The sequence below is a fragment of the Ovis canadensis genome, chromosome 1, assembly GCF_042477335.2.
Source record: "Ovis canadensis isolate MfBH-ARS-UI-01 breed Bighorn chromosome 1, ARS-UI_OviCan_v2, whole genome shotgun sequence".
In the NCBI taxonomy this organism is placed as follows: Eukaryota; Metazoa; Chordata; class Mammalia; order Artiodactyla; family Bovidae; genus Ovis; species Ovis canadensis.
Window position 1 is genome coordinate 117,077,546 of NC_091245.1, and position 72,089 is coordinate 117,149,634.

A 72,089-nucleotide genomic window follows, 5' to 3' on the forward strand; every position below is an offset into this window, starting at 1 on the left:
TTTGTTCCTGGTTAAATATGCAAATATCTGGGATTGCATTTCTGAGCTAAAATATTTTAGAATTGTTGGTTGCCCAGGGAACTACTTAAATTTGAAGACTTATAATAGAACTGTGGTAGTAAAGAACAAAAAATGGGGTGGAGATATAAAAATTAATATACACATGTATGCACCTCTATTTCCTACCTAGCATGGTAAGCATAGTTAGTAAATATGCATGCATTTATTGAAGGATAGAAAGAACTAAATTATAGTACTTGCTATTTCAACAGTGAGTCTATCAAGAATAAATCATGCATGGTCACTTTTCCTTTTTTTGTCCTTCTTTAGCCATTTTCTAGGAATTGCATCCCATAATTTGGTTGTAATAAAATGTGACTGCTTGGGAAATGTTCACAGGGTTGGCATTCATTTGCATGCTGCTGCCATTTCAGCCCAGGGCATTCTCTCCTTCCTGGTTCTCCCTCATCTCCCCTGCAAACCCCCCTTGCAAGGCACTGATGAGATGTGACAACAGAAAACACAAGTGCATTTCCTAGAGATTTACCAACATCCAGAAGGAAAGCTCGGAGGAAAAAGAACAATAGGAAAAAGGGACTTGTGGAGGGAAGAAAGTTCCTAAGCCTATCATTTGCAAATGTCAGCTCCATTCTCAGGGAGCTCTAGAGACTGTTAAGCAAACCTGTTTCTAATGAATACAACAAGAGCCATTTGAATCCTCCAGACTTGAGCCAGTCACATTTAACAGATCACCCAGTCTATCTTCTATTATCCTCAGGGGCAGCCTGGGCCTTACACAGTCTTTTCAATTTCAGCTTCAAATGGCCCAAGCCAAGCATTTCCAAAGAATTCAATAGGAAACTGATGTCAGAGGGTTAACATATTTTCCCTACCACATTATATAATTGCTATATGCTTATAATATTATGTACCATAATATTATATAAATATTATATAATATAATATATTATATTATAAGATATTATATAATTGTTATATACTTTATAATATTATCTCCCATAATTTATATAAATATTATGTACAATATTACATAATTGCTATTTATTTTAGTCATCCCATTCTCTTTGCACTTTGGTTTCAGTGACCAGTTAGTCTTTATTATTTATTAATAGTATCTGGACAGCAGCACTAACACATGTAGACCCAGTAGACCTAGATTTCCTTCTCCACTTCAGCATTCATTGCTTGCTCATCCTTGGGTAAAATACATCCTTCCAGGCCTCAGTTTCTACATCTGCATGAATGAAATATAATTTTATTTTACCTAAAATGCTTGCTGAAAGAGTAAAAGGGAAGGATATATTTTATAAAGTAATATAGAATATGAGTTAGTATAATTAATGGCATAATCATCTCCACATAACTAAAGTTGACTTTTCACCTTATTGAGCTCTTTGTTGAGTCACATTCTATAAAAAAGAATATTGTATTCTTCAACATTACTGAGTTGAGCATGCTCATCATTCCTTTAGTTGGCTGCTTTGATTCACAAATCATTCTTGTCATTCCGAATTCTCTTCTCTTTACCACTATATATCTGATCCTAGGAGGTCCATTGAGCAAGAATATTAAATAGGACACAGAGCTGGTAAGATTCTCCATCACCTTCATTACTTTATTACATCACAAGAATATTACTTCCACTGAATCCAGTCCATATTTACTTCCTCCTGTGAAACTACAAGCTTGACTATAATTTTCCCTTAATATAAAAATTATTGCAGTTCTCCAGAATCAAAAAAAATTAATAAACAAATGATGATTTTTTTTTAATGAGTCAAGGCACCAGTCCTGAATAAGGATCTATATACTTTTGGGGACTTGTGAAATTATTTACATATATTGATGATAATACATACTGTCCTATGTTAAATAGTAATTAGGTAAATAGTTACAGACACTATCATGCTACTCTATAAACTGCTTCATGTACAAAATAATTGAGCTAAATACACCACCCCACTATTGGGAATTTCTTGAAGAACCACACGACTTTTACTAGTCTTGATGTTGGAGTTCCACTTAGAATCTAACATGATAATGTTCTTGTTTTAGCTACTTTCAAACAGAAAGAAAAGACAACTCATCAGCAATCAAGGAAAAGGAAAGAAAAGGAGATGAGCAAGAGGACAACGATTAAGAAGAAAGAGAAGAAAGATAAAAGAGAAGAAAAAAGAAGAGAAGCTGTAAAGTATGAGGAAAAAATTGCTGTGGGTTGTAGGTGGCATACTGGTATATTAATGAGAGGAATATTCATTTTAATATATATTAAATACAGATTTTTTTTCTCTTCCTTTCTCAGCTCCCATTGGCAATGTCTGGAAATGTGAACAATGAACATGTGTTAGAGTTTGCAGATTCAATAGCAAATGGTAGGGGATGCAGAAATGGAAACACTTTCTAAGACAAATATAAAGGCTATGTTAAACATGAACTATAGTGATGCTTTAAATGCTTTAAAGTGCTGAAGACTCATTTTCAGTGCTAGAGCATCTCCACATTTCATTTTATTTAATGAAAAGTGTCAGCAGAATCATACTGAATATTTTCTTTGGAAGGTGGTTGACACCCCTTAAAAATCTTGGTCCAAACTTGTTTCCACAGAATCCAGATTCAACCCCACTCAAACTAATTGAACTTCGTGAGATGATTATAATTGGCAGGTTATATCTGGTAAGATGGTATAAATAGGAAAAAGTAGTTGTCATAGACTGTTCAACCAGAGATAGTAGCATGTTCAGTCCAGCCAATGAGCAGGGAACACTGAGACTATGCTAGTAGTTTATGCCTAACTTCTCCCTGACAAACTCTGGGTTTCAGGTATCATCATGAAAAAGGGACATGAAGAAAAGGAGACTGGCCTGGATAGATCTGAAAATGGCCCCAAGTAGAGATTCATTCTTAGCTGAAAAGAAGAAGCATTATGAGGATTAGGATACAAATCCTAAACCACCAAAGCTGGCTTTATGCTGAATCAGGTGAATATTGAACAAAAATTTCATAAATCCCTATCATGGAAAGGAAGGATTGGCCCAGATATTGAGGCAAGATGAGTTTACAGATATATATCTATGGAATTAAGGAAGATTATAAACTCAAGATGTTGCTACCTTCTCCAGTGTGGGGCTAAGATTCCCAAATAATCCCATTTATCCCACTGAATTATAATATCTAACTTTCATGTAAAATTGAAATTTGGAACTGGTTGAAAATTTGAAAAACACTATACAAGCCAAACAAAACATTTCTGAGGGCAGTCAGTTTTAAATTGCTGTAATCTTCTGTGGAATTTAGCATCTGTTTCTATTTACTCCCATAAATTTCTCTACTTTTTACTGTATGTTATTGTTTTCTTGTCAATTAAATTTTAGGCCAGACTGTCATCTCATTGTTGTTCATAGGTCTCATAGTACCCAATGCTGCATCTAACAAATACTGGAAGATTCAAGTACTATCATATGAAACTATTTCATATCACATGATCTACTTCATATAGTAGTATATGAATGAAGATTAAAATATAAGAATTATTGACATATTGCTAATGGAATAGAAAATAATAACTTTTTGCTAACATCACTTAGGTGTTAAGAAAGCATGCGAGAAGGAAAAGATCTCTGTGTCAATAAAGACAGGAATATGGCAATTCATTGTTTTAGGGGGAAAAAAGAATGTTAAAATCTGCTGAAAAGAACAACATGACCAATAACCCTGGGGCTATTTTATGGGAGAAATATTTGTAGATGATTCACTAGTTAACTGAAAACTGGAGAAAAGCAGGAGAGGGTTGGGGAGAGAAGGGATGAAGATTAAAAAAAAAAGAAGAGAGAGAGAGGAAAAGAAAGGAAAAGAAAGAGAAAGTATGTTGAGGCAGAGATTAAAAAGTAAAAGTTTGAGAATATTCCAGTATTCCAATACATCAGACATAACCTCAAGCAAGAAAAGGTAATATAATGTTCCCAGAGCCATCTCAAACTAGCTGGTAAGAGTTGAGGTCTCCCATTTCTACCAACAGCTTGTCCAATGACTCACACTCACAGCTTGAAATCAGCTGTCACCAAAGTATTGACACCATGGAAATCAGCAGAAGCTACAAATAAACGCTCTTTCCACTTTCATCCCCAAACCCTCTTGCCAGCAGATTGTTAAACATTTACCAATATATCAGTGTATCATAGAGAACTGTGATTTCCGATTGTTCAAAAATAACAATTGGGAATTTAGAGGTGTTGACTGTCAGTAGACAATGAAGAACCAGCCTGAGCAGCCAACAGTGCCAAGTTCTGGGAGATATTCAGTACCCTGCCCTTCCCACCATCCCCCAGCTCACTAGGATTCTCTTACTGACTCCCTGACCTCACTGATCCTCAGCTTTGTTCCTTCTTAGAACAACATTACTCACCAGTTTCTGGGATAGGACTGAACTGTCTAGACCTATGGTAAGTTTCAGGTCAGTTACTGGACCTATCCCTACCTTCCCAGACTGATATATCACTATTCAGGTGTCAGGGTGATACAAAGAGAGACTGACAAGCCTACACTGAAGGCAGTGCCTCTCCTTAGAAACTTCCACCAGTCTATGAAATAATGCCTTTTCATTCAGCAGGGATCAATGTGGATATGCCTCATTAAACAAAACCCCGTACAAGAAAAGGTAAATTTGGTAACAAGTCTTTATTTTAATAAAGAATTCACCATAGGACAACATTAAATAACTAGCTTTCCAAATGCACTTACATAAAATCTCTTTAAGAGCACTGCCATTATAGAAAGTGAGCTAATATTTAAACTGAATATACAATGACACTTTAGGGGAAAGAGTGCTTAACTACTGAGAATAATTGTGGGACTGCTTTAAAATTTAGAAAGCCACTGGTTTCTATGGCTCCCTATAATAATTTCTCTGTTCTGCACTATGGCTGACCCATCAGAAAATGTGCAACTGACATAGAAGATGGTATCCTAGATGATGGTTATCTTTAAAGGATAGAAGGAAGTAGGAAAATGGACATAATTTCAAATTCTATCCCTTTGTCAACATAAATGAATTATCATTTATATCTCAATTGAAATGAACATTGAACACATTTGCAGCAACTCAGTAGATTCCCATGTCTAGAAAATATTGAAATTGAAATTCTATAAATACAAAGTCATTAAAAATATTAAAGTTCAGTAACAAAGGGAATATAAATCCTGTCCAGTTTTCATTGATCAATTTTGTCCTGCTGTTCTTAAAATTCTGCTAAAATTGCTATCCTTTATATGATTGTTTGAAATTTAACCAAGTACTACTAGGCAAATGTAATTTTTTTTTCCCCAGTCTGGAAAACTGATGCAGTGGAAGGTGGCAGGAAATGAGAGAAGGGATAAGAAGGAAGAATTTAAAGAAGACTTATTCTATGACAGATTGCAGGAAGCCATTTCATGTGATTTATTTCCCTCGTTTTATTTTTCTGAAAAAAAGAAACAAACAAACTTGAAGACATTTTGGTGCATCTGTTTTACAAATGTGTTAACAAATTCTGAGAGGTTAAATAGCTTGTCCAAATTCACAGAAATGATTTTTCAATGTCAGATGGGATTTTGAGTCTATTTGACTCAAAAACCTGTTATTTGGGTAGACACTGTTGATGTTCCCAAAATAGTGCATATTCATTTTATAAATTTAGAAAACATGAAAATATTCAAAAATTAGAAACATGGGCTAATTATTTAACCTAGATGTGCTTATGGTTTACAGATAGCCATTGCCCTTTAATTTCCTTTTTGTGCATATTTTTCTGTTTTACAACATTTTGTTTTTCTTCTTGTAGAAAGAGTACATCTTCATTATAGAAAACACAGAAAAGTGTAGAGAAAGTAAAAGACATCTATTATTAGCTATAGTTCCTGGGCCGTACACAATAGATCATTAATAAGTGGTGTGATTTTTATTTAGATTGAAATTATACTATATATGTATAGAATTCTGTACCAGTTTAATAGATCTCTTGCAGGACATTTATTGCTTTCAAAATGTTTATTGAGAATTTTGGTCCATTATTCATTAAATGATACAAATTTTAACTGAGTTAAAGCTGTATTTTGCCTTATTTTATTGTAATTCATGATGAATTTTGGCTTTCACATTTACTCTTGTTCTTCCTAGTCATGTTCATCAGGATTACCCTTAAGTCACTGAGTGATTGCTCTCAATGATATATTGGCCTGATCATTAGTTTTATATCCAGTATAAGTCAGTCAGTTCAGTCTCTCAGTTGTGTCTGACTATTTGCAACTCCATGAATCGCAGCACGCCAGGCCTCCCTGTCCATCACCATCTCCCAGAGTTCACTCAGACTCACGTCCATCGAGTCAGTGGTGCCATCCAGCCATCTCATCCTGGGTCGTCCCCTTCTCCTCCTGCCCCCAATCCCTCCCAGCATCAGAGTCTTTTCCAATGAGTCAACTCTTCGCATGAGGTGGCCAAAGTACTGGAGCTTCAGCTTTAAGCATCATTCCTTCCAAAGAAATCCCAGGGTTGATCTCCTTCAGAATGGACTGGTTGGATCTCCTTGCAGTCCAAAGGACTCTCAAGAGTCTTCTCCAACACCACAGTTCAAAAGCATCAATTCTTCGGTGCTCAGCCTTCTTCACAGTCCAACTCTCACATCCGTACATGACCACCAGAAAAACCATAGCCTTGACTAGACGGACCTTAGTCGGCAAAGTAATGTCTCTGCTTTTGAATATACTATCAAGGTTGGTCATAACTTTTCTTCCAAGGAGTAAGCGTCTTTTAATTTCATGGCTGCAATCACCATCTGCAGTGATTTTGGAGCCCCCAAAAATAAAGTCTGACACTGTCTCTACTGTTTCCCCCTATTTCCCATGAAGTGATGGGACCAGATGCCATGATCTTCGTTTTCTGAATGTTGAGCTTTAAGCCAACTTTTTCACTCTCCTCTTTTACTTTCATCAAGAGGCTTTTTAGCTCCTCTTCACTTTCTGCCAGGGGTGGTGTCATCTGCATATCTGAGGTTATTGATATTTCTCCCGGCAATCTTGATTCCAGCTTGTGTTTCTTCCAGTCCAGCATTTCTCATGATGTACTCTGCATATAAGTTAAATAAGCAGAGTGACAATATACAGCCTTGACGTACTCCTTTTCCTATATGGAACCAGTCTGTTGTTCCATCTCCAGTTCTAACTGTTGCTTCCTGACCTGCATACAGATTTCTCAAGAGGATATCTGTCAACAATTTCCATTATATGCATTTATTTTGTTAGTATTGTCATGAAGCTAGTGGCCATATTTGAGTGTGACTGCCAAGGACCTGAATCATAACTGCTTTGCTTTTCTTCATTTAACACTTAAAAAAAAAAAAACCTCCAAATTGAAGGATGATGTATTACCATCAGCTTTTGAAATTTGCTATGACAGCCTTCCACTGTGTTGTTTGTTCTGTGATTGCTGTTCAGTGCTGATATAAAAATATTCCAAGTTTCTGGTGGAAATCTTAGAACTTGTGGTCTTATGCCTCTGCCAAGACTTCCATAGACATGTACACTCACCACATGATCCATTAGGTCATCCACCTTTTTTCCTGCAATTTCCACAATGTACCCCAAAATTTCATTTACATCTCCCAAAGACACAGGTAGAAGTGCAGATAACAGGGATGCACACACATGGGTGTTACTTTCTGTTATCATATTCTCAAATATCAGACACAAAGAAAGTTTTCACCACAGTGATAGTGAAAATTGAATCAAGCACCCTTTTCCGCTTGCATTTGACAGATGTTGTCAAATCACATTCATATTTGCAAATCTCAAAATTCATTAGGCACAATGAAAGGTTATTATTGAGATTTCTTCCTGTACAAATGCAAGTATTTTCTCATTTGGCTATCTATAAGTGTGCCCTTGCCTTTTCACTGCTAGTGCATAAATCAATGGCATAGTTTCACCCAATAGTACATGGTGCACAGTAAATAACTGAGTGAACTGTGTTGGTGCCATCTTGAAGGTGCCATTGCTGAGTAATGTTGTACTGGCACTTGTGTTGAATATAGCCATAAAAAAGAATTATTTCCTCCTCTCAAGCACTGGAATCATGCATAAGAACTGGGTCTCTACTGGTTACTGGAATACTCCTCTGGAATTTCAGCTCCATGCAATGAAGTGGGGTTCAGGGGTTGACATTTGTTTTAAATTCTGTTTACTCTCCTCTTTAATGAGTTTCTTTCTGATAGTATCAAAAGGACTTCTTCATCATAAATATCATGATGAGGTCTTCATAGTACTTGCGATGGTATTGCATTTGCTTCTTATTCTGTCATTTTAACATATTCCATGTTCCCTTACTTCCCCTTCAAGACCAATGTTGCGCTGATGTTTTCCTGTCTTACCTTGAATAACTGAAATGTTATCCAAGTCTTGACTTTATATATCTAGTGTAGAAGATTCTCCTCTTTTCACAGCTTCAGTAGCTTTACTACAATTACTGTTAAGGATTGGAAATGGTAACAAAAACCGTTAAGATATAACACTGGTTTTTCTTTCTGAGAGTACACTATTTCTGCCATATTTTGCTGAGAAATTTCAAATAAAGGTGCCACATTTCCAAGCAAGAGGAGAAGTTATTTCTTTGTAAGCATCTGACCCATGGTTACTGGTTTACTAGCTGGGTAAACCTTACTGATATCTTATGCATCTGACACACTGTTCAACCAGGCTGAATCACCAGTAGGTAGGCACCAGCTGAGGGCATGGTGGTCCACAGCGATTGAGAGGTAAGTGTGGAAGTCATATCAACTAACATTTTCCCAAATAGCAGTAGGAAGCTCTTGCAGGCTACTGCAGTTGTACCTCTGTAGGACATCAATTCAAGGGAAATATTGCCCAAGAACCTTGAGCAATGGAGTAGTTGTGTGTGGGGGTCGGCGGAGGGGTGATAATTAGATGCTAATTAGATGCTGGGTATTCACTGAAGTTGGAGAAGCTCAATACAGTCACCAAAAACAAGACTTGGAGCTGATTGTGGCTCAAATCATGAGCTCCTTATTGCAAAATTCAGATTTAAATTGAAAAAATTGGGGGAAACTACTAGGTCATTCAGGTATGACCTAAATCAAATCCCTTATGATTATACAGTAGAAGTGACAAACAGAGTCAAGGGATTAGATCTGACAGAGTACCTGAAGAACTGTGGAGAGAGGTTCATAACATTGTACAGGAGATGGTGCATAAAGGCATCTCAAAGAAAAAGAAATGAAAAAGGCAAAATGGCTGTCTAAGGAGGCCTTAAAAATAGCTGAGGAAAGAAGAGAGGAAAAGGCAAAGGAGAAGGTAAAAGATATTCACGTGAATGCAGAGTTCCAGAGAATAGCAAGGAGAGATAAGAAAGCCTTCCTAAGTGAATGATGTAAAAGAAATAGTGAAAAACAATAGAATAGGAAAGACTAGCAATCTCTTCAAGAAAATTAGAGATACCAAGGGAACATTTCATGCAAAGATGGGTGCAATGAAGGACAGAAATGGTATGGACCTAACAGAAGCAGAAGATATTAAGAGGTAGCAAGAATACACAGAACTGTACAAAAAAAGCTCTTAATGATCCAGATAACCATGATGTTGTGGTCACTCATCTAGAGTCAGACATCCTGGAGTATGAAGTTGTGGGCCTTAGGAAGTGTTATTAAGATCAAAGCTAGTGGAGGTGATGGAATTCCAACTGAGCTATTTCACATCCTAAAAGACGATGCTGTTAAAGTGCCACACTCACTATGCCAGCAAATTTAGAAAACTCAGCAGTGGCCACAGGACTGGAAAGGTCGATTTTCATTCCAATCCCAAAGAAGGACAATGCCAAGGAATGTTCAAACTACCATACAATTAATTGCAGTCATTTCACATGCTAGGAAGGTTATGCTCAAAATCCTTCAAGCTAAGCTTCAGCAGTACATGAACTCAAAACCTCCAGGTATAAAACATGAATATAGAAAAGCCAGAAGAACTAGAGATCAAATTGCCAACATCTGCTGGATCATAGAAAAAGCAAGGGAATTCCAGAAAGAAACATCTACTTTTGCTTCATTCACTATGCTGAAGACTTTGACTGTGTGAATTATAACAAACTGTGGAAAATTCTTAAAAAGATGGGAATATCAGACCATCTAACCTGCCTTCTAAGAAACCTGCATGCAGGTGAAGAAGCAACAGTTAGAAAAGGACATAGAACAATAGACTGGTTCCCAATTGGGAGAGGAGTACATCAAGTCTCTATATTGTCACCATATTTATCTGCATCTTGTATGCAGAATACATCATGTGAAATGCTGGACTGAATGAAGCACAAGATGGAATCAAGATTGCTGGGAGAAATTTCAGTGACCTCAGATATGCAGATAATAATACCACTCAAATGACAGAAAGCAAAGAGGAACTAAAGAGCCTCATGATGAGGGTGAAAAAGGAGGGTGAAAAACCTGGCTTAAAACTCAACTACAGAAAACTAAGATTATGGCAGCCAGGCCCATCACTTCATGGCAAATAGATGGGGAACAAGCGGAAACAGTGACAGATTTTTTTCTTGGGCTCCAAAATTACTGTGGATGGTGACTGCAGTCATGTAATTAAAAGATGCTTGCTCCTTGGAGAAAAGCTATGATGCAACTAGACAGCATATTTAAAATCAGAGACATCACTTTGGCAACAAAGGTCTGTATAGTCAAAGCTGTGGTTTTTTTCAGTAATCATGTATGAGTGTGAGAGTTGGACCATAAAGAAAGCTGAGCACCAAAGAATGATGCTTTCAAACTGTGGTGCTAGAAAAGATGCTTGAAAGTCCCTTGGATTGCAAGGAGATCAAACCAGTCAATTCTAAAGAAAATCAACCATGACTATTCACTGAAAGGACTAATGCTGAAGCTGAAGCTCCAATAATTTGTCTACCTGATGCAAAGAGCCAACTCATTTTGAAAGACCCTGATGCTGGGAAAGATTGAAGGTAGGAGGAGAAGGGAGCAGCAGGGGATAAGATGGCTAGATGGCATCACTGACTCAGTGGACATGAGTTTGAGCAAACTCCAGGAGATAGTGAAGAAATAGGTAAGCCTAGTGTGCTGCAGTCCATGGGGTGGCAAAGAATCAGAAATAACTTGGTTACTGAATAACAACAATCTCCCTCATGACAGCTATGATCACTTGACCCCTTCTCGCTCCTCCCAAAAAAGGAAGACAATTTATGAAAAATTTGCCTCAAAGTATTTTCCATCTGTTTTACTCGGAAGCTTGGCAAAGCTCCTTCTTTCAAGCTCCACCTTTATTGAACAATCCAGCTACAGCCAACCAAAAGCCCAGTAACCTATTAATACACTGTGCATCACAAGAGTCCATCCTCGAGTTATTCTCGGCATATTTCTGGAACTGTAGGATTCTTCCTTGGTAAATATAATTAATATAAATACAGCTTTTCTGCATGGTTTGATCCCAAGCCCATCTACCCACATGAATATCAGCCAGGTTACTAAAGCAAAAAGAGTTATTAGTGGCAATAATAACCTAATAACCTAACACAATTATTGGACCAATAAAACATGGTGGATGGTATTTTTACATAGTAATTCTATAAACCAAAAATATAAATAAATGTTATAGGCTATTGGAACCCAGAGATGCTTTCTGAGGGTGGAGGTTTTAAGAGGATCAAATATCAAGAATTGTTTGACATGGACCTGATACACTCCTGGACATTTTTGACAGGACCAAATTTTGGTGTGGACCAAATGTCTCAGCGAACATTTTGGACAGGACCAAAAGTCCACTTATCAACAGCTCATAACTAGCCTTTGTAAAAGACTTCATGATTTTCTCTTTTATGAATTTACTCTAATTTATGGAACCATTCTCTTTTTATTAGAAAGTTAGGTCATTTTCAGTTGTTCATTACTTTAAATAATGCTGCAACAAATATGCTGGCTCATAGCTCTTTAGTTCCATCTCAAATCACTTTTGTAGGATAAATTTTTACAAATGAATCATTAGGTTAAAGCACCTGAGAATTTTCTTAAAGTTCTTGAAATATAGGGGCCAAACTGCTCTCTGAAGTGATTGCACCAATTATAGTCCCATTTGCAGAAACCAAAACTGATTTTAGCTATAATAAGGTTTTTATATTGGTCAAAATTTGTTGCCTCTTATTATTTCTATGGATTCTGATCTTTTTTTCTTAGTACTTAAAACTTATAAGTCTTTTTGCTTATTTGTTGAATATAAGCCTCTCATTAACAGTAACCCTGGTGAAAATAAGAAATGAGTCTATTTTTTTTTTCACCATTACACAGCCAGGTCTAACATAGGGTCTAACAGAGATCACTGTATTTATGTTTCCTGAATAAAGGGAGAAATTTGTTCAGTAGAGGATTATTTTTCTGAACATTTAAAAAACAGAATCAACTAAACAAGATAATAGGTCTGAAAGAATTTTTTAAATAATCGTTTGTTGTTTTTTTTTTTTAGTTTTCTTCATAATAAAAGATGTATTTGCTCTAGGATCCAGCGTGTGATCTAGTGCCAGGCTCTGAGAAAGTAGGCAGTAATGTCACAGCAGCCCAAACTTTCTGAGATGCACAAGGTATTGTAGATTGCAGGAACCTCCCACTATACTCTCATGGTGGAAAGTGAGGAAAGGGAGGAAGAGTGGAGGAGTGGCCTCATCATTTACACAAAAGTTGTGATGGTTCTATCAGGTACTTATAAGTATAACCCATACGAAGCAAAGACTACAGTCTTGGAAGCCAGCCTCCTTCTTAAAAAGAAACAACACTCACAAAATCATTAAAGGATAATGATAATTTTTGCAACCAAAACAAAAATTATTAGACACAAATTGTGGGATGGTCCCATATGTAACTGAATTGCTTTCTCCCACTATTTGTGTGTTTGTGTGTGTGTGTTTATTCAAAGGATGAGCTTAACTCTTGCCATTGGGTAAAATCCTTGACTGCTCCATGAATTTCCTGGCCCTTTGTGATATTATTGATAGTCACTTAAACTGAACATAGCTAATGGTCAGTTTAAGTTGCTGAGTCTTGATTCAAAAACCAGAACACCCAGTCCAATACATATGGAGCACACACTTCAATTTTCCTGGCTTCAGCTAGGGCCTTGTATAAGGTTTCTTCAAGGACCTCCTTTAAGGAAGGGAATGTAGTGTATTTTTTCTCTCTCCCAAAAATCTCCTCTCCAACTTCTAGGTTTTGTTATTAATTTCGAGGAAATGAGGCATGAGCAGAGAGGAAGAGTAGTAAGGATACAGGCATTTTTTTACTTGTGTAACTGTGGCTATATAACTCTGGGTTTTCTGGGTCCTGGTAAATGTGTGAAGCAATCTTTCTCCTGCAGCCACTGATGCACCCTGCTCTGATGTGCTCTTCCAAGTGAACTGTGTTTTTACAGAATTCAAGTCCTGATTTCATAGGCAAAGTCCTGTGTTGCTCCAGCTGCCCCCTGCTTCCCCACTCTAGGACTCTCTCCATGTTCCACTGATCTTCCAGGCAGTTTTTCTGCTTCTGCTGCTGCTGCTGCTGCTAAGTCGCTCCAGTCGTGTCCAATTCTGTGCGACCCCATAGATGGCAGCCCATCAAGCTCCTCCAATCCTGGGATTCTCCAGGCAAGAACACTGGAGTGGGTTGCTATTTCCTTCTCCAATGAATGAAAGTGAAAAGTGAAAGTGAAGTCGCTCAGTCGTGTCCAACTCTTAGCGACCCCATGGACTATAGCTTATGAGGCTCCTCCATCCATGGGATTTCCCAGGCAAGAGTACTGGAGTGGGGTGCCATTGCCTTCTCCGCAGTTTTCCTGAGCCAGAATCAAATAGCTTCAGCCAGTGTTCCCTGCCTTTCCCCACCCATAGCATACATCTGATTTTTCTGAAAAGCACTTATAGATCTTTTGCTCCCACAAGTGGGTCACAGTGCAAGAGCTCCTCTCCTTTGCTTTCACCAGTGCAGCAGAGACACTTGCTTTTCTCTTCTGACCATGCAGGAGGTGGCATCTGTCCTTGTACTCAGTAATCTTGTGGAAGTCTTCACCCTCTGGTTGAAGGAAGGAGACAGGCAGACCCTATATTTCTACCCACTTCATTCACCTTGGAATTTGTATTTACTTCATAACTCTTTGGGGATATAAATGATGAAGATATCCTCATTAGGCACAGTGAAAAACCCAACATTGCCAAATACCTAAAGGCTTCCAAAGGTATACAACATTTTGAGCTAAAAGTGGTGGGGAGTGAGAGGATACTAAAGAAGAGGGATAAAGACCAGTTATGGTGGCTAGAACTGGAGAGGTGTGAGTGCTTGGTATCAAATGCTACACAGAAGCTGAATAGTTTGAGGACTGAAAGAAGGCCATTTGAAGAAAAAACTGGAAAACAGTGTCACTCTTTGAGAGAACTATTATGGTAAAGGTGTAGGAGCCAAAGTGAAAATATATGCACTTCTTTATCGCTGTCCCCAAGTTCACATCTGATACAAATTTAGGCATGGTAAAAGCAAGCACAAGTGTCTAAAATGGCTTTATTCAGTATGTTTCAGTCTTTTTCCCTTTTTTCCCCTAGAAGCACATCCTTATGATGTAAACCTGGCTTTCTTTTTCTATATCCATCCATTCACTGTACTATTTATTAGTTCACTTGTACGTCCAGGCCTCTAATAAGTCTCCAGCATAAGCCTCTCCCCTGGCTTTACATGCCTGGCCAAAATGAAGCTGTAAACACACACAGTGTGACAATCCTCTTCCTGTCCCATGTGCCTCTGTAATATCTACTGTGATCGTCTCAGAATAAAATTATCCCTTCACTGTTCAAGTTCTTTTTACATGCTCTCTTATGTTCATTTTCTTTCCATCTGCATATTTATCTCCTGAAATAGAGTTAAGACTTATACACTTGAGAGATGGACTGTGTCTGATGCAGTGTCTCCACACCAAGCTGTTCTGCCTTAATTTTAAACATTCCATTTTTTCCCCTTTTCTACAGGGCAAAGTCTAAAGCTCTGAGCATACCCTACAACTGCATTATGTTATAACTAGTTGTAACATAATTGGAGTTTTATGCTTCAAAGCTTTGCACATGCACAGATGGAAAGCAAACTCCTGGAATTCCCTTAGTAACCATGATTTAGGCTTAGTTGCTCAATACAGAAATATTAAATATTAATTGTGTGCCAGACCCCAGACACAAAGGAACTATCTTTAAGGAGCTTGCATCATGCTGCTTGTATTAGTTCTCTATTGCTGTTTTGAAAAAATAGCACAAGCTGAGTGTCTTTAAAACAGCGCAATTATTATCTCAGAGTTCTGGAGACTAGAAGTCTGAAATTGTTTTCACCAGGCTCAAAACCAAGGTGTTGGTGGGGCTATATTCCTTCTGGAAATTCTTAGGGAAAATCTGTCTCCTTGCTTTTCCCAGATTCTAGAGGCTGCGTGTGTTCCTTGGCTTCTGGCCTCCTTCCATTCTCGAAGCCAGCACTCAAGCGTTTAGACCATATATCGCATTACTCCAACTTTGTTTCCACCATCACATCTTTTCTGACTCCATCTTTTCTGTCTTCTTTTCCACTACTTTTAAGGACCCTTGTGGCTTCATTGGACCCACTTGGATAACCCAGGAAATTTTCCTTATTTTAAAATCAATTGAATATCAACCTTAATTCTCCAGTAGCCTATAATGCTACACATTCACAGATTCTAGGGCTTGGTACGTGGACATCTTTGGGGAGCGTTATTCTACCCACCGTACTGATAGAGCTAGCCTGTGATACATCAGTAATGTAAACTATTTTAAGATGTAAGTGAAGTCTGTATAGAAAGAAGTAGAGCAGGAAAGACAGAAACTATCCTGTGATCATTTCTGCCTGGTGGAGGGTCAGATATTACTCTAAAATGAGAAGTCATTGAAGTTACAGTCTAAAAAAAGATATAATTTCTTACCAGGCTGAAGAGATGAAATAGAGAAAAGTAACTCTCAGCAAACACGACAGCAGGAGCAAAAATGCTTATTCATGAAACAGCATGACAAGTTAATGCAAATTGAAAGAATTTTAAACACTGTGCAAGAATGAAGCATACCAAGAAATGAAATTAGAGAAGAAAGCAGAGGCTGTTTAAGGGAAACCCTTGCACTATACATTAAAAAGGTGGGAATTTGCCTTACAAATAACTAACCCTTGAGAAGTTTTTAGCAATAAATCAGTATGATAAGGTTGGTGTTTTTAGAACAATTACTCTAACCAAGATTAACACAGGACTGGAGGTAAGAAATTCAGTCAAGATATGACAGCCTGAACTTAGGGAGTGGCAGTGAGGAGGGAAAAACAATTTGATGAAAAAATAATGAGTAGAATTTGTTAAACTTGGTGACTGGATGTATACAGTAAAAGAGGAGAACGTTTCCAGGATGAGTCACAGGATTTGTTTTGAATGACTGGTATGATCCAGTGAAAAGGGATCATAAAGATGAAGAGCATGTAAGAGAAGGTTTAGTTCTATTTATTTTAAGATACTTGTAGGAAATCCAATTATAATTCCCAGGAGGTTAGTTAGTTGTACTAATCTAGAAATAAGACACATATGGGCTAGAAATTTAGATATAAGAGACATTATTATACAGATGCTAGTTGAAGCAATGAGTATAAAGTAAGAGGAAAAGCTGGCCAAGGACAGAACCCTGGGTAACACCCACATTTATAGGATGGATAGAACAAAGGATGCAACTAAGGAAGCTAACAAATACTGAGGAATATGAGGGGAAGCTTAGAAACAGGTAAAAAACTGCCACGGAAGTCAAAGGAGGAAAGGATTTCAAGGAGAGTAATCAATAGTGTCAAGCATCAGAAGAAGGTCAACTAAGAAGATGATGATTAAAGCCCACTGGACTTGGTGATTAGGAGAACACTGCTGACCTTTGCTAGTTCCATGGGAGAGATGGAAGAGAAACCTCATTGCAGTGAGTTAAAGAATAAACTGATGGTAAGCAAGCTAAGACTATGCTTTCAGTGTTATTAGCTTTGAAGGAAAAGTCGGCAATAATTCGAATCAAGAGGTTTGTTTTCTATTGCAGATAAATACACAAGGATTTCAAATCCTCACGAAAATCTTTCCAAATTGCTTCAAAAAGAATTGAGTGCTCCTCTGAACTCCCATAAAACAGCACATACCATTGTGAACTTCTCAATAACATATAATATCCTGCTCCAAGAGGTCAATAAACATTTTAAATGAATAAGTAAATGAATGATCCAATGAGTGAAAATTTCTTTATTGGTTGACTGAAATTTGGAACTCAAAAACGATGACATATGCTGGTCGAAAAATAAATTTCAGTGATGTTGTTTGCTCACTGGACACCAAGAAATATGATGCTTAGGCAGTATTCAATATATTTCTTTATAACCAACAAGCAATAACTGGCAGAACATTTCCTACCTTAGGGATTTAATTTTCATTACCACGCTCTCTTTATTGCTCACACTACCCTTTGTGATAAGTAATCTGAAGTTAAAGAGGATTAGAGAGGTGATTCTTTGGAGAGAATTTCACAATTCTTGCTGCCTGACCCTTACTAGCCTCAAGGAATAAGTGGGACTACTTTATTTCCACGTTAAACCCAGTGAGAGGAGGACTTCCTTGACACCCGTTGGAGGATTTGGCATATTTCCCCTAAAGTCTGAGGTATTTGTCACCTAAGAAAGACTAAAGGGAGAAGAGATACCTGCTTAGAGAAACAGAGAAGAGGAGGGCACTAAATTCAGATGCACTTCTGCCAATGGTTAGATGAGAATATGCTTTGTGAGTACAAGCTGCAGAAGGTCCCCAACCACACTGTGTGGGGTTGTCCAACAGACAAAGACTCAGGATATGCAGCAAATGATGAGCCAGAAGAGAGGCATTTCCAATGCCAACAGAACAGAAACAGTTGGGATCCAGAGTGTGGTGGGAATGTATGAAATAAAACAATAGAAGCAAGTAGTGGAGGATTCAAGAGACATTTTAAAAGCAGAATAAACAGAACTTGATGACCTAATAACTGGGGCATATAGGTGAACAGATCAAAGGATGGCACTCAGGTAACGTGTGATGCCACATACAAATATCAGGCAGACAGAACATCAGATTGGAAGGAGAGAAAACAAAAAGTAAGCTCATTTTAGATATGTTTTCATCATCGATGCTTTCTTTAGTCATAAAGCAGGAGCAGTTAGTATCTCAACATCGTGCAGCCAGACTTGCTTTTTTTTATCATTGCGATAAGAATACTAAACAGGAATCTACCCTCTTAACACATTTTAATTGCATAATCCAGTATTGTTGTGTGACTATAGGTACAATGACATACGGTAGATCTCTAGAATATATTTTTTTAGTATGTAACTGAAGCTTTATACCCATTGAATAACAGCTCTCCATTAAAACCCTTAAATTTCAGTCCAAGAAAACTCTCTTCCTGGCTTGTAAACAGCTGCCTTCTTGCTGTGACCTCACATGGTAGAGACAGGAAATGTGGGTGTCACTTCCTCTTCTTATAAGGGCACTAGTCTCATCGTGATGCTATCCTGGTGGCTCAGCTGGTAAAGAATCTGCCTGCAATGCAAGACCTGGGTTCAATCCTTGGGTTAGGAGGATCCCCTGGAGGAGGGCATGGCAACCCACTCCAGTATCCTGGCCTGGAGAATTCCATGGACAGATGAGTCTGGTGGGCTACAGTCCATGGGGTCGCAGAGTGGGACATGACTGAGTGACTAAGCACAGTCCCATCATGAGTGCTCCATCCTCGTGACTTCATCTAAACAAATACTTGGTCCCAAAGGCCCCACCTCCTAATACTATCTTATTGGGCACTAGAGCTTCAGCATATGAATGGGGAGGGGGAACACAAATACTCACTCTATGCATTCTTCTTCTTCCTTTCTTCTCAAGTTTGACATATGTCCTGGAGAGGAAGTTGGAGAGGAAATTAAATATCATTCTTGAAATGGGCCCGGAGGTCAAGGGAGGACAGGTCATACTTAATCATAATAATCTCTCCTCTGTAACTTCCAATATGATATAATCCATGTCAACACTCCTTCATATGTGTGCTCAGGTCCCCAAGATTACCCAACAGTAATTCTCTTTTCCTGAATGCCAAGTGCCCTTTGAGATTTACAAGCTTACTCTCAGATTTCTCAAGCTCTTCCTCTGAGCTCAAAAACTATCTATGAATAAGTTCTAAGGACATAACATACAGCATGCTGACAACAGTTAATGATACTGTATTGCATATTTGAAAGATGCTAAGAAAGCAGGTTTCAAAAGTACTCATGAATGCACGCATGCTAAGTTGCTTCAGTCCTGTTCAACTCCTTGCTACCCCATGGACTGTAGACTGCCAGGCTCCCCTGTTCATGGAATTCTCTAGGGAAGGATACTGGAGTGTGTTTCCATGCTGTCCTCCAGGGGATCTTCCCAACCCAGGGATTGAACCTGAGTGTCCTGCATTGGCAGACTAGCGCTACCTGGGAAACCCTTAAAAGTATGCACCAACACACACACAAAAAATGTGTAACTATAGGAAGTGATAGATATGTTAACTGGCATTATTGTGGTAATCATTTCAAAACACATACATATATTAAATCATTGAATCATTTATACCTTAAATTTACACAATTGTTGTTTCTCAGTGGCTAAGTTGTAGCAGACTTTTTGTGACCCCATGAAATGCAGCACACCAGGCTTTCCTGTCCTTCACTATATCCTGGAGTCTGCTCAACCTCATGTCCATTGAGTCAGTGGTGCCATCCAATCATCTCTTCTTCTGTTGTCCCTTCTTATTTTGTCCTCAAACTTATACAATGTTATATGTCAACTGTACATAATAAAGCTTGGGGAAAAAGAATTCTGTAGTTTTCCTCACATCATACTGTAATGGATAAATTTGTACTGGAATAAAAACTTTTCCTTGACCCTCTTAGGGTCCTTGGCTGGATCTCAAAATTAGACCAACAAAGACTAAAGAGATAAACCAAAGGAGAAAATCATATAAACATACTTAATATAAATTTCACATGATACAGGAGGCTTCATAAGGAAATGAAGACTTGAAGACCAGTTTAAATCTGAGTGATTTTTTGCTAGGTTTGATGAAGAGTGGAAAGTCACAGAAAGATGTGATAGGATGAAATCGAGCTAATGGTAATAATCTCAGCAACTCCTGTACTTTCAGATTCCTCTCTCCGTTTCTTCTTCTTCAGAGACAAGAATGCTTCTTTCTTCTAAATATAGGACAGACACATCTCATATGACGGTTTTATAACATATAAGAAGGTCAGAAACTTCTTGCTGCACATGCCATTTCTCAAATCTGTCAGTTTGAAATATTCAATACCCCATGGTGCCATATTGGGAGGGCAGTGTGTTTTGAATCCCACCACCTCGTAAGGCCCATCTCCTAGGTGCTTCTCAATCTTGGTTGCTCTTTGGCTGTAACAAAATTCTGGCCTCAGACTTCGACATCCTTCACACAGCCTTCCCAGGCTACATGCTGGAAAGCAAAGTACAGTTTTCTTGCTCTGAGATTCCCCTCATAAGGACCTGGGTTTATATTTTCTACCTACCCATGCCCAAGGATCCTATGATAATAGAGGACACTGTGCAGAATGACCATCGACTGCCTTTTCACTCTACTCCTCCTCCACAGGAGACAAAAATTCTTTGACGTACTCCAGGAAGAGTGTATAGCCCCTTTCCTAGAAGGAGTGGAAGCAGGAGACTAATTAGGAGCCCAAATCCTGATTCTTAATGCTGAAAAAACATTTTTCATTGAGGAATTTTACCCACCTTCAAATTGGCACAATACTATCTGGAGAAGCTGGGAGGCTCACATTTTGAATCTGTTCTCTCCACATTTTCGCTTCCCTGAGAAAGGTAATAGCATGGCCATACTACTGCCTAAATGTTGGGGAAAGGAAATGTTAGCGAAGAATCTTCAGTTAAAATCTCAGAATTTTGTCTGAGTTATATCATAGGTCCACATAGCAGCCCTTTTGTCGCTGTGGCCACACAAATGTGGCTCAGGCTTTGATCGGTTTTCCACACTTCCCCAATAGCTCAGTGGTAAAGAATCCACCTGCAATGCAGGAGACGTAGGCGATGTGGGCTTGATCCTTGGGTTGGGAAAGTCCCTTGGAGAAGGAAATGGCAACCCACTTCAGTATTCTTGCCTGAAAAATCCCCATGGACAGAAGAGCCTGATGTGCTACAGTCCATAGGGTAGCAGAGTCAGACATGATTTAGAGACTAAACAAACACTTTAAAAAGCCATGTTTCCTAGCTCCCACCCAGTGACGTGAGGATCTACTGCCTTATTAAAACTTTCAGTATGTCAATAATTAAGTAATCAGGATCACTGTGTCTCTGAGCCAGAAATGGAGACTAAATCTCCCAGATCATTGCGTTTAGAGAGGTCCAGGTGAGCACTTTTCCCCATAACATCCATCCCTGCCATCCTCGAGAAAATATTTTAAATGTTATTTTTTAATGGAATTAAGAAAACGTTTATCCCATTTCCTTTCACAAAGGAACAGTCAACCTCACACCGAGGGGCTGATGCTGTCAAGTCTCTACTTGGAGGACACTACAGAAGGATCGAGCCCCCTCTCTGGCTGTCTCTCTCCCTCACACTCACCCTCTGGATTGTCAGGAAAATTCTCTGTGCCTCTCTTCAAAGGCACCTGTGAACTCCTGACCTAATTGTTCTAATGGCATTCCCAAGCTCCCCTGCTCAAGGCCAGAGAAATCACAGCCCTTTGGACCTCTGGCTAGTAATTCATGGTGCTTAGTCAAACTCCCTCCCCCATGCCTCCAGCCCCTCCTGCTGCCCCTCTCCCTCCTGTCCCCTTGCTCTCTGGCTCTTCTCCTTCCTCACACCAGTCTGAAGCAGCTTGATCACCTGCCAACCGGTATTGATTTTTGCTTCCCAATCTCCAGGCTGGATGGAAAGAAAAGATTAAAAACAGTTTGTCAGTTTGAAGTTGAATAAGAATTCGGCACAAGGGACATCTTAGAAATGTGAGGAAGTGGCGGGGGAGGTTGAGAGTGTAGGCAGTCAAGGCCAAAGCAAATCTTAAGGGATTTTAACCCTTTGTCCCAACCAGCCCCAGAATTTCTGAGGCAGGATTGAGCTATAACCCTGCTGCACACTCCCCTTTTGCTGTGTCTCATGCACTCAGATCCTCTCGTGGTTTTCTTTTAGCCCACAATATCAGCATAGATTTGGTTGGGACTGGCCCAAGTTCTTGGCTTCTCTGGTGGCTCAGATGGTAAAGAATCTGCTTGCAATGCAGGAAGACCTGGGTTTGATCCCTGGATTAGGAAGATCCCCTGGAGAAGGGAATAGTTACCCACTCCCCTATTCTTACCTGGAAAATTCCATGGACAGAGGAGCCTGGCAGGTTACAGTCCATGGGGCTGCAAAGAGTCTGACAACACTGAGCAACTAACACTTTAACTTTTTCATCCCAAGTCCTAGGACAGGGCCCTCATCAGCTCAACTTATACCTCCTGTCAGGTCAAGTGGACCCTACCAAGAGGTAGTGTCTACAACTTCTCAGTTGTAGGGGTCACTGGGCCTGTACATCTGAGCTCTGCCAGGGGACTCTGTTAGTATTCATGGAGCAGGGTTTGTTGCTGTCCTTTTCCAGACAGATTGGGGAGACCAGAGAAATTTTCCTTTCAAAAAAATGAGTACCATTGACTCATGAAGGATCTTTTTGGGTTCTTTCTCAGAGGTAGAGATGACGAATGATTTACAAGCATCAGTAGAAAATCGGAAGCGCCAGAGCACAGACAAACAACATGTGAAGTGAAATTCAGGGTACTAAAATTTGACTCAGTCAACAGCCAGGTTACTTACCAGTCAGCTAAGAGCTCAGGGGCTAAGCTAAAGAAGGAAGTTCACCTTTCTCTCCCATGTAAGCGTAACAGTTAAAACCAGGTCAGACCAACTTGCAGCCAAGGAAAACGGAAATGGGAGATATCTGCACAATAATGAAGACTATGTCAGTTATTCAAAACAAAGCTCACTGATGGGATCCAATTCCCTTTTCTTTCCCAGTTCATTTCCACAGGATTTGGTATCAGTGATTTGTGCAGTGTACAGCATAATCAGACAAAGATCAGTCTTGTTAACAAGTCTGGATGGTGGGCTCTTCTAATGATTTTGCTGTTTGTACACTTATATTTGTGTGTCTCTAATTAGCAACTATATTCTACCTTATCCAAATGGTCTTTTTGTGTAAAATGTAATATTTAGCAGTGTTCTATAAGTCAGAATCTCATGAAGACAACAAAATATGTGAAGAATGATTAAAATGATGCTGAATATTAGGAATTCTACTCCATTTATTCAAAGTATTTAGGCAAAATCAATAATTAATAGGAATCTCTAGCTCATCCTCACCACGCTTGCTATGGGAGGGTTTCTGGTCCAGATAGCTTTCTATTTGTTTCACACTTTCTTTGTTTCATGCCATAGGCTTTGCTATGTCAGTTAATTTTCCCAAAATCTTTAATATTTGACTCAGATTTATTTTTTGCACATGTTCCAGCTGTCATCTTCAAGTCCTAACTGTTTCACTGGGAAGCTGAATTTTCATTGCTTGAAATTACAGCATACTATAAAGCCACAATAATATAAACATTATAATACTAGTGTAAGATATCTAGTGAAACAGAATTCCAGGGAAAAAAAGCTGGCATTCTAAAATATTAAAGAAGTATGATTTTTCAACCAACTAGTTCTGGGAAAATTAGTTAACTCTTAAGAAAACATAAATTAAACGCTCTTTAATAGCAAAGTAAACTCTAGTTAAACTATCTAGAACTACATATGAAATAAGACATAATGAAATTATAAGTAATATAATTAATATTTTTAAAGCATAAAGAAAGAAGAAGAAACAATAACATATATATTCAAACTTTTGCACATGAAAAAATAATTACTGAAAACAAAAAAGCAAATGGGAAAGTGGGGAAATATTTTAACTTACATGAGAAATAAAAAGGTTAACATTCCTACTACTTACAGACTAACATCCCTAATATAAAAATAATTCTTAAATAACAAGAAAAGTACATAAAAAAAGAATAAAAGGTTTGCAGAATGAATATATTTACACATCAGTACATTCATAATGCATCAGTTCAGTTCAGTTCACTCACTCAGTCGCATCCAACTGTTTGCCCATGAATTGCAGACGCCAGGCCTCCCTGTCCATCGCCCACTCCCAGAGTTCACTCAAACTCTTGTCCATCCAGTCGGTGATGCCATCCAGCCATCTTATCCTCTGTCGTCTCCTTCTCCTCCTGCCCCCAATACCTCCCCGCATCAGAGTCTTTTCCAGTGAGTCACACACATACAATATAAAACCAAAACCATGAAAATACAGTCAACCTCATGATTGATCAAAAATGTGCAATTTTTTAAAGAAAAAAATAATATTTTATTTATCAAATGGTAAAGTTTTTCAAAGAGATAATTCCAATGTAAGAGTAGATTTGAGGAAGAAATTTACTGTATTATTTTAGTTGAATTATAAATTACAGTAACAAATTTTATATAATTTAAAATTATGTAACATCACAAACTTCTAAATAATCTCCTACACAATTTTATATATAATATACTATATTATATAAACATTGTGAAAAAGCAAGTACAGAAGTGCAGGTTTAAAATAAAAAGAAATTTTATAAATAACTGTAGTGTCTAATAAGTTAATTATGTTCCATTGCATTTCATATGTTGCCATTAAAACTCTCGTTTCAAAAGAATATTTGATGAAATGAAAACAATTGACCAGTATATTGGCAATGTATTGTAGAATTAAGGTGGGTTGTAAAATAATCCTGCAGTATTAATCCAATTTTCAAAATATGTGTGTGTGTGTTGTTCTTGTTGTTTAGTTGCTAAGTCGTGTCTGACTCTTTTATGACTCTACCGACTCCTCTGTCATGGACCTTCCCAGGCAAGAATACTGGAATGGGTAGCAATTTTCTTCTCCAGGGATCTTCCTGACCCAAGGATCGAACCCATGTCATCTCCTGCATAGGCAGGTGGATTCTTTACCACTGAGCCACCTGGAAAATTCATGTGTGTGTACATGAAGTTATTAATAAAACTACCAATAAGGGCTATTTACTAAAGAATATCTTAAGATTTTTTCTATATTTATATCTATATTGTTATCTATATTTTCTGAATAAAAAAGTTATAACCTTTGTAATAAGAGAAAAAATCCTATTTTAAGATCCCAATTATTTAATCTGAAACACTTTGATAATAACATTTGAGAGTTCTCAGGTTTGAGGGGGGTGAGAAAACTATGTTTCTAAAAACAAGTAGTTTTATTATTTTTTTAAATACTTAAATACAGTCCATTTAATTGGAGATACAAATATTTTACCACTGGTGATTTCTGCATGCTACCTTAAAATTTCTAGGAAGCAGGGACTATGAATAGTCAATTCTGGCATCTAAGGTGTGATTTTAAAGAAATTTTAAAAAAGAATTTTAAAGAAATTTTAAAGAAGAATTTCCAAATTATGAAAGATTTTAAATTGTTAGATAATAAACACATATGCTTTTCCTGTATAAAGCGAAAGTAAAGTAACTCAGCAATGTCCAACTCTTGGCGACCTCATGGCTCCTCCATTGATGGGATTTTCCAGGCGAGAGTACTAGAGTGGGCTGCCATTTCCTTTTCCCAGGGATCTTCCCAACTCAGGGATTGAATCCAGGTCTCCTGCACTGCAGACTAATGCTGTACCATCTGAGCCACCAGATATAAGCAAATATCAAACTATAACTCAACAGCTAAAAACTTACTTTGCAAAGTTTGATTTTGAATATGTAGATTCAAATAAAATACTTGAAACTTATTTGTGGAATAAAGGGTTGGCCACAGTAGCTCGGTGCCTCAGTTTTCCTTCTTTTTTGTTTTTAAGTATTTATTGAATTTGATACAATATTGCTTCTGCTTTGTTTTGGTTTTCAGGGGGGCAGGGACCTGAGGCATGTGGAAACCTTAGCTACCAGACCAGGGGTCGAACCCACACTCCCTGCATTGTAAGGCAAAGTCTTAACCTGTGGATCACCAGGAAAGTCCCTATACTTTGGCTTTTCTCATCTGACAAATGCATCAGTAATCACACCTCACAAGATTGTTGCAATGATCAAGTGTGTACATTCATGTAAAATCACTTTAACAGATATAATACATAGATAAATCTGTCGTAATTGATAAATATACATCTGTTTACTTTTTTCATTTTTATTACCTACTATGCATCAGGACATGATCCAAGAAGTCCATCCTAGAGGAAATCAGTCCTGAATATACACTGGAAGGACTGATGCTGAAGTTGAAACTCCAATACCTTGGCCACCTGATGCAAAGAACTGATTCATTGGAAAAGACCCTGATGCTAGCAAAGATTGAAGATGGAAAGAGAAGGGAATGACAGAGGATGAGATGGTTAGATGGCACCACTGACTTGATGGACATGAGTTTAATAAGCTCTGGGAATTGGTGATGGACAGGGAAGGCTGGTGTGCTGCAGTCAATGGGTTCACAAAGAGTTAGACACAACTGAGCAACTGAACTGAACTGATGCATCAGAAGCCTTATAGATATTTGGAAATCATTATTAAATAAAATCAAACAGTCCATCTCTTCATGGAACTTAACTTACATTTCAGCGAGAGAAGATAGGTAAGAAGCAAAGATGGATTTGAATTGGGATGGTTCTAAGTATTGTAAAGAAACTCAATTAATGGGTTGAGGAATGCAGGAAAATCTTACCTAAGAGAAAACAAAACAACTGGAAAAAATACTGTTTAAAACTATGGATGGAATTAAAGGACCAATATGATAGTAGAGATTTACCAGAGCAAGAGAACAGAGACCTGTAGAGTTGAGTGTTGTGTAGCTATCACTTTTTTATGGAGCTTTAGTAAATTCCAGAGTGGGTGCTAGGGACTGCACTATGATTTTGAAAGACACACACAGCTATTAGAGTCTGGGACCCAGCAAGTGAGAAGACTTTATCCTGAAAACTACCTTCCCCTCTTTGGGCTGATATCAAAAATGTCACACCCAAGAATGAGAATGAAATTACAAAAGACCACTCTTGAGGCGCCTTTAGCTCAGATTCTGATGGATTCAGTCTCTAGATTTGGACTAAGATGATGCTGAATTTCTATTACTTCCAAACCCTGACTGAGATAAATTAAAATCTTCTTGGAAGAATGTAAAAATATCTGATCTCAAATGATTGCTGTCAATAATTTTATAAATAAGATATTTGGCATAAAATCAAAAGTAACATGATAGGAAATCAGCTAAATTAAACAGAAGCCAACAGATAAGAGAAACAAGCCAGCCAGACACACCAGTACTGGAGATATTAAATAGTGACTTTAAAATAAAATGGTTGTTATTTTCACAGAACATGAATAAGATTGAGAATTTCAGCAGAGTTCTAGAAATCACAATATAAGAAAAGAAACCAAATGAAAATTCTGTAAAGCCAATATTAAGATTGGTTGAGTTGAGAAAAGGTTAGATACAGCCAATGAAAGAGTTCTAGAAATCACAATATAAGAAAAGAAACCAAATGAAAATTCTGTAAAGCCAATATTAAGATTGGTTGAGTTGAGAAAAGGTTAGATACAGCCAATGAAAAAAAATACATGAAATGGAGGGTAGGTGAAGAGAAAAATAATGATTCTAAATGTGTATATACCTTTAAAAAAAAGGATAAAGCTATGGAGAGCAAAAAGTGAAAGAACCAAAAGAAGAAGCAAAATTATTTGCTTCATTTTTAATATATTTAATTAAGAATACACAGAAGAACTATACAAAAAAGATCTTCATGACCAAGATAATCACAATGGCGTGATCACTAACCTAAAGCCAGATATCCTGGAATGTGAAGTCAAGTGGGCCTTAGGAAGGAAGCATCACTATGAACAAAGCTGGTGGAGGTGATGGAATTGCAGCTGAGCTATTTAAAATGCTAAAAGATGGGGACTCGCGCCGCGGCCGCGGAGACGTGAAGGCCTCCTCGCCGCGCCCCCCCACCCCCTGCCAGCCCCCCGGGTCCGCGCTCGACCTCGCTGTCCGCTCCCCCGGCCCCCATGGAGAAGACGGAGCTGATTCAGAAGGCCAAGCTGGCCGAGCAGGCCGAGCGCTACGACGACATGGCCACCTGCATGAAGGCCGTGACGGAGCAGGGCGCCGAGCTGTCCAACGAGGAGCGCAACCTGCTCTCGGTGGCCTACAAGAACGTGGTCGGGGGCCGCCGGTCCGCCTGGAGGGTCATCTCCAGCATCGAGCAGAAGACCGACACCTCGGACAAGAAGTTGCAGCTGATCAAGGACTACCGGGAGAAAGTGGAGTCCGAGCTGAGGTCCATCTGCACCACGGTCCTGGAATTGTTGGATAAGTATTTAATAGCCAATGCAACTAATCCAGAGAGTAAGGTCTTCTATCTGAAAATGAAGGGAGATTACTTCCGGTACCTTGCTGAAGTTGCTTGTGGAGATGATCGGAAACAAACGATAGATAATTCCCAAGGAGCTTACCAAGAGGCTTTCGATATAAGCAAGAAAGAGATGCAACCCACACACCCCATCCGGCTGGGGCTGGCTCTTAACTTTTCTGTGTTCTACTATGAGATCCTCAATAACCCGGAACTGGCCTGCACACTGGCTAAAACGGCTTTTGATGAGGCTATTGCAGAACTCGACACACTGAATGAAGACTCCTACAAAGACAGCACCCTCATCATGCAGCTGCTGAGAGACAACCTCACATTATGGACATCAGACAGTGCGGGAGAAGAATGTGATGCGGCAGAAGGGGCAGAAAACTGAGTGCATACAGGGTGTCACCTTTCTTCCCCTTGAAACCTTTTTACTCATCTCCATTCCTTACTCCATTTGGATTTCCTATAGCAAAGAAACCCATTCATGTGTATGGAATCAACTGTTTATAGTCTTTTCACACTGCAGCTTTGGGAAAACTCCATTCCTTGATTTGTGTTTGTCTTAGCCTTCCTGGTGTGCAGTTACTGCTGTAGAAAAGTATTAATAGCTTCATTTCATACAAACATAAGTAACTTCCAAACACTTATGTAGAAGACTAAAAATGTATCTGGTATTTAAGTAATCTGAACCAGTTCTGCAAGTGACTGTGTTTTGTATTACTGTGAAGATATGAAAATGTAGCTAATTACAATTTAAAGAGTGTTCTACATAACTTCTTAATTTCTACATTCCCTCCCTTACTCTTCTTCAGAGATTTCCTTTCAGTAAGCAACTTTTCCATCCTCTTAATGTATTCCTTTTTAGTAGGAATCCAGAAGTATTAGATTGAATGGAAAAGCATTCTACATTTTGGGGCTGGGGGATCACAGATTTAAATGCCTCCTGTATCATATGTGATGGAGGTCTTGTGTATCTGTGACAACAGGGAGTTTCCTTCTTCACTCTTCATTTGCTGCTGTTTAAGTTGACAACTTCCCTTCCCAATAAAAACTCACTTACACCTCCTGCCTTTGTAGTTCTGGTATTCACTTTACTATGTAATAGAAGTAGCATGTTGCTGCCAGAATACAACCATTGCTTTTGGCAAATTAAAGTGCATGTCATTTCTTAATACACTAGAAAGGGGGAAAAAAAGCACACAGTCCAGTCTAAAACATTAGTACTTTTCCATGCAGATTTGTGCACATGTGAGAGGGTGTCCAGTTTGTCTAGTGATTGTTATTTAGAGAGTTGGACCACTATTGTATGTTGCTAATCATTGACTGTAGTCCCAAAAAAGCCTTGTGAAAATGTTATGCCCTATGTAACAGCAGAGTAACATAAAATAAAAGTACATTGTATAAACCAAAAAAAAAAATAAATAAAAAAAATAAAATAAAATGCTAAAAGATGATGCTGTGAAAGTGCTGCACTCAATATCCCAGCAAATTTGGAAAACTCAGAAGTGGCCACAGGACTGGAAAATGTCAGTTTTCATTCCAATCCCAAAGAAAGGCAATACCAAAGAATTCTCAAACTACCACACAATTGCACTCATCTCACCCACTAGCAAAATAATGCTCAAAATTCTCCAAACCAGGCTTCAACAGTACATGAACTGAGAACATCCAGATGTTCAAGCTGGTTTTAGAAAAGGCAGAGGAACCATAGATCAAATTGCCAACATCAGCTGGATCATCAAAAGAGCAAGAGAGTTCCAGAAAAACATCTATTTCTGCTTTATTGACTATGCTAAAGCCTTTGACTGTGTGGATCACAAGAAACTGTGGAAAGTTCTGAAAGTGATGGGAATACCAGACCACCTGACCTGCCTCTTGAGAAATCTGTATACAGGTCAAGAAGCAACAGTTAGAGCTGGACATGGAGCAACAGACTGGTTCCAAATAGGAAAAGGAATATGTCAAGACTGTATATTGTCACTCTGCTTATTTAACTTATATGAAGAGTACATCATGAGAAACACTAGACTGGATGATTGTCGGGAGAAATATCAATAACCTCAGATATGCAAATGACATCACACTTCTGGCAGAAAGCAGAGAAAAACTAAAGAGCCTCCTGATGAAAGTGCTAGAGGAGAGTAAAAAAGTTAAAACTCAACATTCAGAAACCTAAAATCATTGGATCTGGTTCCATTGTTTCATGGCAAATAGATGGGGAAACAGTGGAAACAGTGACAGACTTTATTATTTTGAGCTCCAAAATCACTGCAGATGGTGACTGCAGCCATGACATTAAAAGATACTTGCTCCTTGGAAGAAAAGTTATGACCAACCTAGACAACATATTAAAAAGCACAGGCATTACTTTGCCAACAAAGGTCCATCTAGTCAAAGCTTTGGTTTTTCCAGTAGTCACGTATGGATGTGAAAGTTGGACTACAAAGAAAGCTGAGAACTGAAGAATTGATGCTTTTGAACTGTGGTGTGGGAGAAGACTCTTGAGAGTCCCAAGCTTGGACAGCAAGGAGATCCAACCAGTCCATCCTAAAGGCAATCAATCCTGAATATTCATTGGAAGGACAGATGCTGAAGCTGAAACTCCAATACTTTAGCCACCTGATATGAAGAGCTGCCTCATTTGAAAAGTTCCTGATGCTGGGAAAGATTGACTGTGGGAGGAGAAGGAGATAACAGAGGATGAGATGATTGGATGGCATCACCAACTCAATGGACATGAGATTGAGTAAGCTCCAGGAGTTGGTGATGGACAGGGAGGCCTTGGCATGCTTCCATGGGGTCACAAAGAGTCAGACATGACTGAGTGACTGAATTGAACTGAACTGACTGAATTCAGTAATTAATAGAAAAAATTAAATACCAATATAAAGTAGAATATTGAATAGCTAATTTTATACTAGGAAAGTGAAAGTGAAGTTGCTCAGTTATGTCTGACTCTTTGTGACCCCATAGACTGTAGCCTACCAGGTTCCTCCATCCATGGGCTTTTCCAGGCAAGAATACTGGAGTGGGTTGCCATTTCCTTCTCCAGGAGATCTTCCTGACCCAGGGACTGAACCCAGATCTCCCACATTGTAGGCAGATGCTTTACCATCTGAGCCACCAGGGAAGTCCAAAATGCCAGTAAAATGTACAACATGTGCAATATTAGCAAACTTGCCATATTGTGTACAGAATACCAAATAACTGCAAAATAAAAATATTCTATAGCAAATAGAATTCTTATAAAATTAATCATATAGTGATCATTAGGATAGTTTCCATGAATTTCAAAGACTGAAATCAATATAGAGAATGCTCTTTAACAAGTGAAATAACCAGAATTTTTTTTAATGAGAAAAATCTCTTCAAATATTTTGAAATTAAGAAATATTAATATATTCCAGAATAACCTATGGGTTTAAGAAAAAAGTCACAATAAAATTACAAAATATTTTAACCAAATGACAACAAAATCATGCATATCAAACCTTTTGAGATGCAATTAAAATTATTTTATTTTAAAAATCTATTTCTGTAGTTGTACTATTAGAAAAAAAGAAAGGGTAAAATCAAGAACCTAATACCTACCTTAAGAAATTAGAAACTTAATAGCAAAATTAAGCTAAAGGAAAGAAAAAAGGAGATAATAGGGATAAAAACAAAGACATTATTCTGAGAATAAACAAAGCAAATGGCTCTTGAAAAAATGAAAAACAAAAAAAGTAATGAATTTCTAGCAAGTCTGATCAAGGTAAAAATAGAGATGGTACAGATAGTCAGTAATCAAACTCAATTTTTAAATTGTATGAAAAAGCATATGCAAATGCATTTGAAATCTAGATAAAATGAAAATGTTTTTATCAAAAATTGCATTAGAAAAGAAATAAAATTTGAATAAAACCCAAAATACTAAAGAAATTCAATTATTTATGCAAATTTTGCCAAAGAAATATGATTTATTTCCCTGGTTAATTCTTACAAACATTTGACCAGGAAATAGCATCAATCTTAAAGTTTTTCAGAGAATCAACGAAAGAATATTTCTAAATCCATTTTATACAATCAAAATAACTTTGATATCTACTTCTGAAAAGTACTTTACAATAATAGAAAATTGCAGGCCAAATAGCATCAAATAGGTTAAAAGCCATAATAAAATATTAGTAAAACTAATTCACTGATATAGAAAATGGAAAATATATATCACAAATTCAGTTTATTTCAGTCAAGTGAGTGAAACATCTGAAAACCATGCAATGCAATTCATATTAACAAAGAAAACTAATAAGGTCATTTTAATACATGAAAAGTCATGTGATACAATTCTAAAAATATTCATTTTTTAAAAATTCTAAGAATGGAAGAGAAGTTCCTTAGTCTAATAAAACATATTTGCAAAATAACCTATAGTGTGTGTCACATTTGATTACAAAACTTGAAGTTTCTCCTTTAAAAATCCAGTCAAAAATGGCTGTTTCATTGTATTGGGTGTCTTGACCAACTTAGTAAGACAAGAAAAATAAATATGTTATAAACATCGAAAGGAGAGAAACAAAACTTTTTTTTGCAGATTATATAAATCTACATGGAAAAAGCACAAAGGAAACCACAGATAAATAGTGACAATTAATGCGGTTAGCAAGGTTACTAGATACTGGGTCAATAATCAAAAATTAAGTGCATTTTTATATCAATATACCAGCAAAAAATATTATTGAAAACTGATCCCATCTGAAGCTATATCAAGTCTCTATGAATACTGACATCAAAGTTGTATAAGATATCTGCAAAAAACAATAACAACAAAAAAAACCCAAACTATAAAATGTTATTGAAAGAAACCAAAGATCTAAGTGAATGCTCATCAGTTGAAAGACTCAAGTTTCAGTCGCTCAGTTGTGTCCTACTCTTTGTGACCCCATGAACTGTAGCCCACCAGCTCCTCTGTGCATGGGATTTTTCAGTCAATAATACTGGCACGGGTTGCCATTTCCTAATCCAGGGGATCTTCCTGACCTGGAGATTGAACCCACGCCTGCTGCATCTCCTGCACTGGCAGGCAGATTTTTTTCCCACTGAGCCAACTGGGAGGCCCCTCTTCAAGCTGGTATTCCAATCTAATCCATCCTATCTATACTAGAACATACCTAAAATAGAATTCAATAACAGCTGCATTCTGAAGAGTTAATTTAGCCTATACTATGAAATGCTATTTCTTTAAAAATCACTCTTAAAGAAAAGACAGCATGAATTCAAAGCCACTTAAAATATTCCACTTGAAAAAGAGATTTGGTTCCACTACCTCTGTCAAACATTTACTTTTCTTGAGGCAACCATTCACAAATATAGTCCTCTTTGGGAAGTTCTGCCAACAAAGGTTTGGGGGTTTTTGTTTGTTTGTTTTTTAATGTAATCTGTCTCAAAATCAACTCAAGTGAATCACTGGCAAACATCTTCAGCATTACTACTGAAAAAAGACTGTTTCAGTTAGATCACACCCTCCACACACCTCCAAAATCCACTCACCACTATTTTTAAATGTATATTTCATCCATCCCAGGAACTCTACAGAAGGTATAAAGTATGCCCACAAGAAACTATAAGAAAGGCAGGGTATGGGTGGAAACACAAATACAGCCTCTTTGAGGGAAACATGTCTTAAAGAACTGTAACCATTCAAAGTTATCCTGGCTCTATCAGGAATCTGAAGTAAAGTTAACCATGAACACCATGAAAAATTGCAAAATCAAAACAATAAGCTTTACTGTTTAAATCTTGTTCCTACTAAAAGATTTTACTTTCTCACGTGGATCTTCACAATCAGGAACTAGATTTTCTGAAGACTGAACCAGGACATTCTAATGATAAAAGCCTATTGTTTCAAGTGGGTAAGGTGAGGAATGAGGATCACAGACCTAAAGAACAGTTCCAGGTTCAAATTGAGAGAACTAATTTACCTACAGAAACTGTTACTCTTAGAGCTCCAAAGACAAGAGTGAGAAGTAAGTAATTTCTTAAAGATATTCCTTTTCCCCCTTAACTGATCACTTCATCAGAGGGGCAGGAGATAAAACAGTAACCAAGGAAGGAGATGTAGGTCACTGAGGACGAGTGTCCCACTGAATTCAACTAGAATGTATTAATGCTCAGCACTGTTGGCAAAGAGACTTGAACAATGAAGTCTTTGTGCTGAAAGCCCTTTTGACCCCAACCCCTTGACAGGTTAATGTAATTAACCTGAAGGCTACAGGTTTTATTTGAACAAAGGCTGGAGGAGAAAAGCAGACAGGTTACAGGAAGGGAGCAGATGGGCAGGTAGGCTACAGGGCCAAGGAGTTGCCTGGGAGGGCTCTGACCCCTTCTCAATAGACTCATACCATGTTTTAAAGATGGGCTTCCCTGGTGGCTCAGATGGTAAAGAACCTGCCTCCCATGAGGGAGACCTGGGTTCATTCCCTCGGTTGGGAAGATCCCCTGGAGGAGGGCATGAAAATCCACTGCAGTGTTCTTGCCTGGAGAATTTGATGGACAGAGGAAGCTGCTGAGCTCCAGTCCAAGGGGTCACAATGAGTCAGACATTACTGAACAACTAAGCACGTATTTTAAAGATATCAAGACTCTCCAAATCAATCTATAGTTTTTAAATGATTATAATCAAAATCCCCAAAAGAGATCATGTGTCTTGAAAGTTGCCAAAATAATTACCAAACTGATATGAAAATGACCATTACAAAATATCACCAAAATCTTCTGAAGAAAGAGCTACGAAGTGAGAGGATTTGCCCCACTAGACATCAAAATGTATTATGGATCTACAATAACTAAAATGTGAAGATAGACATTTAAAATTTATGACAGAGGTAATACTGCAAATCAGTGGAGAATGGTAAATGCTGTTGTACCAACTGAAATATCTGCATTAAGGAAAAATGTTGATTTCTATTTATCAAACAAGTTCAGTTCAGTTCAGTCACTCAGTCGAGTCCGACTCTGTGACCCTATGAACTGCAGCATGCCAAGCCTCCCTGTCCATCACCAACTCCTCAAGTATACTCAAACTCATGTCCATTGAGTCGGTGATGCCATCCAACCATCTCATCCTCTGTCATCCCCTTCTCCTCCTGCTCTGCTTTTTAAACAAACTCAATTTCAGTTAGACTGTAGATCTAAATGTATAAGGTAAATCAGTAATTTCTATAAGATAACATGGAAGATACTCATGACCTTGTGGTGAAGTCTTCCTAAATAGGACATAAAAAGCAAACAAATACTAAAGAAAGAGATATATTCAGAGTAGATTAAAATTACAAACTTCTTTTCATCTGAAAGTACAATGTATGTGCGGTAAGTTGCTTCAGTCACGTCCAAGTCTTTGTGACCTTGTAGACTGTAGCCTGCCAGGCTCCTCTGTCCATGGGATTCTCCAGGCAAGAATACTGGAGTGGGTTGCCATGCCCTCCTCCAAGGTATCTTCCCTGTCCGAGGGATCAAATCCATGTCTCTCATATCTCTGGCATTGGCAGGCAGTTTCTTTACCACTAACACCACTGGGAAGTCCATTACAATTACCATAAAAGAATGAAAAGGTAAGACATGGAATGGGAAAATTTTTTCAACACACATAAATTAATTAAAAATAATAACACCTGAAAACCAAATAAAACACAGGCAACTTTAGAGCTAGTGTTTCAAAAAAACAAATAATCAAATGGCTAATAAATATTAACAAAAGCAGTGTCCAACGTAATTAACAATCAGACAAATTAAGACCAAATAAAATGTTACTACATATCTATCAAATGAGTTAATTTTTTTTTTACCTGACAATAAGGGCTTCCCAGGTGGCTCAGTGCTAAAAAATCTGCCTGCCAATCAGGAGACACAGGTTTGATCCCTGGGTTGAGAAGATGCCCTGGAGAAGGAAATGGCAAACCAGTCCAGTATTCTTGCCTGAGAAATCCCAGGGACAGAAGGAGCCTGGCAGGCTACAGTCAATAGGATTGCAAAGAGTTGGACCGGACTTAGTGACTACACAACAAAAATAATTGCTATTAGGCAGGAAAGTAGATTAATGAACAATCTTGTGCCCTGCTGGTAAAAGTGTTAATTGTCACAGTTATTTAAAGAACAAGTTGGAATTATTAACTAAACTTTCCATATCATGCTGCTGCTGCTGCTAAGTTGCTTCAGTCGTGTCTGACTCTGTGCGACCCCATCCCTGGGATTCTCCAGGCAAGAACACTGGAGTGGGTTGCCATTGCCTTCTCCAATGCATGACACTGAAAAGTGAAATGAAGTCGGTCAGTCGTGTCCGACTCTTAGCGACCCCATGGACTGTAGCCTACCAGGCTCTTCCATCCATGGGGTTTTCCAGGTGAGAACACTGGAGTGGGGTGCCATTGCCTTCTCCTTCCATATCCTATGACTCAGAAATTCCACTTCCAGGTAGAATCCAACAGAAATTCATGGTCATGGCTTCATTAATCATAATGCTTCAAACTGGAAACAACTCAAATGTGCATCAACAATAGAATAAAAAATAAATAAGCTATAAATAATCACACAATAAAAAAATATTGCAATGAAAATGAAGAATTTAGAGCTATGCATAATGACATGAATGAATCTCAAATAGCAATATTGAGCAAAAGGAGTTAGGTGAGGAAAAGCAATGTGTAGGGTGAGTCCATTTTATATGAAATTCAAAGAGAAGGTAAACTTAACTATTGTTATACTGCACACTCACGTGATAGAACTTTAAGAAATACAAAGAAATGGTTACCATAAAGATCAAAATGGCTGGAAATTGATGAATGAGAAAGATACAGTTAGGAGATAAGATCAGAGAGTTTTCAGTGCATCAGATTATGCAGTCTTGTGGAACACTGTGAAGTGTTTTCATTCTATTCTGAGTCAGATGGACAACAGCTGGATAGCTTTGAGCAAAAGAGTGATATGAAGGAAAGTGCAGTTCAAGAGGCTCATTCTGGTCTCTGCAAGACAAAGAGGCAAATGCAGAAATGGAAGAAAGACTAGCTGGGAGGCTGTTGGAATAGCTAAGGTAAGAAATGACTGAGGCATGAACCAAGTAGTAGTGGAAATGATGAGACATGCTTAAACACTAGATATAATTCAAAAGTAGAACTGATGGATTGGCGATTTTATAAGGAAGCCAAAGAAAGAAAAGATGCCCAAAATTTTGGTCTGAAAAGCTGTATAGAATGTTGTCATTTAATGAGATGGGGAAATACACAAAATATGATCATTCTCTGCTAGAGTGCAATGTACTAAGAAGTCATTAAATAGAAGTATCAATATTTCCTATGAATAAATGAGAGCTTCTTTTAAGGTACTATATTACATATAGTATAGCCAGTGGCTAGTTGAAAGGGCCCCATTAACCAGAGTTTCTAAACAAGGTTCTGTAGTGTTCAGAAGGTTGGTTAGTATGCTGTCTGCTTTCTTAGGATCTCTGATGTACAATCCTTCATTTCATGAACTTGAATAAAATTTTTTTATTTTTTGAAATGCAAAAGAAAATGAGTTAAATATTCAGGCTTAAAAAATGTTTAGGTTAAAATCACAAAATATATTTTTCTCCACCCACTGAGAGGTGTGCTCCTGAATTTTTCTTATACTTCTCTGAAACTCAGATGACTATGCAGAAATCTTGAATTTGAGGATAAATACCTGTCTATTTGAGAAAATACCTGTCTATTGAGTTATCATAGTTGAGTATAAATTTTCATTGCTTTGGTTTTTAAGAACAAAGTGCAAGTAAGGTCAAAGTTTGAGGTTCTGGCCACAAGTGAGCTAATAAACTTGAGACATAGAAAAGATTAAACTCATAATTAACACAGTAGTTAACAGCTTACACTCTGGAGCTAGGTAGCCATGGGACCAAATCCTAGTTCTGCCACTTAAAGACAGTTTGATTTTGATTAAGTTACTTAACTACTTTGTACTACAATCTCCCCTTCTGAAAAATTGAGTTAAAAATAAGGCCTTCTAGTGCATTCTATGGGCTTCCCTGTTGGCTCGGATGACAAAGAATCCGCCTGCAATGCAGGAGACCTAGGTTCAATCCCTGGGTTGGGAAGACTTCATGGAGAAGGGAACGACTGCCCACTCCAGTATTCCTGCCTGGAGAATTCCATGGACAGAGTAGCCTGATGGGCTACAGTTCAAAGTCACACAGAATCAGACATGACTGAGATAGTTTCACTCACTCAGTACATTCTATAGTGACACTGGCTTTTGGAAAGCCCTTTAGCCTGAATAGCCATTTAGCCCATTTATCTAAGGACTATTGCTAAAGAATCTACCTGCAACACAAGAGATGAGAGTTCAATCCATGGGATTGAACCAAAATCTCCAAGATCCCCAAGAGCCCCTGGAGAAGGAAATGACAGCCCACTCCAGTTTTCTTACTGGAAGACCCCATGGACAGAGGAGCCCATTGTCCGTGGGACTGTAAAGATCAGACACAACTTAGCAACTAAAAAACAACAACAGTATAGACTACTACTTTTTGTTTGTTTCTCTTCAAACATGAAATAAAATTTTTATAACAGTGGGGAAAAAATTAGGTCTTTCTTAGAGAATTGCTGTGAGTATTAGATAATATGATTCATGTAAAGAACTTGACACAGTACCTAGTATATAACTTGGAATGTTCAGTAAGTGTTGGGCAAATATGTTTGCTAGAAAACAGAGTAAGGATTCAGCTAGCTCAGATAGGAGCAGCTTACCCATTCAGTTCGATTCAGTTCAGTCGCTCAGTCGTGTCCAATTCTTTGCGATCCCATGAATTGCAGCATGCCAGGCCTCCCTGTCCATCACCAGCTCCCAGAGTTTATTCAGACTCACATCCATCGAGTCAGTGATGCCATCCAGCCATCTCATCCTCGGTCATCCCCTTCTCCTCCTGCCCCCAATCCCTCCCAGCATCAGAGTCTTTTCCAATGAGTCAACTCTCCACATGGGGTGGCCAAAGTACTGGAGCTTCAGCTTCAGCATCATTCCCTCCAAAGAAATCCCAGGGCTGATCTCCTTCAGAATGGACAGGTTGGATCTCCTTGCAGTCCACGGGACTCTCAAGAGTCTTCTCCAACACCGCAGTTCAAAAGCATCAATTCTTCGGCACTCAGCCTTCTTCACAGTCCAGCTCTCACATCCATACATGATCACTGGAAAAACCATAGCCCTGACTAGATGGACCTTTGTTGGCAAAGTAGTGTCTCTGCTTTTGAATATGCCATCTAGGTTGGTCATAACGTTCCTTCCAAGGAGTAAGCGTCTTTTAATTTCATGGCTGCAATCACCATCTGCACTGATTTTGGAGCCCCAAAAAATAAAGTCTGACACTGTTTCCACTGTTTGCCCATCTATTTCCCATGAAGTGATGGGACCAGATGCCATGATCTTTGTTTTCTGAATGTTGAGCTTTAAGCCAACTTTTTCACTCTCCTCTTTCACTTTCATCAAGAGGCTTTTTAGCTCCTCTTCACTTTCTGCCATAAGGGTGGTGTCATCTGCATATCTGAGGTTATTGATATTTCTCCCGGCAATCTTGACTTCAGCTTGTGTTTCTTCCACCCCAGCATTTCTCATGATGTACTCTGTATATAAGTTAAATAAGCAGGGTGACAATGTACAGCCTTGACGTACTCCTTTTCCTATTAGCAGGTAAGAAACTCCAGTCTTAACTTTCAACTGATTTAACTGCAAATGTCTCCACTTATGGAAATTATAACCAATAAGCAATGTTTTACCTTCACTTTTCTCTCACATATAGAGCAGCATATTTGTTTGAAATCACATAATTTTGGATAATTAGAAGGAAGAAAGAGGTTAATCTGGCATAAAGATTATACTCTGTGAACTTGAAAAATCACAATCATTTTATTGCTTCATCTAACACTGGTACCTTCTTCTCTGAATTAAATTATTTTCATTTAGCCCACATTTGGTTCTCCACCCTTACAACAGGGACTTCCAGTGGTTGATTGAAGCCCTGTATAAAAAGATGACTCTTACACCTTTGCCTGAAAATTATTATGTCAGCACCATGCCTGAATGCCAGTTGAATTGAAATGTATGACTTCCTTAAGAACATGTGTTGACAGTTACTTTCCTCATTGGTCTCTCCTCTTGGTTCCAAGAGCCCATAAAATCTTAAAACCACACAAACCAAAATTATACAGGAGACATTTAGTTATGCTTGGCACAAATTAGTATGGAGTGGAACCTTGCTTCTTTCTTCAGGGATCTGCTGTGTGCTACCCTGGATGTTGATTCAGTCTGCCTCTGGTTCAGTTGGTTTGGCTTTCCAAGGTGCCTCTTCATTCCCCCTCTTACACACTTTTCTGATCTAGGAGAGACTGTTGGCCTCCCTTACTTGTTAAAGTGAACAGACAGGTCATATTCTCACTTAACAATTCCTGCACCATATCACTGAAGTAAACTTAAGCTGGATTATAAAGCTTTCTGGCACCTCAGTGATTTTCAAGGCCACTCAAGGAGCTTTGCTAATACAAGGAGGTATTTAACAGACAGCTCTCACTCAAGTCAATGTCTCTAGGTACCCAGGCTCAGGGATCACTTGAAGAAAGACTTTGCTGTCTATGCTGCAGAATCATTTCCCCTTTCTTTTTACACTGTGACATCAATCAACTCTGACCCACTCCATAACATTATTTAAGGAGAGTGACGTTAGGTAGAAATGTCAAATATTTAGGAAAGTCACATAAATGACAAAGTCATTTACATCACCTGCTAGGCTGTCCAGATGGAAACAGGATTTCATCATGAAACTTATATTAAATCCTTTCACTGGCTTCAGAATAAAAGTGCCATGACTTAGAACACAAAGCCCTTCCTGACCAGTTCCTTATTTACTTTAGAGCCTTACTGAATCATCTCCTGCTCCCTAGACACACACACAGGATGCACGTGCCTTCACGTTTTACTGGGTCTCTGCCTGGAACTCTTACTTATCCTTGGTGCTTCAGTTTAAGCACCATGTCTTCTGAGAAATCTTCCTTGGTATACATTCTGTCTTGTGAGGGTGGTATATTGCCCTGTACTGTGCGCCTCAGCATTTTACCAGAGTTGAAATTCCAAGTAGATTGGTTCAGAACAATTTCTACTCTTTAAGTACTCTTTAATATCAAAAATGTGCTCTTGAGAATTCATGTGTAAGCAGAATTTCTATAAACAGCTACTATTTTAAATACATATAAACAATGTTATGATGAAGAAACCACATTATGAATTTCATTCTTATGGAAAACCTTTAAATGGATTTATAGCAATTATTATAAACATCTATTATCATTATATTTTATATATTATATATAATTATAAATATACATTATTTATAATATTTACACATGTATTGTTATATATTTTCATATTTTAAAATTTAGGTGAAAGCATGACAGAAACATTCAAAATGCTTTAAATAGCTGTGTTTGGTCGGTTTATTCATTTTGTATCATCCATTAGCAGATCCATCCACCTCTACAGTTAGTGAATAGAACATCTTACCCTAAAAAAAATTGTAATCCCAGCTACAGTAGCTCTCAAAACCTTATAAATCTGAATGTAACCTCTAGCAATGCTGCTGACATTTAGCACATTGATCCTTTAATAGTATTCTTCCAATAGTTATTAATGACTGAGAAGTATGTCTTTGGGGATTGCATTTATATAACAGAAGAAAAAGTGGACTTAGAAAAGATGTTTGAAATTCGAAATCAAGGGTAAGAAGGTGCCTATATGTAAAATCTGCCAAGATTCATTGGGAGATCTGAGGAAAGTTTTCCTTTGGGTATCCAGAGTTCTTCCCCATAAAACACATTCTGGCTTCCAAAGGGGAAAAAAATTAATCTTTTAAAGGACCCTGAAAGAGGAGATTTAAAGTCAAAGTTGAGTTGCCAATTTAGGGAAGAAAAAAAAATTCAACTTATGTGAAGCGAAAGTTTTTAGTTGCTCAGTCGTGTCCAACTCTTTGTGATCCCATGAACTGTAGCCCTCCAGGCTCTTCTGTCTATGGAATTCTCCAGGCAAGAATACTGGAGTGGATTGTCAGTCCCTTTTCCAGGGGATCTTCCCAACCTGGGGACTGAACTCAGGTCTCCGGCATTGTTGGTGGATTCCTTACTGTCTGAGCCAGAGGGATAGCTTATGAGGAAACGACTTCTAATTAGAAATGTCAGAACTCCCAAGCCCCCTGCCATTCACAGCCACTAAGGCCTGTGATCGCCTGGCCCCCTGCAAGCACACATCTCCCAAGATCCCTGATTGTATGAGAAGTGTTGTTATCACCTTTCAGTTGATGTTTTGTTTGTGTGGCTAAGAGCTTTCACTAACTCTACCAGAGGTTTATACCTCTCTAAATAGACATATGTCCAAACTTCGACTGTCAATGATTGCTGAAGCACAGAGAAACATAGGCCTTCAGTGTTTCCAACTGAGTGTTTACTCCTGCTTACAATACTATGTAACTTTAATTTCAGTGTTTTGCAAACCAGTATAATCCCCAGAGAGTTTTTACTAATGCAAACATGCTTATTATGGAAGTCAATTCAGGGTAGATAACAACCTCAATGTACCTTTTCCATTTAAAAAAAAATCAATAATTCTAAATTTCTAAATTCTCTACTTTGCTAAAGATGATTGCTTTCACTCTTCGAAGTTTGATATAAGTAACAAAAGTTTACAAAAATGGTAGTTTTAGTTTCTCCTGCGGACAGTTGCTAACCAGGTCTTTCATGAAGGAGTCCAGGTGCTGGAGATCTATTTCCTTTGCAGTCAAAAATGGTTTTCTTGAAATAAAAATATATATAGAATACCAGCTATATACAGGGTGAAGATGAGGTTGCAATATACAGGATGAAGATAAAGGGCTCCAGCAGGATTATGTTTGGAACACCTCTGGAAAACCCAGTCCTGATAAAAGTGCTATCACCCTTGAGGAGGGTGAGCCCCAGGATGAGCTCATCATATGTAAAAATACCACCTTTCACCCAATAAAGTATTTGCCTTTGTACAGTTCACACAAAAGTTCCAAGAATTCAGCTCACTTGAGTGAAACAATAACCTTGTAAATGAAGCAAAATTTTATTATACCTGTTTTTAACACTGAGGCAATGGAGTCTGAGATGACCAAATGTTAGCAAGTAGCAGAGAGAATCCAGCAGCAGAATCTATTGTCTGCTTCTTGGATTATTCAAGATTCTAATTGTTTTAGTCTTGAGGAACCCAAAAATCAAACAAAGAAACAGCTAAGCAGAATAGATGTTCCCCTCAGTGATTCTCCCTACACTCCTACACTGATTCTTCCATATCAATAGAGTTGAAAGCTTCTCTGTTATTTCTCTGATTTGTATGATTTGATGGGAATGATCTTCTCAACCTTCTGTTGCCTCTGACAGAGGGAACACAGGGCTGGTACATGCTTGCTCAGAGGCACTCTCGCCCTTCTGCCTCCACCCATAAATCACAGAGCCTTTGAGAAGGCAGCCACCTCTGGGCTGAACACAGCAAGTGTTGAACTGTGAGTAATAATTTATACTGCAGAGTAATTTCAGGCTGAAAGTGAAAAAGATTTCTCGACCCTCCTAACGCTGAAAGGGGGCATAAGTCATATAATTTTATGCCAGCAACACATGTATCATATGAAGGGGGAAATATTCTTTCAATGACCTGAATGTTATGTGTTGTCATTAAAATATGTTTAGCCAAGGCTGTGGCTCAATTTGAAACCCATTTGAGGGTATGTGTCATACTTGGTCTCAGGAAGGACTTGAAGCCAATTTAGAGACTGTGTATTACAGGAAGTCTTCATGTTGGAGGTGTGAAATTTATAGTCAATAGAAAGCAATTTTCTGATTGGAACTTGGCCCAAACATTGCAATGAATACAGTGAGAATGTCATGGGATCTGTAATACGCATCAGTGGGAGATTTGGAGGGGGGCGGTTAAATTCTCTCTCCAAGCTGAGTCAGGTCTGGCGAGAATCAGAACAGGACAAACAACACTAAAAAAAAGTTGGATAAATTATGTTCTTTCCAACACCATCTCTTATATAAAACATCCTCATAAGTTGTCTCTAAGCCTTTGTTCATTACAGCCTTGACAAGTAGATCTCCAAATATGATCTGTCTCCTTTATCATGTCCTTCTGTTTCTATTTCCTGCAACATGAGAACTTTTGTCATCTAATTTATGCCCACATTTCCAGGTATTCTAAGATTTTTGTCATGCAATCAGGCTTAGGACTCAGGCATCAATGAAAGTCATCATGACTGTTTGCAGAACTTTCATATTTGTAGCTTGGAGAGTTGGAAGAATTTCTCAGAATCTTAGGAAGAATTTCTCAGAATCTTAGGACTGTATCTCACCATGCCCATTTTTTATCTTAAGATCCAGCTCATAACATTCAAGCTCATGACAGTTCAACAGTCTAACATATGGCTGTAGCCATACAAAACCACTGACTAGAGCCTGCATACGCTACGTATATTCATGCTTGGGATTCCTCTAGGTTAGTTGAGTGAGAAACTCTAGATATAGCGACTCTGGGTATTAATACATTTTGTAAAACTCTCCTGATGTTTCTAATGTGCAGACAAAATAGGAACCATCACACTAACAACAACTCTAACCCAAACTTTAATGTACATATGCATCACCTATGAAGCTTTTTTTAAATGCAGATTTTGATCCAGTAGTCTGGATGGGATCCTGTGGGGAGCAAGCAAATTAGCCAAGATGGCTGGTCAGGCTCTCTCACATCTCACAAAGAGCTGAGATCCTCGATAGCACTCCACACGCATATCATGAGGTACTCTCTTGGTCATGGGCTGCTGTGTGAGGTGTGCCTGTAAGAGTGTCACCGGGAGAGCTCTGGCTGCTGCCGCATTGGGGCTGCAAAGGAGTGCCAGCGTGGTTATGTCATGTGAGTTATGTTATGGCTCCATTGTAGCCCCATGATGGTTATACTGTGGCTGCTGCTATGGCTGTTGAGTCGGCCGGAAGAGAGGCTGTGTTACGGTTGCTGTGCCCGCAGGAGAGAGTAAATGTGTCTGCGCTTCCCATGGCTCTTTGTATCTCCTTCCAGCCTCTTATAAGGCTTAAGCCTTGCCTACCCTGGGTTTAATGAACAGTGTGGACAGTGTGAATAGCAATTGGCATCATGAACAGTGATACAGATCAGAGTCCCGGATTTCTAACAAACCCCTAGGTGAGGCTGATGCTACTGGTCCATGGATCATATTTTATGATGTCTTCAACCTATTTCTTCAAAACTTAGCTCAAATGAGGTATCTTCTATAAAGGTTTTCCTTAGGTTCTCAAGGAGAATTAAGCCTTGTATCCCTTCTGTATTTTCAAACATCAAAGTTTTACAGATGTCATTAATTAATCATTTCCTTGTTTGCCTCCCTATACATACACATATGCTCAATAAACCCTGAGTTTAGGGGCAAAGACAGTGACTTACTCATTCTTGTTGCCACTTCCTATCATAGAAGTTAGATGAATGTTATAAAGGAAGAAAAAGTGAGAGGTAGAGAAGAATTCATGAACTTCCCTGAGTCTCTTTATCACTTCCAAGTATCTACCACAAAGTGAAGCTATGGTCATAGCTTAATTCCACATTATCATTATGCTGAATCTATTGCTGGTTCTGTGTGTTTACTAACTCAAGAGACCGCTGGCAGAATTTGTCAGCTGTGGATAAATGCTTCAGTGAGCTATGCCCTCAGAACAAGCTATTGTAAAATAAACAGCTGAAACAAGTAAGTATTTATTATTACTCACAAGTTATGGGCCATCTGTGGCAATAGGATTTAATAAAGAGATTAACAAGTACTCCTTACTTTAGAAAGAGAATAATTCTTCAGTCACAATACTATATCAAGGACTGGGTAGATAAGAAACTTCATTCTCTGTGGTGACTTGATATGCCTCCTATTGTATCTGCATCAATTTTTGGGCAATTGAAGTTCTTTAGAAAACTATAGTACTTTTACTTTCTAGAATTCAATTTGACTTTTTCTTGAATTACTTTTACATTTTTCAGTGTAATATAATGAGGTTTAGCATTTTATGTATAAATGAAATAGAAATAGATACAGATAATGTTTATCAAACTGATCCCAAAGTATTTCTTTCTAATCTTACCAAGGTATCTAGAATTCTAACCAGGATAATTAAAATTCCTTTGCATATTGAAAGGCAAATATTGCTTGGGAAGATTAGTGAATGATTTAAATACTATCTACTAGTGGCTTAATTCGGAGAAGGCAATGGTACCCCACTCTTGCCTGGAAAATCCCATGGATGGAGGAGCGTGGTGGGCTGCGGTCCATGGGGTCGCTAAGAGTCAGACACGACTGAGCAACTTCACTTTCACTTTTCACTTTCATGCATTGGAAAAGGAAATGGCAACCCACTCCAGTGTTCTTGCCTGGAGAATCCCAGGGACTGAGGAGCCTGGTGGGCTGCCGTCTCTGGGGTTGCACAGAGTCGAACACGACTGAAGCGACTTAGCAGTAGCAGCAGCAGTGGCTTAATTTGAGTTTGTTGATGTCATAAGTGCAGGTGGACTCTTGGGAGGAAAGGACTTACAATAGGTACATTTGAATCAGATGGGAGGTACTTCATACCCACCCCCTGAACTCCTCTGAGATTTAATTCAAGATCTCAAGGAAGCTAAGGATCACAGTGAGCCTCCTGAGTTTCAAAGGAGCAGATGGCAGAATGCAGCAGTATCTATGAAGGATAGGGGTAAAGAATTTGGGCAAAAGGAGAGCTCTGAAGACACAATCAGTCTCCTGTTACACAGTCTCCAGCACTCAGCCAACAATCACCTGGACTTTCTGTATTGCAGGAGTGATCCTTTTTCACCGGAGATCTATTAATTCTGCAATTATCAAAAAACCAAGAAAGCATTTTCTGATATTTTTAGCTGGGGTGACCTAGAATTTACATTTATTATTTAGGCTAATTTCTCTCCTTTATCTTCCTTCACCTTCTCTTTTTATCTTATTACAGTTTAATCTTATTACACTGTCTCTTTCTCTTTCATCTCTTCAACTTGTCATTCTTCCTATCCCTTTCTTACTCCTTCTATTTATTAGTCTTTCATTGTTATAAAAGTAATGCAATCTCCAGAGGAGAAGAGGGGGTAAAAAATAAAACAGAGCAAGTGAAGCACAAACAGCTCCCTTGGAAAGGTCACAAGGAGTTTTAAGTAGAAATGTCATTGCTATTCTGTCACAAAAATAATAGCCCTAAACTGCTCGCACTAGGGGTGGATTCTACTTTTCTCGAGAAGCAATGGAGAAGTGCTCCTTTTGAGGTTTGACTTTTAATCCAGAGTTGTGTTTTTAAAATGTCTTAATCCATCTGTTATTCTCTCCACACAGTTTCACAAACATAGTGTGTAATTTGGCTTTGCTTCCACACAGACAACCCAGGGATGAATAGATATAGGAGGTATCTGGTGTGCTGTGTGTTTACACTTCCCTAGGCTAATAGAATCTCTCATTGACTCAGGCCAGCAGTTCTGATTGGCAATAGAGACCAAAGGCCAAAAGAACATTAGGCATATATACTAGTTTTCCTCTCTCTGCAAGACTTGACATTTTCCCAGGCTTGTAATCTATTAGCATCTCTCTCTCTCTTTCCTTCCCTCTTAGAGCTCACTGCTTCTGCTGCTGCTAAGTCGCTTCAGTCGTGTCTGACTCTGTGTGACCCCATAGACAGCAGCCCATCAGGCTCCCCTGTCCCTGGGATTCTCCAGGCAAGAACACTGGAGTGGGTTGCCATTTCCTTTGCCAATGCATTAAAGTGAAAAGTGAAAGTGAAGTCACTCAGTCGTGTCCGACTCTTAGTGACCCTATGGACTGCTGCCTACCAGGCTCCTCCATCCATGGGATTTTCCAGACAAGAGTACTGGAGTAGGGTGCCATCGCATAGCTCACTAGGGACCAAAAAGAGCTGATCAGTAGAAGATAAGAACCTAATAAGATGAAGCAGTAAAAGAGAACAGATCTCTTTAATCTTCAGCTGTAGTATGCACATTAATGCCTCTACAGTCTCAGCCTGTTTCCTCCAGTAATCTTGGTTGAGAATAGATGGTGGACAGAAAGAGTGATAGTGTTGGGCCCTCTCTTCCATGAATGGTAAAGAGTGATTCTCCTTGATTTGTTGACTGGAAGAGAATAGACAACACTAACCCAAAGAGAGACAAAACCTCTGTCGATCAAACAGATTTAAAACTTAGGAATCCCAAGGTAAATGCACCGGTCAAATTGTAGTCCTTTTGAAAATGAATGTTTCTTTTGTCATTGGAATTTAATACCATATCTGCCATATCTGCCATTTGCGAATTGCACGCATCTGGCCAGCTATTGACCCCTTCTTGCTTTAGTTTCCATGTCCATAAAATGAATATAACACTTCTTTGAGATATTACCTGCCTCACAGTAGTGTGAAGTGAAAGTGAAAGTCACTCAGTTGTCCTCCGACTCTCTGCGACCCCATTAACTATACAATCCATGGAATTCTCCAGGCCATAATACTGAAGTGGATAGCCTTTCCCTTCTCCAGGGAATCTTCCCAACCCAAGGATCAAACCCAGGTCCCTCCCATTACAGGCAGATTCTTAACCAGCTGAGCCACCAGGGAAGCCCAAGACTACTGGAGTGGGTAGCCTATCCCTTCTCCAGCAGATCTTCCCAACCCAAGAATCGAACCAAGAATCGAACTGCAAGCAGATTCTTTACCAGCTGAGCTGCCAGGGGAGCCCTGGTAAGAACTCAGTAAATGATACTCAGTAAATAAGCCACATGGTAAACACTCAGTAAATGATAGTTATTACTACTAGTAGTTTTACATTTATTTCAGTATAGGCTAGAGTTAACCACTAAACACAAAGACTGTCGATATGATAGAAGTTGATACATTTATCAGTAAACAATGCAGAATGGAGTGATCTAGGTGAGTGATAAAGCTCTGTTCCTGGAGGTGATTCAGGGGCCATGTTTCTTCTGCCTACACATGCGTCATCTTCTAATGTCTGGTTATTCCAAGTGTGGTCCTGGACCAGCAACATCAGAATTATGTGGGACCTTGTTAAAAATGTTAAGGCTCAGGCCTCATCCTAACTTTCTGAATTACAATCCGTATTTTAACTAGATCACTGGGTAAGCAAATTAATATTTGAGAAGTATGTCTCATCTGCTTAGTTAAAATTAACCTATCAGCACCACATTCAAGAAAAAAGGAAAAGCAATTTCCTCTTGAAGAGATGACATGAAGGTCACACATTTCACATCCGCTCACAGTGGCTACACCTGCCCCTTTCTGGATGGCCGCGGGCCAAGCTAACCCTCCATGTGACAAAAGGAAGGAGAACAGAATAAAGAAAGACACGTTACAATTTCTGCAAAAACTGTTATCTTTTTGTTGCAATTGTTATTACAATGAAGATTGGAATATGATCATGGGATAGATTTAACTGGTTGCCGGTGGGAAAAGTAACATCACCTTGGCCTTTATACTGCTAAGCTATTCAGACACAAACTTTGAAAAATAAGAAGAGAGAGAGGAATTTTTAAGCTGCAATCAGCACAATCCCTTTTCAAAGTAGTAAATAAAAACATTTTAATACCAAAAAAAAAATGCTTTTAGTAGGAACCAAGATAATCATCTGAGGAGAATGTAATTCATAAGGAATATTCTGATGCCATTCAAAACAGTGGCATATCTTCGATCATGCAAAGTTACTGAAAATGCTACACCTGTTCACTTGTTGTTCAGTTGGTCAGTAGTGTCTGACCCTTTGTGACCCCATGGACTGCAGCACACCAGGCTTCCCTGCCCTTCACCATTTACTGGAGTTTGCTCAAACTCACGTCCATTGAGTCCGTGATGCCATCCAACCATTTCATCCTCTGTCATCCCCATCTCCTTCTGCCTTCAATCTTTCCCAGCATCAAGGTCTTTTCCAATGATTTGGTTCTCATCAGGTGGCCAAAGTATTGGAGTTTCAGCTTCAGCATCAGTCCGTTCAATGAATATTCAGTGTTGATTTCCTTTACAATTGCCTAGTTTGATCTTGCTGTCCCAGAGACTCTCAAGAGTCTTCTCCAGCACCATAGTTCGAAGGCATCAATTCTTCAGCACTCAGCCTTTTTTTCCAGCTCTCACATCTGTATATGACTACTGGAAAAACCATATCTTTGACTGTATAGTCCTTTGTCAGCAAAAAAAAAAAAAATGTTTCTGCTTTTTAATATACTGTCTAGGTTGGTCACAGCTTTTCTTCCAAGGAGTAGTGAAGTCACTCAGTCATATCTGACTGTTTGTGACCCCATGGACTGTAGCCTACCAGGCTCCTCCATCCATGGAATTTTCCAGGCAAGAGTACTGGAGTGGGTTGCCATTTCCTTCTCCAGGGGATCTTCCTGACCCAGGGATCAAACCTATGTGTCCTGCATGGGCAGAAGGATTCTTTACCACTGAGCCACCATGAAGCCCTCCAAGGAGCAAGCTTATTTTAATTTTGTGGCTGCAGTCACTGTGCAGTGATTTTGGAGTCCAAGAAAATGGTCTGTCACTGTTTCCATTTTTTCCCCGTCTATTTGTTATGAAGTGATGGGACCAGGTATCATGATCTTTATTTTTGACTGTTGAGTTTTAAGTCATCTTTTTCACTCTCCTCTTTCATCTACTCAAGATGCTCTTTGATCCCTAGGAAGACTAGGATATATCAGTGGAATTCTAACTGAGACTCAGAGAATGAAAGGAAAAGAGGCACAGGAAGTCACAATGATCACTGTAAAATGAGCAATTAATACCAAGTGCCCATCTGAATGGAGAAATGTAGCAAAAGTTTACTTCTTGCTCATGTAAAGCTCCATGTGAGTCGAGTAGTCTTATAGCATCTTGTAAAATAGATACCCTCTAAGGGTGTTGAAGCAAGGCAAAAGAAAGATGACCGAAGTATATGGACACTTAGCTGCCTTGGCCTGGATTATTTGCCAAGGACTGTCTGCCACAAGATACTTAAGTTTGGGAGCATACAGAAGAGAAAGTAGATTAAATAAAACAATTATCTCTTATATTGCACTTCAAATAAGTTGCCTCATTTTTTTTTTTCTTTCACACCAAAATTCTCCTAAACATAAAATTCTCATCAAGTTTAAATCAGCAAACATTTCTTTTGCTAGCTAGGACTGTTCCCTCACTTCCAAATCATAAAATAACTAGGTTAAAACCCCAACAAATATTCAGAGATTTAATCTGAAAATACATCGATGTATTTCTGAGTAAGTTTGGAAAATTGATTTTATTTTCCCAATATTTCTAAGAGGTTGCTTTCTAAAGATATAGCCCATATTTTAGAGGGAAAAACACAGACTAGGAGTTCAGGCCCAGAACCTGTCCTCAACACTGAGGGTGATTGGCTGCACTTCTATGAGCCTGTTCTCTTACCTATTTAATAAGACAGAAGGATAGACAATCCATAAAATCTCTTTCAACACCTAAATTTTGAAATATATCATTAATGAAAGTCAGATGGAAATACCTTTCAGGTAATCTCTGGCTCGATTTATAGATGAGTAATATTCAAATTGCAGATTTTTTTTCTGCCTTTTTAAAAAACATCTATACAGGCCCAGGGATGGAAAATCAACCAGATAAGACCAGTTCTGATAGCCATGCATCATACCATTATGAATTACTGCCTAATATTTTTAAGGGATTAATTTTAGATTAAACACAACTCACAAACTGGAGTTGGACCAATGATTACAAATCAAAATCATTGCTAGTATCATTGAACAGGCAAAAGTCAGCTTATCACAAATAGCTTTGCTTCATACTCTGAAATAGACATGTTCCTGAAAAGCAGGTTTAAAGAGAACTTAAGTAAATGAAATTTGATTTTTCATATTGATTTCCATTTAGGTGAGAGGACCAGAATGGATAAGTAATTTTTATTCAATATTGGATAGAACTAACTTCCCTCTAACTTGTTCAGATATTTCACTCAGTAAATATGTTCTCAACACTATTTTAGGTTCTACAATATTTTGCTTTCATTTCTACATTTGCTTGAAGACAAAGGAAATAAGTCCTGATCTTAATTACTTTCTATTTCTTGTTTCCTATCACTGTTTTCTCATTGCTGTTTTTATCTTTTGGTTTATTTTTCAGTTTTTTTTTTTCCCTTTTTTGGATCATTCTCTTTCTAATTTTGTAGCACTGCCCTCGAAGGAGTCCCCATAGCATATAATACTCATATATTTATTTCTTCTCCGGTAAACTCACTTGTGTGCTTAGTCGCTTGAAAGTGAAAGTGAAATTGCTCAGTCGTGTCCAACTCTTTGCGACCCCATGGGCTGTAGCCTACCAGGCTCCTCTGTCCATAGGATTTTCCAGGCAATAGTCCTGGAGTGGATTGCCATTTCCTTCTCCAGGGGATCTTCCCAACCCAGGGATCAAACCCGGTCTCCCGCATTGTAGACAGACGCTTTACTGTCTGAGCCACCTAGTCATATCCAACTCTTTTCGGCTATTTTGGACTGTAGCCTGCCAAACTCCTCTGTCCATGGGATTTTTCGAACAAGAATACTGAAGTGGATTGTCATTTCTTTCTCCAGGGGATCTTCTTGACTCAGGGATTAAATCTGCATCTCTTGTGTCTCCTACATTGCGGGCAGATTCTTTACCCACTGAGCCTACTTTATAATGTCTTAAAATAATGTGCTTATCTCACCAATCACTGACACACTCCCCAGCTTTTGTACTCAAGGACTAAACCTATTTAAACGTCAGGACCCCTATACAAATAACCTAGTTCTTGAAGAGAGATGTCTCTGAGAAGATGCTTGGAAAAGCCATCTAGCAATGACACTTTATTCTATGTCATGCTTAATTTTTTTTTTTTCAGAATAAGTTCTCATTCTTTATTTCAGCTTCACAGTTACTTTGAATGATTGGGCAGGTGTGTTTAACCCCATTTGGAAAACAAGAAAGGAACCCAAGGTTAAGAGGGATGAGGTAAATGTCCTGGTGTCGTAGAGTTAGTTGAATTGAAAAGATAATGGGAACATCTAGTCCAGTGCTTGGTGTCGGTAGGTCAGTGAGCATTAGTTAAATTTTCAGAGCTGCCTTAGCACCTCACATCACGTCCCCATTAGACCTTGTGTGTGTGTGTGTGTGTGAGTGTGTGTTTTGTGTATCAAAAAACACAAGTAATATTTATAATTTTATAATGGTCTAGAAAATAAAGCACTTTCCCCATAATCAGCCCCCAAATTATTTCCTTTGATCTCTTACCTTTAATTACTGAATTGTTGTATCATCTTGACCCTTCCAGTGGCATTGACAGCTAATGCTGGGTTTGCATTCCTGGTTGCCATCGGAGACAAGCCATTCCATCTGGAGGATGCCTCTCATAATGTTATTTTTTACTCCATCTCATAAAACCTGTTCTGTATAAATATATTTTAATAAATTAATAAACAGGATGCAATGAATTCTGGCAGGGTGACATTTAAGCACAAAGCAAGGGGTTTAAACAGATCCTGACTTGTGTTAGCCAGGAAAACACCCCCCACACTCACACACACACACACAAACATCCACTCACACTCACAAAAGGTCTTTGTATTCATTGGAGATATTATATAATGAGTTCTAGAAGGTTAATTTGTCATGTGAGGGGAACTGACCAAGAGATAAAGAGGTACAGGAGAGGCAAATGTTCTGAAATAGTTGGCTAGTCATCAATAGTTACGCCTTTATATTTCAGAACTAAAAATACTAGACAACACTAGAACTATTAATAATCCTTTCTAATAAGCTTAAAATACCTCATGAATAAATCCTTTTGTTGAGAGAGCAGTTTTAGTGTTTCTTACCATAATGTTCTCTAGTGAAAAACTATCTTAGTGCCCAGTGGAGTGAATACGGGGACTTAGTTGGTACATAAGTGTATTCAATAAATATTAGTTGTATCATCATTTAAATGAGCATTCCCTAAAACACAGCTACCTTGATTTGGAGGATTTTGAATGTTCCCATTGCATCCTTGCCCTCAGGATACATATGTATAGAAAATTCTCAACATATAATTACAAAATCAACTCAATATTGGTAAGCCATTCTGAATAACTTAAAGAAGAAAGCTACTTTTATTTTGGAGAACTTTTCTTTTCACTTCTCTACACCTTTAAAAGTTTACTTCTCATAGAAGAGTCTCTTTCATATTTTAAAATACTTTTCAAGTATCAATCTATTTCAGCTTGTAACAATATATGTTGTAATTACACTTCCTTCTTTCCCCAACAATGTTCTGAGCTGCTCTATGGAAGAGACTGAATTTTATTCATTTTGTAAACTTACTCTCTGAATACAGAATATGTTTATCAAATGAATGAACCCTCCAGTAGTATTCTTCAGGCTGGTATAAATACTTGCATTTTGCAATCTATTTCTTACCACTATTTAAGAAGTTTTTTAAAAATATTGGCAACCTTAAGCGAAGTTCACAAATCAGTGAGATGTGTTGAATTCCTCCATCTCCCTTTCTATTCCTCCCCAATGTCCTGTTACCCGGACTTGCTCCCCCATCCCCTAATCGCTGAATGCATTGATGATGCTGCCCTTTGGCCATAAAAATGCTTTTCAGGGCTCCATGCTGTGTCAGTATTCCTGACCACTAACATCACCAGTACCAAAAGCAACCCAGGGGTGTGAATGAAAGCAAGTTCCTTTCTCTCTGAACTTCAGTTTTCTCACGTATAAAATGTAAAAGTAAAAAATATACTCCTGTTGCCAGGAGTAATATTCTTTTGAGTTGGACCAAACAAACTCCTTAGGCATCCTGGCAGAAAAAACTGGGGCCATCAATCTGACCATGTTCTAGTTTTGACTTTTTGCATATTGAAAACGATACATTGGAAATCTCACTGATACAAGTATTATTAGTGATCTTCTGCAGCCAACTTTACTCACATGGACTTTATAAACTACAACCAGCTATCCTCTCCACAGTCTTTATTTCAGACAGATTTGTAAAGAGCTTGAAAGAATATCCATTACATAGTAAACATTACATAAATATTGATTAACTATAGCAATTATAAAATTTTTGAACACACTATATTCAGATATTCATATGAATTAATATTTATGAGAAAAGCTGCCAGACCACAATAGAGAGAATTTGACAGAGAGAAAAAGGAACAAGAGTCACTTAATACCACCACCATTAGCATTTTGCTAACTTACCTTCCAATATTTTTCATAGATGTGATAGAGAGGGCAAGAATATCATTATCACCATAGTCAACATTTTCTGAACTCTTACATTGTGCTTTATAGAGATTGCTTTTCATGTAATTCTCCCAATAATTCCCACCGAATCCCCACTGATAGAGCCAAGACCAGGGTGATACCACCATGACAACTATGGCAGAGACAGCCAGTTTTCTAGCCAAAATTTGTGTTTGTCTTCCTTAATGTAACATTATTTTTGCAAAACAGCCTTCTATCCAGGAAAGCTACTCTTCCCATCTAGAAGTGTCCAGACAGGGCCATGAGCTAGTTCTTACCAGCTGTGACAGGTGTCACTTCAGGCTTGAGGTGGTTAAGAGCAGGCAAAGCTTGGCCTCATGATTTCCATTTCTCCTGGCTGCATGTAGAAGACCTCAAAGTCCTGGAGAAGATGGTGGAACCACATAGCAGAAGAAGCCTAGGTCCCTAAATCATCAGGAAAGATACCCTCCAAACAGCAGTGTTGAATTATGCTAGCCTTCAGTTCAGTCGCTCAGTCGTGTCCAACGCTTTGCAACCCCATGAATCGCAGCACGCCAGGCCTCCCTGTCCATCACCAACTCCCGGAGTTCACTCAGACTCACATCCATTGAGTCAGTGATGCCATCCAGCCATCTCATCCTCTGTCGTCCCCTTCCCCTCCTGCCCCCAATCCCTCCCAGCATCAGAGTCTTTTCCAATGAGTCAACTTTTCACATGAGGTGGCCAAGTACTGGAGTTTCAGCTTTAGCATCATCCCTTCCAAAGAAATCCCAGGGTTGATCTCCTTCAGAATGGACTGGTTGGATCTCCTTGCAGTCCAAGGGACTCTCAAGAGTCTCCAACATCACAGTTCAAAAGCATCAATTCTTCGGTGCTCAGCCTTCTTCACAGTCCAACACTCATATCCATACATGACCACAGGAAAAACCATAGCCTTGACTAGACAGCAAAGTTGTTGGCAAAGTAATGTCTCTGCTTTTGAATATGCTATCTCGGTTGGTCATAACTTTTCTTCCAAGAAGTAAGCGTCTTTTAATTTCATGGCTGCAGTCACCATCTGCAGTGATTTTGGAGCCCCAAAAAATAAAGTCTGACACTGTTTCCACTGTTTCCCCATCTATTTGCCATGAAGTGATGGGACCGGATGCCATGATCTTCATTTTCTGAATGTTGAGCTTTAGGCCTACTTTTTCGCTCTCCACTTTCACTTTTATCAAGAGGTTTTTTAGTTCCTCTTCACTTTCTGCCATAAGGGTGGTGTCATCTGCATATCTGAGGTTATCAATATTTCTCCTGGCAATCTTGATTCCAGTTTGTACTTCTTCCAGTCCAGCGTTTCTCATGATGTACTCTGCATAGAAGTTAAATAAGCAGGGTGATGATATACAGCCTTGACGTACTCCTTTTCCTATTTGGAACCAGTCTGTTGTTCCATCTCCAGTTCTAACTGCTGTTTCCTGACCTGCATACAGATTTCTCAGGAGGCAGGCTAGGTGGTCTGGTATTCCCATCTCTTTCAGAATTTTCCATAGTTTATTGTGATCCACACAGTCAAAGGTTTGGGCATAGTCAATAAAGCAGAAATAGATGTTTTTCTGGAACTCTCTTGCTTTTCCATGATCCAGTGGATGTTGACAAATTGATCTTTGGTTGCTCTGCCTTTTCTAAAACCAGTTTGAACATCAGGAAGTTCGCAGTTCACGTATTGCTGAAGCCTGGCTTGGAGTATTTTGAGCATTGCTTTACTAGCATGTGAGATGAGTGCATTTGTGAGGTAGTTTGAGCATTCTATGGCATTGCCTATTTTTTGGAATTGGAATGAAAACTGACCTTTTCCAGTCCTGTGGCCACTGCTGAGTTTTCCAAATTTTCTGGCATATTGAGTGCAGCACTTTCGCAGCATCATCTTTCAGGATTTGAAACAGTTCAACTGGAATTCCATCACCTCCACTAGCTTTGTTTGTAGCGATGCTTTCCAAGGCCCACTTGACTTCACATTCCAGGATGTCTGGCTCTAGTGCTAAACAACTTTTGATTTAAAAAAAAAAAAAACCACTGGAATTTCAGAGTTTATCTGCTACTTTAAATAATTCACCAACACTACATACCAATTTGTAAGAGGATATAGTCATAATCATACTGATAGCCAAGTTTTAAAATTATCTTTTATATTTTACATCATTTGATAAGATTTCCCCCACAATGTAGCATAAGTCTATCAATGTAAATACCTTCAAAATAACAGGGTATTCTACAGTTTTATAATAATTTCTTATCGGTTGGCTTCTTTCATTTATTTTTCCAATAACAATGAAATAATAAGCTACTTAATACCTTCTTTTATATAATGTTTTCTACAAAAGAATTAGGTAATTGCAAAATATCCCTTCAAAATGAAATTATTGTTCCAACTGTCTAAACATTAATGTATGCAAATTCATTTCCAAAACAATTTCACCAAGGTCCTGGCAAATAACAATTCACTAGAGTATGTGTTTTATCATAACTTAACAGGAATGAATAATCTTTTGAAAAATATATTTTCAAGTATAATAGATAAAAGTGATAAATTGCTGTGTTGATATGATTTATTATCTCTACTAGTGACTGTATTTTCTTACCCCTTGTATGTTCTACTAGTTACATGGTGAACATATTCAGCATCTCTCATTTCTCTTAAAACTTGTTCAGTTCATTTCAGTTCAGTCACTCAGTCGTGTACGACTCTTTGCGACCCCATGAATCGTAGCACGCCAGGCCTCCCTGTCCATCATCAACTCCAGGAGGTTACTCAGACTCATGTCCATTGAGTCAGTGGTGCCATCCAGCCATCTCATCCTCGGTCGTCCCCTTCTCCTCCTGCCCCCAATCCCTCCCAGCATCAGAGTCTTTTCCAATGAGTCAACTCTTCGCATTCACATGAGGTGGCCAAAGTACTGGAGTTTCAGCTTTAGCATCAATCCTTCCAAACAAATCCCAGGGCTGATCTCCTTCAGAATGGACTGGTTGGATCTCCTTGCAGTCCAAGGGACTCTCAAGAGTCTTCTCCAACATCACAGTTCAAAAGCATCAATTCTTTGGTGCTCAGCCTTCTTCACAGTCCAACTCTCACATCCATACATGACTACTGGAAAAACCATAGCCTTGACTAGACGGAGCTTAGCTGGCAAAGTAATGTCTCTGCTTTTGAATATGCTATCTAGGTTGGTCATAACTTTTTTTCCAAGGAGTAAGTGTCTTAATTTCATGGCTGCAGTCACCATCTGCATAAACTTTATTTAGGTAGAAGACTCAATCAGCAAAAGAAATCCACTACATAGTTATGTGTTTGGAGGCCACTCTGAAGTCTATACTGTATCATCTTGACATTATTGAAAAAGGTGAGTGGAAATAGTGAAATTGGAAGAGGCCCTTTGTTTGGAGCTAGTGACTACGAAATAAGACTTGACAATGTCCTTCCAGGATTTACACAAAAGATTAGCTTGGACTTAACATTTCTGGGAGTTTTATACTGCCATTACCTAGGATGCCAGCTGATATATTTAATAAAACCCCTATCTCTTATGCTGATTTACGGAAACTAGCACAGGAAGCCAAGAGTTCCTGGAGCACCATTGTTCCCACACATTGGAATCCTATAAATACTCTTAGCTGAGATGATGCTTCTTGCTTCAGACAGAAACAAGTCCATAGAAACAGAAAAATCAGGGAAAATCTGGCATTTAAAACTAGTGAAAAAGAAAAGATAATACAATAAGAAAGCAGAAAAACATTTCTGCCAGTACCACTAAATTTGATTTTATGTGGTCTCACTGATGTCTAAACATAAAGAAAATAAAGCAATAAGGAAATTAGATAGTTCAAACCCAAAATATCAGGCACACTCTCTATTGCATGGAAAATTTTAATGAAAGTCTTATTGTGGACTGATTTATTCCAAGAATTGTCATATTTTTCCTACCTCCTTTGGCTTTGTAGAAATAATCTAGGTATGAAGTCACTTTTTAAATGTAGGACTTGAAGAGGGGGAGCATCCCTACATTCTATATGTCACAGAAATTCTGCTTACTGACAATTCCGATTAGGAAACACTACAATGGCAATTTGAATTCACTTAAGTCAACTGGTTGCCTAGCAGTAAGAACTAACCTTAACATCAATCTAAATATATATCTTAGTTGATATTTACTTGAAACTTTGAACAATTGCTTTTTCTTAGTTTACTGTAAGGGTCTTCAGTGGCCTTTGTGTCACTTCTTGTAGGAGGTACAGAAATTATTCTGTAGATCATCAACTACAATTGTTCTTTCTCAAATATTAAGGTGAAATCTTCCAGAAATCCTAACATATTTTTTATCCAGCATGACTGTTAAGTCAAAGAAACTCTATTGGTTTAATTTCAGTTAAATTAAGTCATTCAAAGGAAGTAATACAAGTCTATGAGCCTCTGAAACCAAAAATGGTTAGAATTATGGGAAAGGGCATATATTTCAATTAATCACTATGAACACAAATTAAACTATTTTATATTATCAATACAGTTTAATACAATTAAACTACTAAATATTAATTATACCTAGTATTTATAGGAATTATCTTATATACCATTTTGAATCATTTGCAAAATAGTAAATGAAGAAAAGAACAAAACAACTGAATGATTTGGACTTATTACAGATTTTTTACATAAATACAAATGGCCAGCTGACTAGTCACGGATTTTCTATCCTGTATAAGTAATTAATTTAATGTAAAAAACAGATGAACCCAGGCTACAGTCATTTTAACATTAAATGTCATTAAAACTTTTTTTATCAGAAAGAAAAAGAAATATTGCTAGATCATTCCCTTTAGTGAATTTTCTTTTGAGATTTAAAAATGTATATATATTAGTTGTAATTTTCAAAATATGTCTGACCCCTCTAATAGCAAGGGTGTTTTCTTTCTTACTCAGAACTGGAATATAGGGCTGTGTGTGTCTTTGGCTTCTATTATGTGCACAGTACTTGTTGAATTTTTTAAATCTCACTGATATTTGGGTGCTCATTCTAGTTTAAGATAGAACCATAATTCTTCTTCATAAACCTGGATTACATTTTGTACTATAACAATTTTACAACAAATTTCAAAACTATATTGAGACTTCACAAAATATATGTAATAAATATATTTTTGCATGAAAATATGCCATATCTCAGAGTTTCAAAGGGTTTTTTGTCATCAGTTTATCATGAATATGATTTTCATATTTTTAAAAAATTCAAATTCAAAACAAAATTTTGCATATTGAAATTAAAGGGAAAGCCATGTGCATGTGTATGTGTGTGTACTCAGGCAAAACTACAGAGAAAAATCTATTCACTCATATTGGAAAAATATTTTTTATTGTAAAATATAATAAGGTTTTCTTCTATGGTAGACTTTAGAAATCATTGAACTTTGACTGCTCTTCTGCTTATGTCAAGTTATCTATTTTCTTGGAAACTCTGTTTCTTCTACAAATTTAATATACTAATCTCTATTTTATACAGTTGTCATGAGAGTAAAATCAGACTATATGTATAAAACACTAGAATAGGGTTTGTCAAGTAGAAGCAACCCTCTCATTGAACACTGTAGCTTAAACGGCTCAGGTACAGTTCTGCATGAAAGCAATTAACTACATAAACTCTCAAGTCTCCTCCAAGGCTTGACTTTTGATTGCCTATTAAGAATTAAAATTCAGCTGAATCTCTATATGTAGACCAGATCATATATCAATCACATTTATCTCATTAGCTTTGAACTGGCTCATGAGGTTTCAGATTGAAAGTTAAAAAGTCCAGATCTTAAACTATATTTTTATGTTAGCTGTTTCCTTTGAAAGAATCTAAATACTATTACAAACAAAAATAAATAAATAAAATGTACATATTAGAGCATAAAATGATCATGAAAAATAAAACCTCTTTTAAAATTTTTAATTTCAATATAATTCCTCACTGGGAAAAGTCAAGTTATGCTGATGCTTCTGGCACTATGCCAAGATAATCAGAAACCCATGGTTTAGCTGGAACAAAAAGGAAAGTATTATTAGCTACAAGGGATCTGCACAAAAGATATTCTGCTTCCAGGTCCACAGATGTGGGATTTGGGGAGCAGCACTAGCATTCTGTAGGGTGTTTTCAATTGTTTTGATAGTCTGTATAAAGAATGTTGGTGTATACAGGTGTGTGTATGTCAGATAGAGAGATATTGGCAGACTGAATACCTCACAATGGAATAAACCTGTGATCGCTATTTGGTTGGCGATAGACAAACCAAGATAATACACCCTCTCTCCATTTCTTCATGCTTGTGTAACCATCCAGAAAGATCATGCTCATGTAGGGTGTTATTCATTAGACCCAGCTTTCTTTCCTGTTAAACTTCAGGCTACCAGTCTCTGCAGACTTATGAAGGTCAGACTGCTGTCATTTTTAAGGGACATTAAATCAGGACAATTGGGAATTCTAGCTCTGCCAGTCAAGCAATAGTAAGGGTCACAATGTAGCCACCTACTTATTCCCTCATGCCCTAATCCATATCACAGTTTGTGACACTAATCAAGATAGTCTCAGCTCACAACAAAGAAATATTTCCCATGTTTTCTTACAATCATCAATGTGACTCTCATTGGGTAAATTCAAGCTCCAACTGGTATTAGGGCCAATGCAGTTGTTTCTAGGTAGGATTTTCTTACTCCTGACTTTTTTATTGTTGACCTTTGAAATCATGCAGAGCAACAAGGTGCTAGTTTAGGCCTCTGCACAAGATGATGGGGAGAGATTAAAAGGAAGAGGGTGCAGAATCTACCTAATTTCTGCGTTTTGTTCTTTGAGAGGGTTGATATTTCCTGTCTACTTCTTGAGTGGTTAATAATACAGTGGCTGATTCTTCTTCACCCAGAGGGTTATTGTCATCCTTGGTAGAGTTTGACATTTTACACTTTAAGTAAGCACACCCTTAGGCAAGGAGACACCATGAGACAGATTTCCTTATTAGAAAAAGATGTCACCAAAAGAGCAAGTCAACAAATATGCCACTGCCAAGAAGCAACCAGTGTACCAAAGGAAAGGGTTCAATAAGGCAGGGAGAAATGGGAGAGAAGGGGAAGATAAAGAAAGCGGGTGTGGGGGAGGAAATGGGCAGTAGAGAAACGAGGATATGTGTCCCTTGGAGCACAATATGAATAGAAGACAGTAAGGTCTATTCTCAGCTATAAAATGCAATTCAGGACGCTCAACTGCCTTGACATATCAAGTGTGGAAAAAGGGCTTTGTATGATTTATGGGTGTTTGTGAGCCTCAGTCAACTGTGCCATCCTTACTACATTTAGAAGAAAAATAATAGACAAAACAGTTTGGGGTGCCAGGTTGTGCAGATTTAATTTGCAATATTTAGGTGGTTAATAAAAGATAATGACATGGAAAGCTCAAGTCCACAGCGCTAATAGCAATCTACAAAGTAAAGCAGCTGGGACATTGGAAGTGAGGTGTTTCAGGATGTGGGTTCAAGTGCACCAGTGTGGGCATTACAAGAATGACTCACATTGATCTTCTGTGCTGATCCTTTTACTGATAGAAATCCCTCACATGGCTGTGTTAGATCACATCCCCAGATTGCAGTCATGTAACAACTGAAATGTATAATTACACAAACATCTCCACTCTGTCTTATTTATTTATATCTAGTGTTTATTGAAGTCCTTGTCCTCAGTGAACTTAAAGTCTTATAGGAAAGACATACATTTTAAAAGATAAATAGAATATGTTGTATTTTAGAAGAGACAGGGATTGGCACTTAAGAGATAAATAAAGCAAAGTATAGAGCTAAGAAATGTGAATTATTGAAAAGATCTAAAGCAAAAAAAAAGCAGACTGGATTTTTGGTCAAGGAGAAAATGAGAAACATGAAATTAGAGACAGCAGCTGTACAAACACTTCACAGAGTTTAATCTCAAGGGGAAGAAACAAATTGGAGTGATATCTGGAAAGAGGGACACAGAGGGTCATCAATCGAATTTTGTTTTGTCTTGTTCTGATTTCTTTTTAACTGATGGAGAAATAGCAGCATATCCTTGAATAGACAGCATGGGATGAAATCTAATGGACAGATGGAGGGGATGGTCTTACAGAGGAACAGAGGCAGTTCAGGGAAGTGAGAGCCACAGGCACAGGTGTCAGCAGGGATGTAGATGTGATAGTAATAGGTTACAGAATTTTTTCACAGTGAAATAAGAAGCAAAGCCAACGATAAAGAAAAGGAGATTAAGGTATTCGAGAATATAAAGGTATTCAAGATTTCAGGAGAGAGAAAATGGCATGAAATAATGTTCTAAAATATCTAAAAATGAATGGATAAAAAATATGAGCTCTAGATAGCACTAGGGGTCCATTTGAGTTTGAAGATTGTGACTTTAAAGTGAGATCAATCAGCTTAGTTGTGTTTTCCTCCAGCCATTTCAACTACAAGTGGGTAAGCACAGTATATAATAAGGGTTGAATTATTCAGAGTTGTGGTTTAGCCAAAGAAATTCAGTAATGACAAGTGCAAGGGAGCTGAAGGTATATTTAAGGGAGTGATTATAATAATTAACCAGAGAACTTAAGCTGGGTAGGAACATAAGATTACAAAGGGGAGGTGGACAGGGGAAAACCGAGAGTATAGTCACATCAATGGACTATACAACCTAACTAGGATTAATACTTGTAAAACTTGAAGAATCTAAAGATGGAGGGTGGGGCTAGAAAGATAGAAAGTAGTGGTCAAAGAATGAAATACATCACACTGAGATTGTGGAAATGTTAAAATTATTGACAATGACAAGATCTAGGATGTGACCATGAAAATAAATGGCTTAGGAAAGACAAAGAATAAGACCGGCAAAACCAATACAATATTGTAAAGTAATTAACCTCCAATTAAAATAAATAAATTTATATTTAAAAGAAAAGAGAACACAGAATTGAAAAGCCCGGGTTTTAGAAAAGATATCAATATCTTACATTGAAATCAACAAAAAGGATGAAGGATTAGTGCTTCAATGAGTGACAAAGACATAGGAGCAAAAATATTTAAGGAGGGAGTATTTATTCAAAGTATTAAAACATTAGCAAATATTATTAACTGGGCTATTAACCCTCATCTTTCAGGACAATTGGTGCTGTGTGTTTATTGCTACTGGAGTGTGTTTACTTGTTTGCACTATCAGAAGATAGCACTAGGGAATATATGACTCCAATTTTGAATTTTCTATTGTGGGAAAAACGCTCTCAAACAGCACTACATGCTACAGAGAAGCTGTTCATAAGAAGAATCAATCAATGCAGCAAACTTCAGTAAAGTCTTATTTTAAGAAATTGCCACACCCACCCATCCTTCAGCAGCACCACCCTGATGGCTTGTAGCCACCAGCATCAAGGCAAGACCTTCCACCAGCATGATAGTTAGCATGTTTAGCGATTAAATAGTTTTAGTTAAAGCTATGTACATTGTTTTTCAGATGCAATGCTGCTGCTGCTGCTGCTAAGTCGCTCAGTCGTGTCCGACTCTTTCGACCCCATGGACTGCAGCCTACCACGCTCCTCCGCCCATGGGATTTTCCAGGCAAGAGTACTGGAGTGGGGTGCCATTGCCTTCTCTGAGATGCAATGCTAGTGCACCCTTACTAGACTACAGTATAGCATAAGCATAACTTTTGTTTGCACTGGGAAACCAAAAAATTCACATTATTGAAGTGGTCTGGAATTAAATCTTCATTATCACTGAGGTACGTCTGTATTTTCTCACGATACACACACCAGTTGCAGAGGTGAAAAGATGGTGACTTTATAGTGAACAAACACGGAAGCATCAGCTTCATTATATGATCAAGTTTAATATCAGCAGTGGCAGAGCAGGTGCATGTCATAGACATATGAATATGGCACACTGTAACCATCATTTCTATGGAGTCATGCCCACTTTACATATCCTGAGCCCTGTCATGAGGCCTCAGCTGAAGGACATTCTACAGAATGAAATGCTTGTAATTTGAAAGACTTTCAAGGTCATTATAGGTATAAAAAATTAAGAAACTATTCCAGATTACAGGACATGGAAGAAAAGGACATCTGAATGCCAAATGTTATCCCATATTTACGCTGGATTAGAAGAGAAAGGATTTTTATTGGAACAATCTGGCATCAATGCTGATTTAATTTAGAAAGTTGTATTGTGGTTGTATAAGAAAGTATAGGGGGAACATATATTAGAGTACTTAGGCATGCTGTAGCATTATGTAACTGGTTCTCATATGATTGAGATAATAAAAATGATTTATCAGTGTATTGTCTCTCTCAACTCCAAATTCATATTTTATTGCCTGCTCTACAAAAATGGACCTGGACTTTTTTAAGCTTTTTGCCACTTGACGAAAAGCTTTATCAGTAAAGGGAGCTGGAGATATTGAAGAGCTATTGCAGGAGGAAGGGGTTTTTCTTCCTGGATCCAATGTGTTCACTTGACAGGTTTTTGTCGAGCAGGTGGCTTCCCCAGTGCCTGGCTCCTCCAGCACACAGAGCAACCCTCTCACCTAGCTCCTGTGGCCCAGGCAGCTTCTCCAGGGTTCAGTTCCTGCAGTTTCCCCAGCAGTGCATGGCGCCCAAACAAGCCAAGTGACCATAACATCCACCTGCAGTCACCCCCAGGTATACAGCTACTTGTGAACAGCTTTCCCTGACTCATTAGAGGGTAGATCTCCACCAAGTTCCGCCAGCACAGCACCGCAACAATTTCTCTGCCATTCAACAAACTACAGCTGTGCTTTCTTCGACAAGGTTTGAATTCCAGCCCTAGAAAAATTCCTTGTTAGACACTTCTTCATCCCTAAGAGTAGTGGCTGCTTCTTATTTCTGCTATTCCTATATTATTTAGAGTTCTCTTCACTTTTTATTAGCTCATCTCTACAATCTCCAGCTGTAGTTAATAATTCTTTATATTAAACTTTCCTGCTTCAAATTATTTTGCAGCTCTCAGTCTTGAGCAAGTTTTGAGTGATAACATATACTTTTGGGTATACAGGCAGCAATGTCTATAGATAGAATATAGAGATGATACAGGAGCAAATATGATGAAATTTTAACAACCGAGTCCTATAAAAGACAATATAGATGTTCTTTGCACTGCTCTTACAACTTTTTAAAAGTAATGTATTAAGTCCTAGTGTTCTGAAATTTCATGATACTGTGCCTTCTTTCTATTTAAATGACTTTGGGTATGAAATTAAACAAAATTAAAATGAGTGTTTTCAATAAAATATCTATTTAATCAAATGGGTAACTTTGATATGTGAAAATCTTATTTTATTATTACCTGCTTCTATGATGGCTCAGACAGTAAAGAATCTGCCTGAAATGCAGGAGACCCAGGTATGGTCAAGATCCCCTGGAGGAGGGAATGGCAACCTACTCCAGTATTCTTGCTTGGAGAATTCCATGGATGGAGGATCTTGGCAGGTTCATAGGGTGGCAAAGAGACAGACGACTGAGCAACTAAAACTCACTTTCTTCCACACTGATTTAAAAAAAAAAAAAAAAAAACAGGTGTTTACTCTCCTAGTAAATGGCCAGAATTCCCACTATGCTATGGCAGCCTCCAGCATCTTCTTAGAACTAGAGGTTGAGCTTTTAAAGGTTGAGCTCTTCATTTTACTACCTATGGGTTGTTTGTGAGGGAAAAGGAGCCCATATACATGACATTTTACTGGTACTCCAATTATAAGCTTCAGAAAGACTATTCTAGAAAATTCACTTTGCTATAACACTGCTCCCCACTCCACAATGGGTTTATGAGCCATTCAGAATCAGGTCTCCAAAATATCCACCCCCAAAACACCTATTCCAATTACTTAAATGTTTGTCTTTTTTACTAGGATGGGGACTTTTTGAAACCAGCTGTTATGTTCATCACTGTCTCCAGAGCCTACATTGATGTCTCAGAAATAACAGGCACTAAATAAATATTCTCTGAATTAACATTGATTGCATACTGTTGGAAAAATAACTCCTATAAGAATCCTAAGAAAATTCATGTGAAAATTGCCTTACCTATCTCATTCTTTTTCTTTAATTATTTCATGTTATTTTTATTTTTATTGAACAGTTGATTTACAATATTACTTTAGTTTCAGGTATAGAGCATTCTGACTTAGCATTTTATAAATAATATTTCATTAAAAATTATTACAGGATAATGACTGTAATTCCTGTGTAATACATTATATCTCTTTTATGTGTAGTAGTTTGTATCTCTTAATCCCATAACCCTAATTTGCCATCTTTCTTTCCCTCTCCTCTTTGGTAACCATCAGTTTGTTCTGCATATACATTCATTTGTATTATTTGTTAGATTACACATATAAATGATACAATAGAGTATTTGTCTGACGTCACTAAGCATAATATTCTATAAGTCAATTCATGTTGCTGCAAATCGCAGAATTTTTTTCTTTCTATGGCTGAATAATATTTCATTGTGTACATATAGTACACCTTTTTTATTCATTCATTTACTGATGGGTATTTGGGTTTCTTCTATACCTTGGTTATTGTATAGAGTGCTGCTATGAAAATTTGGGTTCAGGTATCTTCTTGAAGTAGTGTTTTTGTTTTTATCCAGCTATATAATGAGGAGTGGAATTGCTGGGTCATATTGTAGTTTATTTCTTGGTTTTTGAGGAATCTTCATACCATTTTCCATAGTGTTTGCACCAATTTACATTCCCACCAATGGTGTATAAGAGTTCCCTGTTCTCCATATCCCCAACATTTTTTGTTTGTAGGCTTTCTGAAGATAGCCACTCTGAAACATGTGAGGTAATATCTTATTTTGATTTGCATTTCTCTAATAATTAGAAATTCTGAGCATCTTTTCATGTACATGTTAGCCATCTGTATGTCTTCTTTGGAAAAATGTCTATTCAGTCTTCTGATATTTCTTGATTGGGTTGTTTAGGATTTTTATATTGAGTAGTATGAATTGTTTATATATTTTGGATATTAACCCCTATTGATCATACCATTTGCAAATATTTTCTTCCATTCTGTGAGATACTTTTATTTATGATTTCCTTTGCTGTGCAAAAGTTTCTTAGTTTAATTAGATATAATTTGCTTATTTTTGCTTTTATTTTTTTCCCTTAGGATTCAGATATTAAAAAAAGAATATGTTACAATGTATGTCAAATCACATATGTCCTCTTCTAGTAGTTCTCCATTTAAGTTTTATAGTTAAATCTTTAATCCATTTTGAATTTATATCTGTATATAGTGAGAGGCAATGTTCTAGGATTATTGTTTTGTGTTTAGCTATCCAGTTTTCCGAGCACCACTTGTTGAAGAGATTGTCTTTTTGCCATTGTCTACCCTTGCTTCTTCTGTCATAGATTAATTGACCATAAGTTTATGGGTTTATTTCTGGACTCTATTCTGTTCAGTTTATCTATGTGTCTGTCTATGTGTCTACTTAAATGCAAAAACCATGCATTTTTGGCTACTGAGGCTTTGTAGTATAAAGTCTCAAAGCATGATACTTATAACTTTGGATTTTTTTCTTAAGATATCTTTGTCTATTCTGGGTCTTTTTGGTTCCATATAAACTTTAGGATTATTTTTTCTAGTTCTGTGAAAATTGTCATGGATATTCTGATAGGGATTGCATTAAATCTGAAGATTGCCTTAGGTAGTTTGATCATTTTAACAATATTAATTCTTCCGATCCAAGAGTACAGGCTACCTTTCCATTTCTTTGAGCTATCTTCAGTTTCCTTCCTCAATGTTTTGCAGTTTTCAGTACAGGCCTTTCACTTACTTCAGTTAAGTTTATTTCTATATATTTTATTCTTTCTGACACAACTCATTCTTTTTTAATACTTCCTTATTGGAAACAAAGTTTGATTCCTTCAGTTCAGTTCAGTTCAGTTCAGTTGCTCAGTTGTGTCTGACTCTTTGCGACCCCATGAATCGCAGCACTCCAGGTCTCCCTGTCCATCACCAACCCCCAGAGTTCATTCAGATTCACATCCATCAAGTCAGTGATGCCATCCAGCCATCTCATCCTCTGTCGTCCCCTTCCCCTCCTGCCCCCAATCCCTCCCAGCATCAGAGTCTTTTCCAATGAGTCAACTCTTCGCATTCGCATGAGGTGGCCAAAGTACTGGAGTTTCAGCTTTAGCATCATTCCTTCCAAAGAAATCCCGGGCTGGTCTCCTTCAGAATGGACTGGTTGGATCTCCTTGCAGTCCAAGGGACTCTCAAGAGTCTTCTCCAACATCACAGTTCAAAAGCATCAATTCTTCGGCGCTCAGCCTTCTTCACAGTCCAACTCTCACATCCATACATGACTACTGGAAAAACCATAACCTTGACTAGATGGACCTTAGTCAACAAAGTAATGTCTCTGCTTTTGAATATGCTATCTAGGTTTGTCATAACTTTTCTTCCAAAGAGTAAGCATCTTTTAATTTCATGGCTGCAGTCACCATCTGCAGTGATTTTGGAGCCCCCCCCCCCAAAATAAAGTCTTACACTGTTTCCATTGTTTCCCCATCTATTTCCCGTGAAGTGATGGGACCAGATGCCATGATCTTCGTTTTCAGACTGTTGACCTTTAAGCCAACTTTTCCACTCTCCTCTTTCACTTTCATCAAGAAGCTTTTTAGTTCCTAAGTTAAGTTGCTCAGTCGTGTCTGACTCTTTGCGACCCCATGGACTGTAGCCTACCAGGCTCCTCTGTCCATGGGATTTTCCAGGCAATAGTACTGGAGTGGATTGCCATTTGCTTCTCTAGCAGATCTTCCTGACCAAGGGGTCGAACCTGGGTCTCCCACATTGTAGACAGACGCTTTACCATCTAAGCCACCAGGGAAGGGACATGATAATATTAATCATTTGAAAATTTAAATTTTGTAGCCATATCCAGATATACTGATTCAATTGTTTCTGTTCTTCTTATAGCTGGAAAGTTTTGATCACTCCACACTGCCTATTGAAATGACTAGACTGCTGAGGATCTCATTCAGTTATTTAAAAGAGTAGAAACACAGAACAGACCATCTGTTCTAGACAGAGATTTTCATCAGGTACATATGACCAGAGAGTATCAAAAGCTGGTAGACAGATTCCTGCAGGCAACAACTCTGTTTTGTGTGGGATGAATGTCTCTGGCTGTATCTACTTTCCCTAAATTGCTGACAAAGGCATTTTGCTCCTCTTTATGGAGTTTAAGTATCATACACTTAATAGCAGTTAGTGATGTCAGTGCTTTTCGGTGTAGTAAATCTCTAGTGTGAGATAATCTTAGTTAATGATCAGCATAAAGCAGAGAGAGGTCATTTTTTTTAATGTTGCCATAAAGCCTGCATTCACTATGATAGAGTTGAAAGGAAGCAATCCCATTAACCTTTGTATTGTGTTGATAAAATTATATACCCTCCTGAATACCAAGGGTGATGATGCTGCTGAAAAACTTTACCTTTTAAACCATTCTCTAGTAAGGTTCTAAACTAGCCCAGTGGCATAGGGTTTCACCTCAAGCAACCTAAACTTGAGCCCAATCTTGTCTTATACATAAGAATATGACCTTGAGCAAGTCTTAACTTCTTGAGGGCTCAAAGCTTTCATTCATATTATTTTCTCCTCCCTAAATCCAGTGTATGTGGGCTTATATGTGTTTTACACATCATTTCACAGTTATACATATGACTTTTATATAAAGAAAAGAAGTATTTCTTAAAATATTTATAAAATGCTTTAAAAAGCATTTCTTAAGAAAAAGCATTTTTATGTGTGAGGAAATAGGTTTTTATAATACACTGTTTGCTATTTATCTCATTGAACCAGCATATGAATTGAATAGGAAAAAAGAACACAAAAATGCTTTAAAATGTGAATTGTTATTATCACTCTGCACACAACAAACGGAAGGGCTTTCCCTAAGACTCAAGTTATTGTGCATGGATGTTATAGGGCAAATGAGAGGTAACGTGGGAGGGACAAAACTGCTCTCTTTGGTGATCTGTAGCCTAATTCAAGATGACGTGGAGTAATGGCAAAGAAGTTTTCCCAGGGCATAAAAAGA

General features: G+C 38.1%; 1 protein-coding gene and 1 long non-coding RNA gene across 2 annotated transcripts; one reads left to right on the forward strand and one right to left on the reverse strand.

The window, feature by feature from the left end:
- Window positions 1-17,301: 17,301 nt before the first annotated feature.
- LOC138433982 (uncharacterized) lies at window positions 17,302-54,288 on the reverse strand. The gene is made up of 5 exons (XR_011254559.1): window positions 53,970-54,288; window positions 20,890-21,000; window positions 20,667-20,798; window positions 18,955-19,000; window positions 17,302-18,651 (listed from the first exon to the last, which is right to left on the reverse strand). It is a non-coding gene; the product is annotated as an uncharacterized lncRNA (long non-coding RNA).
- Window positions 25,527-29,668, forward strand: LOC138433978 (14-3-3 protein theta). Its single transcript, XM_069577641.1, has one exon. It carries the CDS (start codon window positions 28,253-28,255, stop codon window positions 28,988-28,990), a length of 738 nt encoding a protein of 245 aa, XP_069433742.1. The 5' UTR covers window positions 25,527-28,252; the 3' UTR covers window positions 28,991-29,668.
- Window positions 54,289-72,089: the final 17,801 nt, after the last annotated feature.

Excerpts from the sequence above, each read along its gene's own strand:
- LOC138433978 (XM_069577641.1), top strand. The coding sequence starts at position 28,253 with ATGGAGAAGACGGAGCTGATTCAGAAGGCCAAGCTGGCCGAGCAGGCC.